The sequence below is a fragment of the Bos indicus x Bos taurus genome, chromosome 6, assembly GCF_003369695.1.
Source record: "Bos indicus x Bos taurus breed Angus x Brahman F1 hybrid chromosome 6, Bos_hybrid_MaternalHap_v2.0, whole genome shotgun sequence".
NCBI classification, from domain to species: Eukaryota; Metazoa; Chordata; class Mammalia; order Artiodactyla; family Bovidae; genus Bos; species Bos indicus x Bos taurus.
In genome coordinates this window covers 53,646,044-53,718,132 of record NC_040081.1, presented here as the reverse complement: position 1 = coordinate 53,718,132, position 72,089 = coordinate 53,646,044, and positions in this window count along the sequence as shown.

The following is a 72,089-nucleotide window of genomic DNA, read 5'->3' as shown; positions in this document are numbered from 1 at the left end:
CACTGGAAAAGACCCATAGGCTGGGAAATGTTGAGGTCAGGAAGAGAAGAGAGTGACAGAGGATGAGATGGTTAGATAGCATCACCAACTTGATGGGTATAAATTTGAGCAAACTCCTAGAGATACCGAAGGACAGAGGAGCCTAGTGTGTTGCAGCCCATGGGGTTACAATGAGTCAGACAGGACTTAGTGACTGAACAGCAACAATAGTGAAGGAGGAATTTTCCAGGAAAAAGAAATGATTTTGATGGTTTTCCCAGGCAGAGTTAAAGAAAGTGCAGAAATAAGTCAGACCTAAAAGAAATAATTTTACTCCTCGATTTATTACTCCTTCAGGGTAGATATGGATTATGACAAGGATTATGACAAAAAGGCAAGTAAGACAAGAGAGTCGTGGGGGTGAGGAAAGATGAGGCAGACCCTCACTGAGACTGTCAATGGAAAAATAAACCCAGACTAAGGTAAAGTAAAGGTTTATTCCAAAAGACTATTTCAGTAGTCTGCAAGCATCTCAAAACAAACAAACAAACAAAAAACAACAATAAGAAAGGCTTCTCTTTTATAGGGGAAGATGGGGGGATGGGAGGAACTTAGAAGGGAAATTGGGCAAGTGAATAGGGGCTAGCAGACAGCTGATGTGGGCAGATCAATGGGAAATGTTTCTCTCTGTGTTAAACAGTTCTTGGATTGAACCTGTTCTGCTCTTTAGGGCTTGCTTGAATGCCAGCGTTTGGGGGTGAACCAAAGTTCAGAGGCCTATGGGGAGGAGAGAGGCCCTTCTAAAGTTTGGTCAAGCCAAGTCAGTGGGTAAGGAATGAACAATCATGAACTTGGACAGGCAAGCAACCTGCCTGCCCAGTATTTGCCACTCAGTTCTCCTTGGGGACTGAAGCCTATTCTCTAGCTTTGCAGTAGACAGCTCGCCAACTCCAAATGGACGGATGCCTCAGGCCCGTCATGCCACCACCCACAGGGCTTTGATCATCTTGCTGCTGCGCTCACCAATAATTGGTTTGACACGTTCACACGCCCTTGTAACACAGTACACTGGAAACCGTGATACCCCCAGTGGCAGTCTGCCTTCCATACACCACCTGGCATGACTGTGACTTCCTTCAGCTTCAGGCCAGCTTCACTGCTAAATTGTGAGCCTGACTTGAGTCGTGTTGTGGAATTTCATGCTAAGATCAGTTTCTTATGCTTCTCTGTAGCTCTCTATTATTGAATCACTGTATTTTAAGCAGTTTGGGAAGACTCTAGTGAGATTCTTTCTGGTTAACAAAATTGTGGCAGAATTTGGAATTATAACAGCAGAAAATAAATTCTTATATATATTGAAATGTGATGATTTCACATTTTATGTATACGTTTTGCATATTGGTCTAAATTATAGCTGAATAGAAGATACAAGGAAATGCATGTTATTTCAGAGTTATACTTCTTTGTATTATCCAAGTAGGTAAAAGCATATTTAAATTTTCATTATTCAGGTATGTATCCTGAAATCACATTTTGCTCAAACCTTAGGGTATACCCCAGGACAAGTTATTAAAATTCTGGTTAAGCATTCAAAAAACTTACAACTTGCAATTTTATTCTGAGGCTTTTTTTTTTTTTTTAAAGAAATAGCATTTTGCAAAAAGTCAACTAATTTTTTAAAGTCTGATTTGTGTTTTATAATTTAGTGAAGTTCATTATGGATAGAAAAACAATGAGAGAATAATAGGCCATATTTTTAAAAATTCTCTTTTATTACTGCACACAGTAGCTAAACTAGGTTAACAAAATATTGCCTAGCAGAGGGAAACTGCTTTAATGATCAAGTAAGAAAGAATTGTAATTAGCTCAGAAAAACTTTTACATTATTAATTTGCTTAGGAAACCACTTCTTCCTGGGGGCGGGGGGGGTGGCGGATCTCTTCTCAGTCTTTCAGACTTTTTATCTCTGCAATTAGGAGTTCCAGATATTCTGCCAATTCAGTTAAGCCTGATACACTGATATATTAAGCAAATAAAAATACAGAAACTAATTATCAATTTGCTGCAATTATGATTAAGAATAGCTGATATTTTTTTCCTTTTTATTAGAATCTTGCTCAGTGAATAATAAAACTGAATTTATCCTTTGTTCTCTCTTTTTTTTTTTTTAACTTGAAATTCGTGCAAACGGTTTTTGCAGGATATCATTTAAGAAGAATCATTTAAGGACAGAAGCTAGTACACGAGCATCACTTCCGAGGACAGAGACAAAGAAGTCAGCTCTCAAGGGCCAGAGCAAGGCTGGGGACTCACCCAAAGGAGACACTGACACAAAGGAGAGGAGCAAGATTGTCAGGGATGGCCAGGTTGTAGCTGCTGCTACCTGCATCTCTGCTCAACTGCTCTCTTTTTAAAACCACATCATCAGGATAAAATGATAGGAAGAATGAACAAACACGATTGGAGGTGTTGTTAACACCATTTCAAAATGAAACATAAAAGGAACTCATTTCTATGTGCTCTTTATAAAAGTCCTTGCTCAATAAAAATATAATGCAAGCCATGTATGTAACGTTCTATTGTCTAGTAGCTGTATTTATCAAAATCAAAGGTGTATAAATTACCTTTAAGAACATATTTTATTTAATCTGCTATATCCAAAATGGGTAACATATTTGCTATCTTTTTGGCATGTAATAAAAATGATTAATGACATAGTATACATTTTTTTCATAATAAGTCTTCCAAAGCCTGTCTGTGTGTTGAACTTAAAGCACATCCTATTTTGGATTGTCACATCTCCTTTGCTCAGTAAGGCACAAGACCATGAAGAGAAATCATGGAAAGATTTTCCTACAGCTTTGCTCTACATTGTGTGTCATTTCTGAGATACTATTTAGTCAACTGCTAAGAAACAAAGAAAGGTAGAACTGAAATTTGCTAGGAAGTTACTAATTAGCAAATTAATTAGTTGACCCCAAATTATCTGGAATACTCTACATTGTTTGATGACTGTCTCTCTTTTTTTTAATGCATTTTTTTAATTAAGGAAATGTCTCACTGTATTTGCAAAAATGCACTTTTCAAACTCTTTTATATTTTGCTTCCTGTAGATTATTTCCCCACATTCTTTAAATTTCTGCTCAAGTTTAATTTTCTGCTAAACTATTTCAAAAACATTCCAATATTACCCTTGCAGTTGTCAATTATTTTGCATGAAGAAAAGAACCTTTTCCTGTGTTTTTTTCTTTGAGGATGGTGGAATTTTTGAGATTGTTCAAACTATGTGAATAACCCCATAAGTTGAGTTGTCCAATTTACTTATACTGTAAGAAAGTTATAATATAAAGGAATATTATGGTTTAAGATTTATAGAACCTGTCTCTCCCCAATAAATTCTGTATTCATTTTAAAAGTTTGTCTTCAAAGATAGGGCATTGATATGCAATTGTAACCCAGATGATATTGGACAAGGAGGCATTGTCTTGTATGATTCACTTTCTGCTGGTTCTTTGGTGTTGTTTAATGATGTAGTAAAACAAAACATTATTTTAGACATTGTTCTTCATAATAGGATATCCAGCTTCAGTTCAAAGTAGAGAATCTATCTGCCAAAAGATGCTAATAATATTCCTCCTATTCTTACTGCAAGAGAATAAGAATTTGCTAGAGAGAATACCAAAAGAAGCACAAAAGCATAACAAGTCTTTACTTTGCACTACCGCCCATCCCTCTGCACCCCTCCCCACCAACCCTCTCATCTGCAAATATTGTCTTTATTCCACCTGGAAAAATATAGTGGTTTCTTTTGAGAGAGAGTGAGAAAGAGAGGCCTGATTGATCGCTAAGTATCAGAGCAGAATTACTGAACCAGAATCTCTTGAGATGGGGTTCTGCAATTTGCATTTTAAATAAGATTCCCAATTGATTCTTATCTGCTTTAATGTTTGAGAACCTCTGGTAAAAGAAAATATTTAGAGGCGTCGTTCAGCCACTTTTTTGCACATCCAGAGAGGGGAAGATGTAACTTGCAGATTTAACTAGGAAGATGTAATTTGCAGAACAGATTCAAGTGAACAAAGACTGATAATTGATTCTGTACTTACAGTAGTTGAAGCACTTGCATAATCAAAGAGTAGAGAATGGAATGGAGACACCCTGGCCCAGGAGTGTTTGGGGTTTCCCAAAAGAGTCTCCAAAACCTTAAGGTAAATATTTTGGTCAATGCAGTATTACATTATAATGCTGTTTTGCTTTCCTCTATCCCTCATTCTCTAAAATTATTGGCAACCAGAAAGAAGAGCATAATGTATGAATCGAAGATGTGCCTGCTAAATCAGTACTTGCTGACATGAGAGAACAGTGTTTCTGCTCTTCTGGGAGTTGAGTGTATAGGAGGCCTGAGGAGTTTTAATACATTCCATATAATGTCCTTTTTGGATTCTTATTGCCTATAGCATTTAAAACAAACTTTTTTACCACAGACATGCATCTTACACAATGAGCCTCAAACTATCTTCCCAGGTTTTCTCCTCATTATTCCTCTCATAAATCCTGTGTCTGTCTAGCAACAATGAGCTCGGCCAGTCCCTTATGGTTCTCTTTACTTAAAACCACCTTCTTTTTAAAGAAATGTAGGATATATTTTTAACAATAGTATAGATGCACAGAATTTAAAATTAAATTATTCTATAAAAATTTAAAGGGAAAAAGCACTCTCCTGTCAGCCTCCGATGTTTCCTGCTCACCAGAAGCAACCAATTTAAATAATTTTAGTTTTCTTCTCTTTGGTATATTTATATTTTAGAATAACATGACTTTTTTTTTCCTTTTATATCTGAAAAAATAACAATTCTGCACTCCTTCACAATCCTTTTTCTTCTCCCATCCAACGTATTTCTGCTTACCGATTTCCACAAAAATAGTTTCGTCATAATTTGTGACTATATATTCTCTGTACTATTGTTGCAGGAAGGGGGACCCCTTCCAGGGCCTGAAACTGGGCTCTTGTCTAACATTCGGAATTGAATTGTCCGAGGAGACACATGTGCTGACAAAGCAAGAAATTTTATTGGGAAAGGGCACCCAGGTGGAGAGCAGCAGGGTAAGGTAACCCAGGAGAACTGCTCTGCCGCATGGCTCCCAGGCTCGGGTTTTATGGTAATGGGATTAGTTTCTGGGTGGTCTTTGGCCAATCATTCTAATTCAGAGTCTTTCCTGGTGGCGCACGCATTGCTCAGCCAATGGATGCTAGCAAGAGGGATTCTGGGAAGTGGACAGACATGCAGTGTCTCATTTTGACCTTTCCTGAACTCTTCCAGTTGGTGGTGGCTTATTAGTTCCGTATTCCTTATCAGGATCTCCTGTCATAAAACAACTCATGCAAATGGTTACTATGGTGCCTGGCCAGGGTGGGCTGTTTCAATCAGTGGGCTTCCCCTAACACTATGACTGTTCACAGCAGAGACAGGTACTATATTGGCATAACACCTGTTTCTCCCCACAAGTAACACTAAGTCACACCCCAGTAGTTCAATATAAACATAGACAACATATTCAAAATGATCAAGTATTATTTATTGTTATTGTTTTTCAGTTGCAAAGTCTCATCCGACTCTTTGGAATCATACCAGGTTGCGCTGTCCTCCACTATCTCCTGGAGTTTGCTCAAATTCATGTCCGTTGTGTTGGTGAAGCTATCTAACTAACTCATCCTGTGTCATCCTCTCCTCCTCCTGCCCTCAATCTTTCCCAGCATCAGTGTCTTTTTCAATGAGTCAGCTCTTTGCATCAGGTGACCAAGGTACTAGAGCTTCAGCTTCAGGATCAGTCCTTCCAATAAATATTCAGGGTTAATTTCTTTTAGGATAAACTGGTTTGATCTCGTTGCAGTCAAAGAGACTCTTAAGATTCTTCTCCAGAACCACAATTTGAAAGCATCAATTCTTCAGCACTCAGCCTTCTTTATAGTCCAACTCTCATATCCATACATGACTGCTGAAAATACCATAACTTTGACTACATGGACCTTTGCCAAGAATTTTTATGTTTATCATATTGCAGATATTTCTAGAACCTCTGACATATGGAATAGGTTATTCCTGAGGTTTTTTACACAACTTTCATGGCCCTAAATCTCTTTACCATCAAAGTGACTGTTGCTTTCTCTGATTTCATGTGGTACCTTTTTATATTCTTTCATTTTGTTCCATATATTCTGCAACTTCCTGAAAATAGAAAATGTTTTGATAATTTACCTGTCTGAAAATGCCTTTATTTTACCCCATTTTACTGTCAGCTCAGGTGAGTAAAGTATTCTAGGTTGGAAGTAATACCGTCTTTGAAAGTCAATGCACTGCTTGTATTACAGCTTCTCACTTAGTTCCTGTTATCACTGAGTCTCCTAATCTCAAGTATCTCTAGTGTTCCTAAAACAAAATGCCTCTAATATACCACATCTAAAAAGTAAGTTTTCCATTTGCTTCAAAGTGGGTAAGATCAGTTGTGTAACTGAGGAAAGTTCAGTTCAGTCGCTCAGTTATGTCTGACTCTGCGACCCCATAGACTGCAACATGCCAGGCCTCCCTGCCCGTCACCAACTCCTGGAATTTACTCAAACTCATGTCCGTTGAGTTGGTGATACCATCCAACCATCTCATCCTCTGTTGTCCCCTTCTTCTCCCATCTTAAATCATTCCCAGCATCAGGGCTTTTTCAAATGAGTCAGTTTTTCATTCACATCAGGTAGCCAAAGTATTGGAGTTTCAGCTTCAACATCAGTCCTTTCAATGAATATTCAGGACTGATTTTCTTTAGGATGGACTGATTGGATAGCCTTGCTGCCCAAGTGACTCTCATGAGTCTTCTCCAACACCACAGCTCAAAAGCATGAATTCTTCAGCACTCAGCTTTCTTTATAATAAGTCCAACTCTCACATCCTTACATGACTACTGGAAAAACCATAGCCTTGACCAGATGGACCTTTGTTGGCAAAAGTAATGTCACTGCTTTTGAATATGCAGTCTAGGTTGGTCATAACTTTTCTTTCAAAGAGCAAGCATCTTTGAATTTCATGGCTGTTTTCACCATCTGCAGTGATTTTGGAGCCCAAAAAATAAAGTCTGACACTAATTCCACTGTTTCCCCATCTATTTACCATGAAGTGATGGGACCAGATGCCATGATCTTCGTTTTCTGAATGTTGAGTTTTAAGCCAACTTTTTCACTCTCCTATTTCATCAAGAGGGACTTTAGTTTTTCTTTGCTTTCTACCATAAGTATGGTGTCATCTGCATATCTTAGATTATTGATATTTCTCCTGGGAATCTTGATTCCAGCTTGTGCTTCTTCCAGTCCAGCATTTCTCATGATGTACTCTGCGTATAAGTTAAATAAGCAGGGTGACAATATACAGGCTTAATGTAGTCCATTCCTGATTTGGAACCAGTCTGTTGTCCCATGTCCAGTTCTAACTGTTGCTTCTTGACCTCCATACAGATTTCTCAGCAGGCAGGTCAGGTGGTCTGGTAATCTCATCTCTTGAAGAATTTTCCACAGTTTGTTGTAATCCACACAGTCAAAGGCTTTGGCATAGTCAATAAAGCAGAAATAGATGTTTTTCTGGAACTCTCTTGTTTTTTCGATGATCCAGCGGATGTTGGCAATTTGATCTCTGGTTCCTCTACTTTTTCTAAAACCAGCTTGAACATTTGGAAGTTCACGGTTCACATATTGCTGAATCCTGGCTTGTAGAATTTTGAGCATTACTTTACTAGCGTATGAGATGAGTACAATTTTGTGGTTGTTTGAGCATTCTTTGGCATTGCCTTTCTTTGGGATTGGAATGAAAACTGACCTTTTCCAGGCCTGTTACTACTTCTGAGTTTTCCAAATTTGCCGGCATATTGAGTGCAGCATTTCCACAGCATCATCTTTTAGGATTTGAAAGAGCTCAACTGGAATTCCATCACCTCCACTAGCTTTGTTTGTAGTGATGTTTCCTAAGGCCCACTTGACTTCACTTTCCAGGAAGTCTGGCTCTAGGTGAGTGATCACACCATTGTGAATATCTGAGTCATGAAGATCTTTTTTGTATAGTTCTTCTTGGTATTCTTGACACTTCTTCTTAATGTCTTCTGCTTCTGTTAGGTTCATACCATTTCTGTCCTTTATTGTGCCCATCTTTGTATGAAATGTTCCCTTGATATCTCTAATTTTCTTGAGGAGATCTCTAGTCTTTCCCATTCTATTGTTCATTTTCCTTTATTTCATTCATTTTCCTCTATTTCTTTGCATTGATCACTGAGGAAGGTTTTCTTATCTCCTCTTGCTATTTTTTGAATCTCTACTTTCAAATGGGTATATCTTTCCTTTTCTCCTTTGCCTTTCACTTCTCTTCTTTTCACAGCTATTTATAAAGTCTCCTCAGACAACCATTTTGCCTTTTTGTATTTCTTTTCCTAGGGGATGCTCTTGATGACTCCCTTCTGTACAATGTTATGAACCTCCATCCATAGTTCTTCAGGCAGTCTTCTCTAGCAGATCTAATCCCTTGAATCTATTTGTCACTTCCATTGTGTAATTGTAAGGGATTGATTTAGGTCATACCTGAGTGGTCTAGTGGTTTTCCCTACTTTCTTAAATTTAAGTCTGAATTTGGCAATAAGGAGTTCATGATCTGAGCCACAGTTTGCTCCCTGTCTTGTTTTTGTTGACTGTATAGAGCTTCTCCATATTTGGCTGCAAAGAATATAATCAATCTGATTTTGATATTGACCACCATGGTATTGACATACCATGGTAATGTCTATGTGTAGAGTGTTGTCTTGTGTTATTGGCAAAGGGTGTTTGCTATGACCAATGTATTCTCTTGGGAAAACTCTATTAGGCTTTTCCCTGCTTCATTCTGTACTCCAAGGCCAAATTGGCCTGTTACTCCAGGTATCTCTTAACTTCCTACTTTTGCATTCTGTTCCCCTATAATGAAAATGACATCTTTTGGGGGTTTTAGTCCTAGAAGGTCTTGTAGGTCTTTATAGAACTGTTCAACTTCACCATCTTCAACATTACTGGTCACAGTTGAGGAAAAGGGGCCAGGAAATTTGGCATTCTAGTCCTTTCAAAATGCTTTGTCTAGTTCTCTGGTTTTGAACACTGCCTTTCTATACTGTCTTACCAGCTGATGCAAAAGGACAAGTTTTTCATTTGTTTGTTTCCTTCCTTTAGTTAATTATTTATTTTTGGTAATTAGTTTGGTGCAAAACTAGATTATATGTATTTTTTATTCTCATTATGCATAGTTATGTTTATTGCAGTGTTAACAAGTTAATATGACATATAATGTAGTGTATGTACCATATTAACTTCCTAAAGTCACACCTGTCAATCCTAAGAAGATCAAACCAGTCAATCTTAAAGGAAATCAGTCCTGAATATTCATTGGAAGGACTGATGCTGAAGCTGAAACTCCAATATTTGGCCACCTGTTGCGAAGAACTGACTCATTGTAAAAGACTCTGGTGTGGGGAAAGACTGAAGGAAGAAGGAGAAGGGGAGGTCAGAGGGTGAGATGGTTGGATGGCATCACTGACTCAATGGACAAGAGTTTGAGCAAGCTTTGGGAGTTGGTGGTGGACAGGGAAGCCTGATGTACTGCAGTCCATGGGGTCACAGAGTCAGACACAACTGAGCGACAGAACTGAACTGAACTTCCTAAAACTCAAAAGTAAGATCTGAATCTTGGTACTCATCCATTGTCAATTGATTCATACAAGTGATATGAATTTGAAATTTGCACTAAACAACTTTTTAGGTTTTTTTGTAAGAAATCAAGTTGCATCTTGACTTCCTACTCAGAAGACTTATATTTAAAAATTGTTCAATATGCTAAATCGGTATGTCCTATCTTCCTGTTTCCCACCTCCATAATTTTTGTTTTCTTCCCTTCTATTTTCTTAGTATATGTGAGTGTGCATATGTGGTATGTGTGTACCCTTAATAAAATCAGATAATTTCATTGTTATTCTAGTGAGGTTTGTGGAGGAAGATTGATTTAATTATCTCAAAATTAAAAAAAAAGAATGATTTCTCTTTACAACAGAAGAACTAGCACCTGTTGGATATCTTTGGGGATGAAAGTTATGAACATATGCATTAATAAATTTAAATGTCTAAGTAGATAGAATTCTTTCTGTACTTTTCCTTCAATAATAAAAAAGTATACCACAAGTTAGAGTAAATCCTTATTCTAATATATATATATATATATATATATATATATGTGTGTGTGTGTGTGTGTGTGTATTTTCTCCATGAATCTCTTCTCCTTGATTGTTGGAGAAATATTCTGATGCTCAGAGAGAAAACATAATCAAGCAAATAGAATCTGAATACAATTTTTCTTCACTCTAACTTAGGTCTCTTTATGGCTATATATTTTAAGGACAAGAATAAATAATAAACAATGTAATACTTTATCTGTACCTATTTTTCCCACTAAAGAAAGTGAACTGACAACTTTCTGAACTTGTGAAAAATAAGTTCATAAATGATTTTACTAGCAAAATATTATGATAGATGTTTTGAGAATTTGCACACTTCCAATACCAAAAACTCTAATGATAAAGCAGCAACGTCTTCTTAGTTTATATATATACATATATATATGTATATGTGTGTGTGTGTATGTGTGTGTGTATATATATATATATATATATATATTCCTGACCCAGGAGTCTCCTGCATTTGCAAGCAGATTCTTTACAGTGAGCACAACTTGGGGAGCATTGTATATACCTATATAGTGGTAATGGAGAAGGCAATGGCACCCCACTCCAGTACTCCTGCCTGGAAAATCCCATGGACGGAGGAGCCTGGTAGGCTGAAGTCCATGGGGTCACTGAGGGTCGGACACGACTGAGCGACTTCACTTTCACTTTTCACTTTCATGCATTGGAGAAGGAAATGGCAACCCACTCCAGTGTTCTTGCCTGGAGAATCCCAGGAATGGGGGAGCCTGGTGAGCTGCTGTCTATGGGGTCACACAGAGTCGGACACGACTGAAGTGACTTAGCAGCAGCAGCATATAGTGGTAAACAATCTGCTTACCAATGCAGGAGATCTCTGGGTCAGGAAGATCCCCTGGAGGAAGGGATGACAAACTACTCTAGTATTCTTGCCTGGAGAATCCCAAGAACAGGGGAGCCTGGAGGGCTACAGTCCATAGGTTCACAATGAGTCAGACAACTGAAGCATCTTATCATGCAGGCATAGGTATATGTATATATACATATACCTATAATGCATCATATATATGATGCAGTTAACTTGTAACAAAACAAAATTTTATTATGAAAGACATATATTCTAGAATATGCATGCACACTCCTCATGGAAAAACTAGTGATAACCCTTGCATGATGAAGAAAAATCCCTGGTTTATTTAGTTGCTTCATAATCATTTATGCCTAACTAGCTTTTTTGCTGTCATATGACATTTTTCCAGGTTATTCTACAGTTTATTTCATAGTGTATTGCTGGATAGTCAAAACATTACCATTACACACTGCTTCTGTATACATATATTATTGCTCAGATACTTTTAGCATATTCTTGATAATATGATATACAAAATTGTGCTTGTTCTAATGTCTATGTTTATTGCTAATCCCAAGACTAGAGTAGATTATAAATACTTTTTTATATTATGTATTACTACTGCTATGCTGAATAATGTTCACATGACAGCCATTTTTATTTAGATTTTTTGCAAATATTTGTTTATTTCGTTGTGCTGGGTCTTAGCTGTGGCATGTGGGATCTTTTGTAGTTGCAGCATACAAACTGTTAGTTGCAGGATGTGGGATCTAGTTTCCTGACCAGGGACTGAACTCAGGCCCCCTGCATTGGGATTGCAAAGTTTTAGCCCCTGGACCACCTGGAAAGTCCCTGTTGTGAGGATTAATCTATAGAAGAGGCTTGAAACTGTGCCTAGTAGATAATAAGTGGTAAAGTATTTATTGAGCTTCTCCAGTGGGTCAGCAGTAAAGAATCCTCCAGCAATGTAGGAAACACAGGAGACACAGCTTCGATCCCTGGGTCGGGAAGATCCTCTGGAGGAGGAAAAGGCAACCCACTCCAGTATTCTTGCCTGGAGAATCCCATGGACAGAGGAGACTAGCAGGCTAGAGTCCGTAAGTTTGCAAAGAGCCAGATACAACTAAAGTGACTGAGTATGCACACACACAGTGCTATTTATTGTTGGTATTAAACAAGCTTGGATAAATTGCCATGGTTTGTGTCTTTGGGAAAGTGATTTTGAGGAAAGAGAACTGAGAAAAGGAAAATTGCCGATAATAGCCATTTTGTTTTTGTAAGAGAGTGAAGGAAAGGTCAGGGATGGAATATTCCTCAAAAAGGTCAAGTTGAAATCTTGATTAAAGATGGTAATGATAACCCTGTATGAGAGACAGCAAAAGAGTATAGAACAGTCTTTTGGACTCTGTGGGAGAGGGAGAGGATGGGATGATTTGGGGGAATGTCATGGAAACGTGTATAATATCATATAAGAAACGAATCACCAGTCCAGGTTTGATACAGGATCCCTGGAGCTGATGCACTGGGATGACCCGGAGGGATGGTACAGGGAGGGAGGTGGGAGTGGGGTTCAAGATGGGGGACACGTGTACACCCGTGGCAGATTCATGTTGATGTGTGGCAGAACCAATACAATATTGTAAAGTAATTAGCTTCCAATTTAAATAAATTTAAATTAAAAAAAGAAATCTTGATTAAAGTAAAATTATGGGGGGAAAAAACAAGAAGAAAAGAAATTATTTTCTTATTATTTATAATTATAAATAATAATTATATAATATAATTTATTATATAAAATAACTTCTTTTCTTCTGTAATAATATATTATTACAGAAGAAAAGAAATTATTTTAATTCAGAAATAGAGGAAATTAAATAGAATTTCCACTTTTGTTTTTACTGTTGAGTTACATGTTTTGAAATATCATTTGATTTAGAAAGTGATTTAAAAGCATATTTTAAAGACAAAATAATATTCAGAAATAATTTAAAGGTAAGATGATAGAATTTTAAAAGTCTGAAATATATGAGTATGAGATTGATCTAATACATTAATTTGATGTTGAGAATCATTTTATTGAATACCTGCTATGTGGTAACAGCTATATTATGCAAAAAAGCTATTGTCTACAATCTACATAGCATGAGAGATTTTAGGCCTTCCTTTGTCATTTGCAGCCTTTAACACAGCTTGTAGACTTGAAGGGAGTTTCATTTGTTTTCTTGCTCTCCCAGGTTTTGGTGCTTCAGTCAGAATCTCCTTTTCTGGTTAACCTGACCAGTCTTTAGCAGACCTCACCTTATCCTAGACAAAACCTGTTTCAGAAGGACTTGTTTAATTTACTCTAGAAAAACATTCACAAAACTGGTTATACCATCTTTATTCACCACAAACTCAAATTTTAAATATCCAAACATCCAATAGAAAAATGAAATAGATTATGGTATATTCATATCATGGAGTATTACTAAGCAATAATAAAAAAGGCAACCAAATAAATGATACCCAGTACCACATGGATGTTCAAAAACACGTTGAAAGGAAAAGCCAAGGGCAAAAGAAAACATTATATCATATAATAGCATTGAAGTTAAGGTCAACAAAAGGCAAAATTCAACTATGATGACAGGAATCAAAACAGTGGTGGTTTGGAGGTAAATGGAAAACACATGAGGGAAATTTCTGAAGTGATGAAAATATCTTTTTCATGGTGTTAACATGAGTGTTCATAATTGTCAAAAATTCATCAAACTTAACACTTATGATCACTGTATTTTAGTATGTATTCTTGGCTTCCAACAGTACCTTGAAGGCCACATCATAAACAATAGTTGTGAAAGCAAAATTCTGATTTGAAAATACCAGGATTGATGACAGAATGAATGGTTCTTAAGAATCAGAAGTCTTCCAAAGTAATATAGCATAGAGTTCAGCTTCAAAGTAATATGACATAGAGTTCATAATGACACAAGTACTGGACAAACTTTACAGAGCTAACCCCCAGGCAACCTATGTAAATGAGGAATTAAATTAGGCACAAGGAGAATTAGACATTAGAAGAGAGTTGATGTGAAAGGAAAACACGCAGACAAGCAGAGAAAACATCAATAAGCTCCCTAGAATATGCTGAGTGCCCTAGAACACGGTGGGAGAAAGATTATAAATTTAGGCATATATTGACAAGTCACATCTTTGCTCTCAAGTCATTTACAGAGAACAAGTTCTGACTCTATCCCAGAATGTTTAAGCATCTGTCCTTCCATCCTAAATCACTTCAGTCATGTCTGACTCTTCGCAACCCTATGCATCTTAGCCCACAGGGCTCCTCTGTCCATGGATTTCTCCAGGCAAGAATACTAGAATGGGTTGCCATTCCCTTCTCCAAAAATCTTCCCAACCTGGGGATCAAACCCTTGTCTGTTAGGTCTCCTGCACTGGCAGGTTTTTTTTTTTTTTTTTTTTTTTTACCACTAGTGCTACCTGGGAAGCTCAGGATATTAAAAAGCTTTCAAAATATTTGGGGTGGTTAAGGAGCAGACCTTCAGCTGAGCTTTTAGTAATGCCCCCAGTATACAACCAGGTCCCTAAGGGAGCCCCCAGTATACAACCAGGTCCCTAAGGGAGCCACTACTTCTGCCACAATCAAGAAATTGCCTGCCCAATCAGAAATCTCCTGTAATATGGGCTAGATCCAGAACCTGCCATCTCTGCTTTCCTCTGAAGCAGCTAATGTTTCTCAGAAGTGAAACTGATCCAGCAAACTAAAATCTCATCTAGATACTTCAAGGGGATCTAGAAATCTATTTTCATCTTGTTTTGTCTTGTTTTAGCAGTTTAGCCTTTGCAGCATAAGAAAACACACAATAAGCAGTTTGAAATACATACTGAGTAAGCCAAACCAAATATATCACCACTCACATGCCTTTCTTCCCTTACTTAAACTTCCAAACAGCAATATAAAACAAACAAACAAACACCCAAATTCCCCCCTTTAACACAACATGGATATCCCAATAGAAACAACATACTCATCCTTTCATAAAAGCAAGGAACAAAAGTCTTATTAAGTATGACATCCATTTCTGAGTGATACCCTTTCAATTGCTCTTTCTGACCCCGTGTAATCTATGGAATAAACAATCAGTTTAATTACCATCAACATTCCATGTAAAAAAATAGGGAAAGAAGACAAATAAAGGGAAATGGGTAATACTTACAAATTTATAGAAATAACACAGGAAAAAGATAAAGTAGGCAGAACACTCCTTATTTCTACTACTGACTATCTGTTCATAGACAGTATTCATAATTTGACACTCAGGAAGGTAACAATGTAGAGTTCAAATTCAGCAACTTTTACAACTAAATTTGGGTTTCCCTGGTGGCTCAGATGGTAAAGAATCTGACTAAAGTGTTAGTTATTCAGTCGTGTCTGACTCTTTGTGACCCCATGGACTGTAGCCCACCAGGTGCCTTTGCCCATGGTATTCTCCAGACAAGAATACTGGAGTGGGTAAGCTATCCCCTTCTCCAGGGGATCTTCCCCACCAAGGGAATCCACTTCCTCACATCTCTTCTGTATCAGTCAATATCCAATCAAGAGACAGAAAGGGCATAATAATTTGAGCAAGTTTATAAGCTCTCCTAGGGGGTTAGTTACTTTGGGAAAAAGAGAATTCCCAGGGACAGGGGAGCCTGGTAGGCTGCCGTCTATGGGATCGCACAGAGTCGGACACGACTGAAGCGACTTAGCAGCAAAGAATTCAGGAATAGCATGTGGAGGGAGCTGCCACATCCTTTACAGCTGAGCAGAGCATCTAAAGAAGGAACAGATTGGAAGACACCCCTACCTGCCCCAAACTGTGATGCAGACTTCCTTACAAAAGGTTTATTATGGTTCCCCAGGATATGGAAAAATTTCTTTACAGGCTATACAGTGGAAATAACTTGTAAGGCTCCCTCTAGAGTAATGGGAGAGCTGCCTACAGGGAGGTGCCACATATTTTGGTGAGTCTTACATCACTGGCCAGTACATACTGTTGGCTAATCTGTACTGCAGAAGCATGTCAAAAGGAAGATACTAGAATCATGAAGACTAGAGATTCTTTCATCCTTGATATGCAGAAGGAAATGGCAACCCACTCCTGTACTCTTACCTGGAAAATCCCATAGATGGATGAGCCAGGTAGACTACAGTCCATGGGGTTGCGAAGAGTTGCACACGACTGAGCAACTTCACTTTCACATTTCACTTTCATGCATTGGAGAAGGAAACGGCAACCCACTCCAGCGTTCTTGCCTGGAGAATCCCAGGGACTGGGGAGCCTGGTGGGCTGCCATCTATAGGGTCGCACAGAGTCCGGACACGATTGAAGCGACTTAGCAGCAGTAGCAGCAGCAGCACCTCTCCATTGGCAAAGTTCAAAATAACATTGTTCAGTTGCTAAGTCATGTCCAACTCTTTTCGACCTCATAGACTGCAGCACCCCAGGCTCTTCTGTCCTTTACTATCTCCCTGAGTTTTCTCACATACAGTTCAACTGAGTTGCTGATGTTATCTAACCATCTCATCCTCTGCTGCCCTCTTCTTTTGCCTTCAATCTTTCCCAGCATCAGGGTGTTGTCCCATGAGTTGGCTCTGCACTTCAGGTGTCAAAGTGTTGGAACTCCAGCATCAGTCCTTCCAATGAATACTCAGGTTTGATTTCCTTTAGGACTGACTGGTTTGATATCCTTACTGTCCAAGGGACTCTCAAGAGTCTTTTCAAGCACCACAGTTCAAAAGCATCAATTCTTTGGTCCTCAGCCTTCTTTATGGTCCAACTCTCACATCCATAAATGACTACTGGAAAAATCATAGCTCTGAATATATGGACCTTTATCAGCAAAGTGATGTCTCTTCTTTTTAATATGCTGTCTAAATTTGCAATAGCTTTTCATCCAAGGAGCAAGTGTCTTTTAATTTCATGGCTGCAGTCATTGTCTGCAATGATTTTGGAGCCCAAGAAAATAAACTGTCACTGCCTCCACTTTTTCCCCTTCTATTTGCTGTGAAGTGATGAGACTAGATGCCATGATCTTAGTTTTCTTTAATGTTGAGTTTTAAGCTAGCTTTTTCAGAATCAGGCCATCTGCAAAAATAATATTTTTCAGATTCAGCTCAACAATTATGGTCAGGCAATGAAACATGGACTTGGAGCTAAGAGGAAATAGATTGACATTTTATCACTAACTAGATAGCAATGATGTTGGAATAACTGCATCCCAGATATATGCCAGAATGGTAGCATCAGTTGGAAAAGATAACCATCTTTTCAAAACAGTAATGTTTGCCTCAGGCAGGTGCTACAAATTTCAAATATGGCGGTTCTTGTGTACCTAATTACAGAAAGATATAACATAAATCAAAGTCAATATATTTCCTCTGATTCCTTCTGTAAAATAAATTTCACCAATGCTATCTTCCAAATTGACATGTAAGAACTTTGATTTTGGAGATTCTTTAATAGCAAAGTTTTAGAAGAAGAAATGAAGCAGAAAATTCAAGACCAAGTGTCATTATTTTCCTCTCCATGTATAACATGTGGATATATTCATTTTTAACAATATAGAATATAACAAGATGGTTTCTATCTTTTCCTGGAAAGTTCCAGAATTACATTTTCTCAAATTAAAATATTGGGGCAACATAATATAGAGTTACTAACAAATTATAAAACTTTTAGATTTCCTTATCAAATAAGTATGAATAACTTCTGGGAAAATAGGGGTGAGTTTGAATTATTGCATTCTAGGTAGTTGAATTAAAATAAAGAGGTAACATATGCCTTCAGTTCATTGTGTCTTGAATTGTTTTTCAAAAAATATTTTTTCAGTATTGAGATAAAAATTGAATATTGTGAAAAATATGCCTATGTTTGATGTGCAAAAGGGTTAACAGTTTTTCTTTGCCCTGTGGGTTTCCACTCATTTGAAAGAATGTCCAACATTACTTCTGGGGTCCATATAATCTTTCATTTATTGAGCAAATATTGTGTGCCAGGCACTTTTAGTAGACCTTTCCACATGTTAATGCATTTAATACTTACAAGAAATCAGTAAAATAAAAAATTATCTCATCTCCATTTTATAGATGAGGAAACTTGCCAAAACCTGACTTCCAAAAGTCAATGAGCTAGATAATAGCAGAAAAATTCCATTAAGTCTGGTTCCAGAATTTAATATTTCTACCACATCCTATCCATAATAATAATAAAAAACAGTTACTGAAAACATGAAGACCTTTGAAGTGTACTTCTATTTTGTTCGCAAATTCATTCTTTAGAATACTGAAGAACAACATTAATGACCTCAAGCCCTTAGCACCATAGGGGTAGAAGGACAAAATTTTGCAGTCTGTGACAACATGTCTTATGCATATGAAAGTAATCTACTTTGTATATTGGCAACTATGTTTGAGAATAAAATATTTTGTGTATAATAACTGGGGAGAAATTGGTGATTAATGTTTGAGTCATTGATAAATTGTTTAACTGCAAACTCTTAATTTAGCAGTTGCTGATTCTGTTAAATTCTTTTCATTTTTTTTTTGCATATGGAAGAAAATTTTCCATCAGTCTGAGCCATTTAAAGTGGGTTTCTAGAAACCAACTTTGGGGTCTTAGAAAATTGATTTAAAAAAAGAAAACAAAAATACCTTTAATTTCCCTTTGGATTTTGAAATAGGTAGATAACACAGGTTCCCCACCAGTAACAATATATATGGAAAATACCAAAATATATTTATCTTGAAGATAGATGAACTTTGTATAGATTACTTAAAAATACTGAACTGAACATGCTCTGTTTATTGTCCCAAATGGATTCTGGTGATTATTCATTTCTCTTCTACAGAATTAGAGTAGATGTGGAATATTGTTGCAATATTTTAACTCATGCAGAGTGAATTTCTTTCACTATCAGAAACCAGATGATCAGACTATAAGCCTCAGATGGCAAGGGAAGAGCCAAGATCTTTGTGTCTAAGGGAGTCAGATTTTGCTGTGAGTCTGTAGGGAATTATGTCTCAATACTTTGCAGTACTGAGGACTGGCAATGCACAGTTCAAGGAGGGCACAAAAAAATCAGTGCTTTTCAATAATGTCTTTGCTCAGTGGGGAAAGAAGAGATCTTAGTACAAACCAGTTTTTATGGCCCCAAATGCCAGAAATATCTAGTCCAAATATGAGATCTGTGTGATCTAAAGGATAAACGTGTCCACATGGCTAAACTTGGAAAACATTCAAGACAGCAAATCACTGTCAGTTGGCCTAGATTCTCCGCCCTTGCAACCTGGTAGCCAGAAGCTTGGGACATAAGTACCTCATCTAAGGTCAGAAAAAATAAAAGATGCTTGACAATATTGGGGATGAATGAAATTTTCTGCTAGAATTTATTGAAATTTGATGTGAGATTTTGAATGTCACCAACTTCAGAATATCTCCATCTCACTACAGTATTGAAATCCCAACCTACTGCTATCATCCACAAAGAACAGGGCTGGATAGGTTGGCAACAATTTCCCCAGTGTGGAAAAGAACAGCACAGAAAGAAGTGAAGAAATAATTTATGCTAATAATGTTCTGTGAAGACAGATATTATCAATTTTGTTCCTTGTCTCACGATGTTTAGGATGTCTATCAGGTGTTTCTATTCTGTGAGTGATGGAGGTAAAATGTCAAGGGTGACTATGGTTCTTGGAACACATGCTTTCTGTTTCTTTGCATTGCAACTTATTCAATTATATGGTACAATTTCTTAATCCAATCAAGAATTTGGAGGATGGTGAAATACTATTCTCATTTTCACATTGACATAATTAGCCCTGTGTCCTTATTATCACACACATCAGTAAAGGAATTGGGAAATTCAAGATGAATATATGACAGAGGTTGAACATTTTCATTATATGTAATTTGAGCTTTTCCTTCCTCCTATTTCCTTTCTACATGGAAAGTTACTAATTAATTACAGTAGGCTCCCCTTATCTGAGGTTTTACTTTCTAAGGTTTTAGTTCCTGAGGTTAACTTCAGTCCAAAAAATATTAAATGGAAAATTCCAGAAATAAAAATCCATAAGTTTTAAAGTGAACACCGAGTAAGATGATGAAATCTCTTGCTACCCCACCTTGTCCCGCCTAGGATATGAACTGGTCCTTTGAGCATCATGTTCTGCCAGTCAGTCACTTAGTATCTTCTCAGTGATCAGACTGACTGTAGAGGTTGTGTTCAAGTCACCCTTGTTTTACTTAATAATGGCCCCAAAGCAGAAAAGTAGTGATTCTGGCAATTGGAATATTCCAAAGAGAAAATATAAAAAGCTTCCTTTAATTAAAAAGAGGAAATCACATGACTTAAAAAGGAAAAAATTGTATGCTGAGATTGCTAAGATGTAAGTTAAGAACAAATCTTCTTTCTGTAAAATTGTGAAAAAGTAAAAAATTAATTTGTGCACATTTTGCAGTTGTATCTCAAAGTGCAAAAGTTATATCCACAGTGCCTGGTAAGTGCTTAGTTAAAATAGAAAAGACATTACATTCATACAATAAGATATTTTGTGAGAGAGAACATGTATAACTTTTATTAGTGTATGATTATAATTGATATATTTTATATTAGATATTGTTGTTAATATCTTACTGTGTCTTATTTATAAACTAAATTTAATCACAGGTATGTATGTATGGGAAAAAAAACTTAGTATATATAAGATTTGTTACTAGCTGAGGTTTCAGGCATCCACTGGGGGTCTTGGAATGTAACCACCACAGACAAGGAGGGACTACTACAAACTCAAGAGATTCCAAGAGATCTTTTCTTGGTCACACTAACTTTTTAACTTGTTTTCCTTGCTCTCGAGTGTATGCCCTACTTAATTTTTTTTTTTTTAATAGTCTTGGGGGCTATGAGCATCTAAAGTATAGAGGATCTAAAGCATCTGGTCTGAATTAATGTATGGGCTTCTGGAGAGTGACTAATTGATTACAGTCAAGTGTAATCATTGCTGGAAAAGAGTTCTTGCCCCCTAGATATTTCCTTCAGTATAGTTATACTTTTTCTAGGTCAAATTTCCTTTTTGATATATCCCATGTGTCAGACTTTATTTTGGGGGGCTCCAAAATCACTGTAGATGGTGACTGCAGCCATGAAATTAAAAGACGCTTACTCCTTGGAAGGAAAGTTATAACCAACCTAGACTGCATATTAAAAAGCAGATATATTACTTTGTCAACAAACGTCTGTCTAGTCAAGGCTATGGTTTTTTCCAGTGATCATGTATGGATGTGAGAGTTGGACTGTGAAGAAAGCTGAGTGCCGAAGAATTGATGCTTTTGAACTGTGGTGTTGGAGAAGACTCTTGAGAGTCTCTTGGACTGCAAGGAGATCCAACCAGTCCATCCTAAAGGAGACCAGTCCTGGGTGTTCATTGGAAGTTCTGATGCTGAAGCTGAAACTCCAATACTTTGGCCACCTCATGCGAAGAGCTGACTCATTGGAAAAGACTCTGATGCTGGGAGGGATTGGGGGCAGGAGGAGAAGGGGACGACAGAGGATGAGATGGCTGGATGGCATCACCGACTCGATGGACATGAGTTTGGGTGAACTCCGGGAGTTGGTGATGGACAGGGAGGCCTGGTGTGCTGCAATTCATGGGGTCGCAAAGAGTTGGACACAACTGAGTGACTGAACTGAACTGAACTGATATGAGATTCAGACACAGTAGTAAAATAAATTATTTTACCTCTTGAAGATACTAAAGCAAGCACATGCAAGTCTAGGGACAAGCAATAATTGGGGTGAGATGGTGGGGAAATGCAGTCTGAGCCCATTAATAAAAGATAAATTTTCTTAGTTAATATTGCTCATCTATATGAAATATTTTAAATCATTGCATATTATAGTTGTAATAGGAAAAAACTAAAAAATAAAATTCTTATTGTTTTAAAAATAGCATTTATATTTCAAGATCTCAAGTACCTTATTTGGACTGCTTATTGTTCTTCAGAGTTTGGAAAAAAAAAGGTTATTGAGTATTAACAGATGGTCAAGTACTAAATGTTATGTTCAAGCTCAAGGGGAAAGACAGGAATCTAAAATAATGCCATTTCTTTAAGGCTGAAGTTGACAGCCATAAACTTATTGATGTAGAAGAAAAAGTTGGAGTATCTGAAGGGAAATTTCTCAGCTACATCACAATTGAACTGTTTTAGATTTTGACAGTTCTCAACATTGAAATTGTGATATGCAAGACCAACAAAGAATTAGTCTACAGCTTCCTAGGTTATGTGGGGATATGGTTTAAGTAGGAAGACAATCTTTTATACTTATTGAGACCATGATCTCTGGAATCAAACCATCTGGACATAAAGATCTGGTTGTTCTATTTAGTAGTTGTAAAACTTTGGAAAAGTTCATCAGTCCCCTATACTTCAGTCTCTCCAACTGTAGATTAGGTATACTAATGGTTCTTATTGAAGAGCTATGGTTTGAACATTAAACGTGATACTATATGTATAACATAAGCTAGGATTATGTTCAGAAGAGCATGACAGAGATACAGAATCACAGTGATTTAAAACAAGCAAACATGCTATGAAGCTCATTTATCTTTCATGAAGAAATTTGGGGTAATTTGGAATTAAACAGTCCAAAGTTGACGTGGCAGTTGGACTTTGTAAAGTACTTGGACACCCAGGCTTTCCCCTTGGTTCATGAATGAATCATGATTCAATACATTTTTTTTTCTCCCCCTTATGTCTACATTCCAAGTTACAGGAAGGAAGAACACACAGGAAAGGGAGACAAGGGGTTCACAACTGCTGTCTTTTAAGAAAGGTTCCTAAAAAGTTCCATGTGACTCTTGCCCAACCATATTTCACTGGCCCAAGTCTGGTCACTTGTCTGTAAGAAAGCTGGACCATATGATTCTTGTCTGGTGGCTTACATGCATAGCTAAATATACAAAGTCCAGATACTATGAACTATTGCCGAACAATAGCTCCTGATATTTAAAAAGTCCTCAATAAGTGTTCAGCAATTGTATAATAGATATAAATTACCAACCCATTTTATTTTAACTAATATGTAGTGATTCAAGTTATTTAAATTTGCTAGTTACACTAATCAAATTTGCTAATTATTGGAAAGAAAGCCTGCCTTCCTCCCTTCCCCTTCCTTTCTTCCTTTTTTTCTCTTTCTTTCTTTCTCTTCTTCCTTAAAAATATTTAACAGGGAGCAGTTTCCTTCTACCTTCAGTTATGAGCACCTCCTTAATTTTAGTAAAGACAAGTTGTTTGGGAAGGTACAGTCTATTTATTTGTGGAAAACAGCACTGCACCCTTGAAGTCAAACTTCAAAAAGGAAATTGTTTAGGAAAGAAAACTAAAAGTATATTCAAATAGAATTTTCAAGGAGACCATGATGAGCAGAACTATATCTTAGTATAAGGATCTAGCTAGTCATTACTGCAGAAAATTGAGTTTAGAAGAATGGTCTATTAATATGGATACTGATTTCCCCAGGTGTACATATGTACATGTCTCCTTGTATCTGTGACAATGGTCTGTAGCCTAAACTAATATAGTACCCTTTCATCAGTGTTATCCTTTTCACAAGAATTTAATATTCATATTTTATCACCCAGAATACTTTGGCCTTTATATTTCACCATGTGGATTCAAATGATGGACCCTCATTTGATGATTCTTTATTATCCTCAACCACTACCAAGGAGGACAGAAAGAGGATGCGATTAATGCACCGGTCTAGGAACTGTTAAATAGCAAAGAGAAGCACAGTGATGATAAACCAAACTACTCTTCCTATCTCTGGCTTTCTATTCATTATGTACAATATTGGTATTCTGTTGGCTCATTGTCATTCAGAATTATTAAATGCTGTGAATGGTGAAAGACAATGGAACCAAACTATGATACAGTTGTGGCTGTTGTTAAGTAATAACTCAGCATATATGCCTCCCATATTATTGGATGAAATAAATAAAAAAGAGGAACAAAGCTGTAAAACAGAACATACAAAGCTTGCTAGCAGCAAGCTAATTTTCCAATATTCAAATTTGATAGCTTTATGTCTATTGGGTTCATATTACAATCTCTGTAATATAGTTGTTAATTGTTTGAAACTTATTGAAACTTATTTTATGGCCCAGACTTCAGTTTCTTTTGGTGACTATCTCCTGTGTGTTTAAAAACAAGTTATATCCTGTACTTCTTGAATATGATGGTCTATAATTACCAATTAGGTAAAATTAGATAATTTTAATCATCTATAGCCTTAATAATTTTTTCTACTTATTGAATAATTTACTGAGAAATTAGTGTTAAAATCATCAATATTTAATTTTTGTCACAGGTATTTTAAAGTTGTGCTATGGGATGTATAGGCATTTAGGACTATTGTATCTTCCTGATGATTTTAATCTTCTGTCATTATAAAGTATCTCTATCTTTGATAATATTTATAACTACCTCATTGGATATGTAAGTTACTATAAGGCCATAATCATTATTTTTTGCACACCATTTCTAATTCTTTAATTTTCAGTTTTTCTGTGCCCTTAAAATTAGATTTTGTCTCTTGTTAAAATCATACAGTTTGCATTTTTATATTCATTTTGGTGATCTCTGTCTTTTAAAGGTAATATTTAGTATATTTGAATTTACTTTAATTATGACATAATTGACATTAAACTACCATTTTGCAGTTTATTTTCTTTATGTACTCTCTGTACTTTTATCTTTTCCTATCTTTGCTTGAATTAATCAAGTTTTTATTTACTATTTTTTAGTATTCTGTGTTAACTCATGAGATTTTTAGGCATACATCTTTGTACATTTTTAGTGGTGTTGGAAGGATTGCAATACAGATTCTTATCTTATCAGAATCTTATCATAAGATAATATTAGATCATTCTGTGTACAATATAAGAATCTTATAAGATTTATAACAATATGGAACTACCCTGGTGGTACAGTGGTTAAGACTCTGTGCTTCCACTGCAGGGGGGATGTTCTATCCCTGGTGAAGAAATTAAGATCCTCACGTGCTGGCCAGTGAGTGCAATTAAAACAAAATGAATGCATCTGAGTCAGTTCTAGTGAGGCGGAAGAACTTAGAACCTATTTTACAGACTGAAGTGAGTCAGAAAGAGAAAAACAAATATCATACATTAGTGCATATGTCCGGAGAAGGCAATGGCACTCCACTCCAGTACTCTTGCCTGGAAAATCCCATGGAGGGAGGAGCCTGGTAGGCTGCAGTCCATGGGGTCGCTGAGTCAGACATGACTGAGCGACTTCACTTTCACTTTTCACTGTCATATACTGGAGAAGGAAATGGCAACCCACTCCAGTGTTCTTGCCTGGAGAATCCCAGGGACAGAGGAGCCTGGTAGGAGGCCCTCTATGGGGTCGCACAGATTCGGACACGACTGAAGCGACTTAGCAGCAGCAGCAGCAGCAGCAGTGCATATGTATGAAATCTAGAAAGATGGTACTGATGAACCTATTTGCAGGGCAAGAATAGAGACTCAGACATAGAGAACAGGCTTATGGACACAGCTGGGGAAGGAGAGGGTGAGAGGAATCACTAGAGTAGCATTGTAATGTATACATTGCTACTGCTGCTACAGTAGTGTCCAACTCTGTGCGACCCCATAGACGGCAGCCCACCAGGCTCCCCCGTCCCTGGGATTCTCCAGGCAAGAACAATGGAGTGGGTTGCCATTTCCTTCTCCAGTGTATGAAAGTGAAAAGTGAAAGTGAAGTCGCTCAGTCGTGTCCAACCCTCAGCGATCCCATGGACTGCAGCCTTCCAGGCTCCTCCGTCCATGGGATTTTCCGGGCAAGAGTACTGGAGTGGGGTGCCATTGCCTTCTCCCAATATATACATTACCATCTGTAAAATAGATAGCTAATGGGAAGCTGCTGTATAGTTCAGTGAGCTCAGCCTGGTGCTCTGTGACAACCTATAGTAGTGGGATGGGGTGGGAGTTGGGAGGAAGATTCAAGAGGAAGGGGACAAAAATATAATTACATGACTGATTCATGCTGATGTATGGCAGAAGCACAACACTGTAACACAATTATCCTTCAATTAAAAATAAATAAAATTTATACTAATGCATATATATGGAATTTAGAAAGATGGTAACAATAACCCGGTGTACGAGACAGCAAAAGAGACACTGATGTATAGAACAGTCTTATGGACTCTGTGGGAGAGAGAGAGGGTGGGAAGATTTGGGAGAATGGCAATGAAACATGTAAAATATCATGTAGAAAACGAGTTGCCAGTCCAGGTTCGATGCATGATGCTGGATGCTTGGGGCTGGTGCACTGGGTCGGCCCAGAGGGATGGTATGGGGAGGGAGGAGGGAGGAGGGTTCGGGATGGGGAACACATGTATACCTGTGGCGGATTCATTTTGATATTTGGCAAAACTAATACAATTATGTAAAGTTTAAAAATAAAATAAAATTAGAGAAAAAAAAATAAAATAAAATGTATCTTAAATACCAAAACCAAGAGTATACAAATAGTCTTTGTTTTGCACATCTCTGATATGTAAGAATTTCTGTTACCAGGATTTAAATAGTGTGAGGTCCCAACTCACAGTTTAAATTTTATTAATAAATACTGCAGTATACTGTGAGCAAATAGTAAATTTAGCTAGCTCCACAATCCACAAAGCACTATGTAAATAACAGGTGTGCTTCATGATCAGTATCTACTGCATATCTGCTTTTTGGTTCATTCAGACAGGAAAGCATGTAATTGAGCTGTTTCCTTGTCTTCCAGTGATAAAAACCATGTGTCATTTTACAAAGTGGATGACCAAAAGAGGGAACTGAGCAATAAAGTTGAAGGTGCCACAAAGAATCAGAAGTTACAATGTTGCAATTAAATTTGAATAAAACAGAATGAAGTCACAAGAAATAGCTGACCAGGGGATGTTGACCCTGTCCCAATTTGAGAGATGTTAAATGTGCAGCCAGAGAAGCTCAGTGAATGTTAATTATTGATATAAATGAAGGATGTTAAATCAACGCTGTAACGTAAAGGGTAAAAATGTCCCAGAGTAAATGACTGGCAAAACTTTAAAGAACTTTTGGAGATATACCATGACATTTATAATGCAAGGGGGAAAATGTAGATAACTTATTCATGCTTAGAAAGTATCATGACACTTCAAAAGGACAGAAAGATGCTCACACAACATCCTAAGTCATAAGACAAGAAGAAGGCAAGAGTTTGAACAAATGCTCAAACTATATTCATACTTTTTTTTAAAACAAAAAGACTATTGTTTTAAATCACAATGTACTAAATAAACAATAGGGATTTTAAAATTTCCTTACATATTTAACTTTTAAGGCCACTTTGCAGTTTCAACTTGCATAATCAGAACTGCCTTTGACTCTTTTTACAGCATCTCCACACCCATCACTGGAAAAGACCATGATACTGGGAAAGAATGAAGGCAAAAGTAGAAGAGGGGTGGAGGAGGATGAGTTGGTTAGAGAGCATCACCAACTCAATGGATGTGAGTCTGAGCAAACTCCAGGAGATAGTGAAGGATAGGGAAGCCTGGAGTGCTGCAGTCCATGGGTCACAAAGAGCTGGACATGAATTGACAACTGAACAACAACAACACCCATCATTTTGTGCTATAGTTTTCATATATTTTACTTCTATGTGTATTATATATACCAGAGTGCATTGCTATTATTTTTTTAATATTTAATACTATTTTAAAGAAAAATTGTAATAGTATTTTATGTTCACCTACATATTTACTATTTGGTATTCTCTTTACTTTTTTTTTCCTTGAGATCTCAACTTCTACCTTGATTATTTCCTTTTAATCTTTAAACATAACATTTTTCTATAATTAAGAAAAAACGATTACTCAACTCTTATTTGTCAAAAATACTTATTTATTTCTATTAAAATTTTGAAGGAAATTTTAACTGAATGTGGAATTCTAAGTTGATTTTTTTTTCTTTCAGCACTTTAGAGATGCTATTTCTTTGTCTTCTGGCCTTCACTACTTTTGATGAAATGAGAGTTTTTGTTCATAACATTTTTCCCTTGAATACAATATTAATTTTTTGGAAGAGATTTCTTAGTAGATTTTTTTCCTTGTCTTTATTGTTTAGCAAATGACACCTGTGTACCCAGGTGTAATTTCCATATTTATCTTTCTTAAACTACAAAGAGCCTCTTGGATCTGAGGATTTGTACCTTTTATTAATTTAGAAAAATAGCTAAGTAGACATTACCTGTTCAAATATTTATGCTGATCAATTCAGAATATTTCCTCTGTCCATTCTTCACAGTCCATTTTCCAATGCCTGAAAATAGCTGCTTCGTATACTTTGCCTAAAGTTTCAAGTGTTTATATGGGATATGTCTAATATTAGCTGCTGTCTATCTTGGCCAAAAATAGTCCATATGGCATTTTAATGGATTTATTTTCCTGTTCTCCTACCAGACGAAACAGTTTATTTTGTTTTCATATATTTTTTGGCATCATTATAAGTGAACATATTCATTGAAGAAAAATATGTTAAGTGATTACTTAAAGATTTTTTTTATGACCTTATCATCAAATGATTCAAAGTATTATTAATATATTTATTGGAAAATATATTAAAATTCTCTAAATCCAAGGGCTGCAATTCAGTTAGTACACTGATACATATATTATCTTTAAAAATCTTTCATTTAATGTTTTTTCTCCTTCATATTGTTCATGTAAGAACAATGAAATCAGTATAAGTTTTTATTAGTTTATTCCTTATTTCTAATTTTTAATATAAGTAACATATTTTTACTGTGATATTGAATGGTTTGCCTTGGAAATGAACAGAGATCATTCTGTCGTTTTTGAGATTGCATCCAAGTACTGCACTTTGGACTCTTTTGTTGACCATGATGGCCACTACATTTCTTCTGAGGGATTCCTACCCGCAGTAGTAGATATAATGGTCATCTGCGTTAATTCACCCATTCCAGTCCATTTGAGTTCGCTGATTCCTAGAATGTCGACATTCACTCTTGCCATCTCTTGTTTGACCACTTCCAATTTGCCTTGATTCGTGGACCTGACATTCCAGGTTCCTATGCCATATTGCTCTTTACAGCATCGGACCTTGCTTCTATCACCAATCACATCCACATCTGGGTATTCTTTTTGCTTTGGCTCCATCCCTTCATTCTTTCTGGAGTTATTTCTCCACTGGTCTCCAGTAGCATATTGGACACCTACTGACCTGGGGAGTTCCTCTTTCAGTATCCTATCATTTTGCCTTTTCATACTGTTCATGGGGTTCTCAAGGCAAGAATACTGAAGTGGTTTGCCATTCCCTTCTCCAGTGGACCACATTCTGTCAGATCTCTCCACCATGAACTGCCCATCTTGGGTGGCCCCACAGGCATGGCTCAGTTTCATTGAGTTAGACAGGGCTGTGGTCCTAGTATGATTAGATTGACTAGTTTTCTGTGAGTATGGTTTCAGTGTGTCTGCCCTCTGATGCCCTCTTGCAATACTACCATCTTACTTGGGTTTCTCTTACCTTGGGCGTGGGGTATCTCTTCACGGCTGCTCCAGCAAAGCGTAGCCACTTCTTCTTACCTTGGACGAGGGGTATCTCCTCACTGCCGCCCTTCCTGACCTTCAACATGGGATAGCTCCTCTAGGCCCTCCTGTGCCTGCTCAGCCACCACACGCCCCTGGCCTTGGGCGTGGGGTTGCTCCTCCTGGCCTCCACCCCTGGCCTAAGGTGTGGGGTAGCTCCTCTTGGCTGCCACCCCTGACCTCAGACTTGGACTTGGGTAGCTCTTCTAGGCCGTTCCTGCGCCGTCGCAGACTGGCACTCTCAAACACTACCCCTGACCTCGGACGTGGGGTAACTCCTTTAGTGCACCAGTTGCAGCCACCCGCGCTTAGTGCGCAGGTCACAGCTGCCCACATTCAATATCACAGTAACCCAAGTCTATGTCCCAACCAGTAATGTTGAAGAAGCTGAAGTTAAACATTTCTATGAAAACTTACAAGACCTTTTAGAACCAACACCCAAAAAAGATGTCCTTTTCATTATAGGGGACTGGAATGCAAAAGTAGGAAGTCAAGAAACACCTGGGGTAACAGGCAAATTGGGCCTTGGAATATGGAATGAAGCAGGGCAAAGATTAATAGAGTTTTGCCAAGAAAATGCACTGGTCATAGCACACACCCTCTTCCAACAACACAAGAGAAGATTCTACACATGGACATCACCAGATGGTCAACACCGAAATCAGATATATTATATTCTTTGCAGCCAAAGATGGACAAGTTCTATATAGTCAACAAAAACAAGACCAGGAGCTGACTGTGGATCAGATCATGAACTCCTTATTACCAAATTCAGACTGAAATTGAAGAAAGTAGGGAAACTACTAGACCATTGAGGTATGACCTAAATCCTTTATGATTATACAGTGGAAGTGAGAAATAGACTGAAGGGCCTAGATCTGATAGATAGAGTGCCTGACAAACTATGGAATGAGGTTTGTGACATTGTACAGGAGACAGGGATCAAGACCATCCCCATGGAAAAGAAATGGAAAAAACCAAAATGGCTGTCTGGGGAGGCCTTACAAATAGCTGTGAAAAGAAGAGAAGTGAAAAGCAAAGGAGAAAAGGAAAGATATAAACATCTGAATGCAGAGTTCCAAAGAATAGCAAGAAGAGATAAGAAAGCCTTCTTTAGTGATCAATGCAAAGAAATAGAGGAAAACAACAGAATGGGAAAGACTAGAGATCTCTTCAAGAAAATTAGAGATACCAAGGGAATGTTTCATGTAAAGATGGGCTCCATAAAGGACAGAAATGGTATGGACCTAACAGAAGCAGAAGATATTAAGAAGAGATGGCAAGAATACACAGAAGAACTGTACAAAAAAGATCTTCATGACCCAGATAATCACAATGGTGTGGTCACTGACCTAGAGCCAGACATCCTGGAAGTGAAGTCAAGTGGGCCTTAGAAAGTATCACTATGAACAAAGCTAGTGGAGGTGATGGAATGCCAGTTGAGCTCTTTCAAATCCTGAAAAATGATGCTGTGAAAGTGCTGCACTCAATATGCCAGCGAATTTGGAAAAGTCAGCAGTGGCCACAGGACTCGAAAATGTCAGTTTTCATTCCAATCCCAAGGAAAGGCAATGCCAAAGAATGCTCGAACTACCACACAATTGCACTCATCTCACATGCTAGTGGCACCCCATTCCAGTATCCTTGCCTGGAAAATCCCATGGATGGAGGGGCCTGGTGGGCTACAGTCCATGGGGTCGCTAAGAGTCGGACAACCTGAGGGACTTCACTTTCACTTTTCACTTTCATGCACTGGAGAAGGAAATGGCAACCCACTCCAGTGTTCTTGCCTGGAGAATCCCAGGGACGGGGGAGCCTGGTGGGCTGCCGTCTATGGGGTCGCACAGAGTCGGACATGACTTAAGTGACTTAGCAGCAGCAGCAGCAGCAGCACACGCTTGTAAAGTAATGCTCAAAATTCTCCAAGCCAGGCTTCAGCAATATGTGAACCGTGAACTTCCTGATGTTCAAACTGGTTTTATAAAAGGCAGAGGAACCAGAGATCAAATTGCCAACATCTGCTGGATCATTGAAAAAGCAAGAGAGTTCCAGAAAAACATCTATTTCTGCTTTACTGACTATGCCAAAGCCTTTAACTGTGTGGATCACAATAAACTGTGGGAAATTCTGAAAGAGATGGGAATGCCAGACTACCCGATCTGCCTCTTGAGAAACCTATATACAGGTCAGGAAGCAACAGTTAGAACTGGACATGGAACAACAGACTGGTTCCAAATAGGAAAAGGAGTACATCAAGGCTGTATATTGTCTCCCTGCTTATTCAACTTATATGCAGAGTACATCATGAGAAACGTTGGACTGGAAGAAACACAAGCTGGAATCAAGACTTCCAGGAGAAATATCAATAACCTCAGATATGCAGATGACACCATTCTTATGGCAGAAAGTGAAGAGGAACTAAAAAGCCTCTTGATGAAAGTGAAAGTGGAGAGTGAACAAGTTGGCTTAAAGCTCAACATTCAGAAAACGAAGATCATGGCATCCGGTCCCATCACTTCATGGGAAATAGATAGGGAAACAGTGGAAACTGTGTCAGACTTTATTTTTTAGGGCTCCAAAATCACTGCAGATGGTGATTGCAGCCATGAAATTAAAAGACACTTACTCCTTGGAAGGAAAGTTATGACCAACCTAGATAGCATATTCAAAAGCAGAGACATTACTTTGCCAACAAAGGATCGTCTAGTCAAGGCTATGGTTTTTCCTGTGGTCATGTATGGATGTGAGAGTTGGACTGTGAAGAAGGCTGAGCACCAAAGAATTGATGCTTTTGAACTGTGGTGTTGGAGAAGACTCTTGAGAGTCCCTCGGACTGCAAGGAGATCCAACCAGTCCATTCTGAAGATCATCCCTGGGATTTCCTTGGAAGGAATGATGCTAAAGCTGAAACTCCAGTACTTTGGCCACCTCATGCGAAGAGTTGACTCATTGGAAAAGACTCTAATGCTGGGAGTGATTGGGGACAGGAGGAGAAGGGGAGGACAGAGGATGAGACGGCTGGATGGCATCACTGACTCGATGCACGAGAGTCTGAATGAACTCCGGGAGCTGGTGATGGACATGGAGGCCTGGAGTGCTGCGATTCGTGGGGTCGCAAAGAGTCGGACACGACTGAACAACTGAACTGAACTGAACTGAACATATTTTTAAAAGCGTAAGCCTATTAGTTTACATTTAGTTTAATTTCATTTTATTTGTTCATTAGTCATTCATGGCAAAATAAATTTCAAATAATTAATTCTAGTTTTCTATTGTATATCTATTATTTTTAGCCTCATAAAAACTTTTTGTTATATTGCACTTACAATTTTAAGTCAAAGGTCTTTTGATATAAACTTAGGCTTTTGTTTATTTCCTAACATTAGGAAAAACACATCATTTTCTTGCAAGTTAAATTAAAAACTATATAACTACATAATTTTTAATGTAAATTTGAGAAAATTTTACTAAAACAAGAAAATATAATTATCACTTTTTGTTTTTTGGTTTTTTTCCAAGGAATATAACTTTACTCAGAAAGCTGGCTGATTGAGATGATGGTAGACTAATGTTCCAAAGTAATCATCTTGTTATCACTTTTAACTGAAGAAAAGATAACAATTAAAGCTTTATACCTAGGTATTATTAAATAAATATACAAAATAATTTAAGTTCTTCCATACAATATTACACAATTGCCAACTGCCTTAATAGTCACTATTCCCTTCATTGTTAGAATTTTAAACACCCTAGATTTTCCCCTGCTAGTTCTGATTTATTTGTTTACTCATATTGCAAGTAACTTTTTATATTTGTCTTTGTGATTATAAAACTATTGTATTGTTGACAAAGACAAACAAATATTCAATGGTCCAGAGAGGATGAGCAAAAGAGAGAAAAATAGCATTTGTCTTTTGCATTTTATTTTTTATAGTATTCTTTCTTTATCTCCGTTTTAGCAAGTTTTAATATCAGTATGATACTAAATTGATAAATAGAAAAACTGCTTTTTTCTTTTCTAAAACTGTCCTAGAAAAATATCTTCTCTTGTAGGTTTGAAGGTGCTCATCTGCCTTCAAATTGTAGTTTGTAAGTATATCTATAGTTGCCTAAAACCATTTTCTAAATTTTCACTCAGAAAAGTCAACTCAACCAAGCAATGTTTTACTTGCACATAATAGGTACTCAGTAATAAATTAAGTAATGAATTTGTAATCTAGTTAATAATTAACTTGGTAAAATTCATAAACTTATTATTCTTACCTTTAATTTAATATAAAGCCAGAAATACTTTATTACCGTCTTGTGTAATTAACACATATATATCAATAATTTCTCTAAAATATATTCTGTAATTCAGACTTTTCATCATTTTAAAGCTGGTTCCTTTTTCTCTTCTCCTACTCAGCTTTCTTGGAAACATTACTGAGCCTTTACAGTAAATAAATATGGTAATATCTATTTTGGACTTTCTGAATGTAATCACAACAGCTGTGTTTTATTTCTGGGAAGGATTCATTTTTCAGCTTATAAAATTGTAGGGAAGATGATGAGATAAGTAGAAAGTAAGTAAAAACTCCAACCTAAGAATGGGAAACATTTTGGTATTGCTCCCTAAAGATGATGATAAGGAAAATTTGTTGTACCCCTGATGGATGGAATTTTAAGATGGAAACTGTAATAAATGTATTCAATCATAAGTTTCTTTAAGCATATTACTGACTTGAAATTATTGAAATTCTTTCAATAGCCATCTCCTAACCATAATATTAAGTGATATGTGGATCACTTTAGCTTTTATCTTTTTATCAACTTTGTGTATTTTGGGACAACAAATTATGACATGTATATAACTCTAAGTAATAAGTCAAAAATGATGTTGAATAAATATACTGAATAATTAAGCACAGAGATTTATGAATATTATTCTCCAGAAGCAAAATAAATTATATGCTAGAAAATATTCCCACACCTACCTTGTGACTGTCACATCTAAGTTTATTTTTATAATGAGATCTCTTAATTTCTTAACCATATTTTCTGCTAGCAAATTTCTTAGAACACAATTATTTATCTCTAGTTTATAATTTATCAAACTGGTCATAAAAATATTTTCAGCTTTATATGATCTTTTGGAAATTTGTCATGTCATAATCAAGAGGTGAAGCATATGTCCCTTTCTCTTGAGCCTGGGCCAACCTTTGTGATATCTCATCAAAAGCCTGGAAAAAGAAAAGTTACATAACTTCCAAGGCTAACTCATTAAAGTCAATTGAGTTCCCATCTGTCTCTCTCTCCCTCAGAATAATTACCCTTGGAAAACAGCCACCATACTGCAAAGAACTCTAAGCTTCTAGGATTGGAACAAAGTCCCATGTCTTCAGCCACATCAGAGATCCCATTAACAGCCAACACTGACTTACCAGCTCTATGAGCAAACCTTCTTGGAAGTGGATTTTCCATTCCTCAGCTAAGTTGCTATGTGGAACAGACCTTTTCCCCATTTTGTGTTCAATTTGCAGATTTGTGTGCAAAATAGATAACTGATGTTTTTTGCTTGCTTTTTATTGCTTTTTTAAATACTTTTTTTTAATGTGGACCAGATTCAAGTTTTTATTGATTTGTTATAACAGTGCTTCTGTTTTATGTTTTGTTTTGTGTTTTTTTTGCTACGAGGTATGTGGGATCTTAGCTCCATGACCAGGGATTGCACTTGCACCCCCTACATTGGAAGGTGAAGTCTCAACTATTGGACTGCCAGGGAAGTCCCATTGCTGTTGTTTTAAGTCACTAAGCACTGAGATGTTTTGCTTTTCAGCAACAGATAACCAGAATTATTAAAACGAGAAAAATAAAGTTACCAACTTTCAACTAGATATGCAGATAAAGACATAGAAATAAATTCAAAAGTTTTGACTCCAACAACCCAGTACATTAAATCTCTGTCTTATCTTTGAGAATCAGCTCATTTTCCATAATTTTTATAAACAGCCTACCAACTACCTCACTGATATGTAAAAAGTGTGAGACAAGTGAAATGCTTTCTATGAAGTTTTAAATATCAAACTCTGTAAGTCAACAACAAAATTCTGTCTTGACTAGAATTTTCAAAAGTAATTCTGACAATATTAAGCTCTACCTGAGCCCTGTACTCCTGTGAAACAGGAATAGTCATGAAATTTGCCCCTCCCCAGTAGTTGTTCAGTAGCTCAGTCATATCTGACTTCTTGCCACCACATGGACTGCAGCACGCCAGGATTCCCTGTCCACCACCAATTCCTGGAGATACCCAAACTCATGTCCATTGAGTTGGTCATGCCATCAAACCATTTCATCCTCTGTCATTCCCTTTTCCTCCTGCCTTCAATCTTTCCCAGCATCCTGCTCTTTTCCAAAGAGTTGGCTCTTCGCATCAGGTGGCCAAAATGTTGGAGCTTCAGCATCAGTCCTTCCAATGAACATTCAGGGTTGATTTCCTTTAGGATTGACTGGTTTGATTTCCTTGCAGTCCAAGGGACTCTCAAGAGTGTTCTTCAGCATTACAGTTTGACATCATCAGTTCTTTGGTGTTCACTCTTCTTCATGGTCCAACTCTCACATATATACATGACTACTGAAAAAACCATAGGTTTGACGTATAGTGTTTCCCTACAAAACATTTTACTGCAAAGAATTACCTTTGTCATATCTAGAGAAGACATTCGTAAACAGACCCTTTGTTTACCTGTAAAAGGAACAGATACAGACCCTCCAAAATCATTCTATGTCCCATAAATAATTAATCAAACTGTTTGACTCCCCCAGCTGAGGTGGACAAAATTCTTGCAGTGGAACTCAGACAACCCATATTGAAAAAATATCCTTTTGAATATCTTCTGATAGCAAGTAAAGCTATTTTCCAATGAACTATCAAACTACATCACTCTCACTCCTCCCCATCCAGTTCTTTCTAAATTTGTTTACTCCTTCTCACTTCCCTGGTGGCTCAGACAGTAAGCAGCCTGCCTGCAAGGCAGGAGACAAGGGTTTGATCCCTGGGATGGGAGGATCCCCAGGAAGAGGAAATGGCAAAACACTTCAGGATCAGTTCAGTTCAGTTCAGTCGCTCAGTCGTGTCCAACTCCCTGTCCATCACCAACTCCCAGAGTTTACCCAAACTCATGTCCATCGAGTCGGTGATGCCATCCAGCCATCTCATCCTCTGTTGTACCCGTCTCCTGCCCCCAGTCCCTCCCAGCATCATGGTCTTTTCCAATGAGTCAACTCTTCTCATGAGGTGGCCAAAGTACTGGAGTTTCAGCTTCAGCATCAGTCCTTCCAATGAACACCAAGGACTGATCTCCTTTAGGATGGACTAGTTGGATCTCCTTGCAGTCCACAGGACTCTCAAGAGTCTTCTCCAACACCACAGTTCAAAAGCATCAATTCTTCGGCACTCAGCTTTCTTCACAGTCCAACTCTCACATCCATACATGACTACTGGAAAAACCATAGCCTTGACCTGACGGACCTTTGTTGGCAAAGTAATGTCTCTGCTTTTGAATATGCTATGTAGGTTGGTCATAACTTTCCTTCCAAGGAGTAAGCGTCTTTTAATTTCATGCCTGCAATCACCATCTGCAGTGATTTTGGAGCCCAAACTTCAGGATACTTGCCTGGAAAATGTCATGGACGCAGGGGCCTGGCAGTCCGTAAGATCGTAAAAAGACGGACACGACTGAACGACTTTACTTACTTTCTTTCTTTCTCTTCTCATAATAGAAAAGCTTTTTTCCACCCTGCCTTTGATACTCCTGCAGATCTTCAGGTAAGCTGCAGCTTTCTCTTCATTGCAATGGTTCCTTTCCCTATTATAATAATATTTTTGAATAAAGTCTCTTCTATATCTACATCTGGATTTGTTTTTACCTGAGAACCAACAGTGATAATTTGAGAATTCCCCAGGTGGCGCTAGTGGTAAAGAAGCCGCCTGCCAACGGAGAAGATGTAAGAACCGCGGGTTGGATTGCTAGGTCCGGAAGATTTGGAGGAAGGCATGGCAACCCACTTCGGTATTCGTGCCTGGAGAATCCCATGGATAGAAGAGCGTGTGGACTAATACCCAGACATGACTGAAGTGACCTAGCTCTCAGCATGCAAGATTAATAATACAACAATTATTAATAATACAATTATACAACAATAATCAAGAAACATAAAAAATATCAATTCTATCAATATCATATTGTATCTGATTGTGATATCTACATCCGAAGTAGATGATGAGCTTCTTGTGAGCAGAAAAGTTGATGTTTTTGTCCCTCTAACCTAATTTTGTGATCAATAATTTGAAATTGAACCATTCTTAGGAAATTGAGAAATTAAAAATAGGTAGAAAAGATATATGTGGCAATTATTTACATTTTCTCTACACCACTGACCTGAAAAGAATTTTTTCATGGTTAAATCTGCTTCATGCATTCAGTAATTTGTCCTGAAAAAAATTTAAAAACCCAAAACATGAAAACAAGATTAAATTGTGAGCCAGAAATAACTGTGAGGAGCCAGATATCCTAATCAGAAAAAGAAAGTTAATGTCTTGAATAATTTCTGTGGTATTTGAAATCTGCCAAAACATAATGAACTCCTCCAAAACAATGCCTAATAAAAGACCAATATCCCCCGACAGGTGGTTGGGGATGTTTCAGGTTACTATGCAACAGGAGGCAGCTCAACATAGAAGTTGTGCTACCCACTAGAAACAAGATTTGAGCCCAGGTCCTGGAGCCACTATTTGTAAATGTTTGAGATCAGCAGACTAGTAAATTTCTGAATCATTTCATGTAACAATTAATTTACTTTATCAGAAGTTTACATATGCATTTTAAATGAATTCAAACACACACAGTTCAATGTGTGTAGTGGCATGCACAATTTAATGTTTATATACCAGCTTTCTGAGAAAGAAAAGAAAAAATTAAAATCTCCATAAATCCCTGATTTTTAATGTTTACCAATGTGTGTGTTGTAAATACTTCTATCATTGCCAATTTTAAATAATCAAATAGAGATTGATTGAACACAGCACATCACTCAATATATATTAATATATGCATTTATGTATGTGTGTATGTGTACTTCTAAATACCTATGTATTTACATCTACTCACATATATAGTCAGTGCATATATTCTATGTATTATATATTTTGCACCTATGTTCAATATTTGTGTGTTTTATATATACTACAGAGCATAAAAGAAGAAAGGTCTTTCTAAAGTTGGAAATATAGTGACAGATTTTGAGTAAAGGTTAAGCATGACAATAAGATGCAAAACCTCAAGGAACTAACAACCTTTAAGAAAACTTAGAAAACATACAATAATAAAAAGTTAATAATTGCCATACTTCTGTAATATTTATCACCATATATACATTAACACTGAAAATACTTACTGCAATATTCTAGTATTTGCATTTCTAAATACAAAGCAGTACAGAACACAATCTCTAAATACATAGAAGCATTACAAGCACAGTTTGATCTCTTGCTCAAATGTCTCACAGATTTCTTATTCTGTATAAATTCACTGTTAAACTTCCTATAATTTTGGTCTGGATTATTGTAGTATATTTAACATATAATGACAACAAAATGAGACAGTGATAAAAACAGCTCTTTTGCATTTACCTTCCAGAAAAATACATGCAGAATTTACAAAAGCCAGCAACAAGTGTTGACCAATAGAGATTTACTGCATGCAATTAAGTCAGCACTGCCATTACTACACACAAGTGCTTTGAAAAATGGAGTGAACCTTTCTTCTTTCTTTTTTAAGAGGAAGAAATTGATAAATCTTTGGGAGGAACATTGTAATCTTGATTTCCAAAGAATGACTATAATTGCATTGTACAAAACCTGAGTAGATATTGATAGAATTAAAATGGCCCATTGAAAAGTTACACATACCATGAAAAAATCATGTAAACATTTTCTTCTACTCTCCCTATTCAAATAAATTAGGAAAATCTGATTACATCTTTTTTTCCTCTTTCAAATCTAACTACACTTCCCAAAGACCAAAAGCTGAAATCAATCTCCATTTCAATTAGGAAAAAAATGATCTGAAATAAAATAATTTCAATCACAGAGGCACAAGGAGAAAGTCATGTAAACAGGGGAAGTTCTTCAAAGACTACCTTATGGAAGAAATGATCATTGAACATACTCAGAGAATGGCAAAGAAAATGTGTTTTTGCAAGATTATTTTTTGGCATATTTATTTTAAAGCAGTCAAATGGGGCAAGTTATGTGAGAAGTGTACTAAAGTGTATCTCTTACTGTTTTATTTTCTTTAATTTTCTTCTTTAAGGTTTTTACATATTGATAAAAGATTATTTTATTTTATTTTAATTTTTTTATTTTTTAATTTTATTTTTAAACTTTACAGTATTGTACTGGTTTTGCCAAATATCAAAATGAATCCGCCACAGGTATACATGTGTTCCCCATCCTGAGCCCTCCTCCCTCCTCCCTCCCCATACCATCCCTCTGGGTTGTCCCAGTGCACCAGCCCCAAGCATCCAGTACCATGCATCGAAACTGGACTGGCGACTCGTTTCATACATGATATTCTACATGTTTCAATGCCATTCTCCCAATTCTTCTCACCCTCTCCCTCTCCCACAGAGTCCATAAGACTGTTCTATACATCAGTGTCTCTTTTGCTGTCACATATACAGGGTTAAAGGAGAAAATTTTGAACAAAAGAAGAATAAAGGACACTTGAATCCCTCTGCAAATGTCGTGGAGTTTTTTAAATTTATTTTAACCTGATGTTGTGAGAATGTCCCAATATAAAATTGATTGCATGGAAAGAGGACATGACACATCCTATAGGTAATAATACTTGAAAAATCGTTTTGGATTACTAGGACTTGAGCCTTTTTAAGAAATGTCACTCTGCCTCATCTCCGGCCCTCTAGTTCTTTAATATTGTTGGGTTTCTTCCAGGGAAGCTATCTTTTCCTTTTCATTCAAGTGGCAGCAATGAGTTTTGAGATATTAATGTCTGGGAGTAGAGTCCAGGGTGAACCAAATCAGAATAACCTGGACTGGCCATCATTTCCTGAGGCCTCCTTGAAACTGCCTAGATCAACTACTTCAGATTTCAGTGGGATTGGACTTGGGAATCTCTCATTTTAACAAACACTTTAGTGATTTTATGTAATAAATGTTTGAAAACCTCTAGCCCAGGGGAACATTGAAGTTGTTACCTATCCTGTACTCATTACAAATTTGTGGAAATGTCTCATTAACTTTCTTCCAAAAACCAGCTTTAATACTAGCAAAACCATTTAATTAATACAAAATATGACATAGATGAAGGAAAGTGTTTTCACCCTGTCTTAACTTGGACATAATTAATATTTAATTTTCTTTCCCATTGAAATGCTTAATGAATATTAGTCATTTGCTGGACTGTAGGATAAGAAAATTAGTGAATATCATGTGTCAGAATTCCTAGGTTTTAATATTCACTTGAGCACTAATTAGGTTTTTTACCTTGGAAAATTCACTTAAATTTCCTCTTATTTAAAGATTAATTTTTATTATTAAATCATATGAATATGTTATCTTCTTGAAAAAAGAAAATTCAAATATTATATAAGGAGCTAAATTTCCCTTTGACAATCTCTGTTAATTTCAGTTTCTTCCCAGAATTAGCACTTATTATTTTGGTTTATATCTATCCAGGTAAATATTTTGTTGTTGTTCACTCACTAAGTCATATCTGACTCTTTGTGATCCCATGGACTATAGCAAGCCAGGCTCCTCTGCCACAGACTGTCTCCCAGAGTTTGCTCACATTCATGTCCATTGAGTCAGTGATACTATCTAACCATATCATCCTTTGCTGCCCCCTTATCCTTTGGCCTTCAATCTTTCCCAGCATAAGGGTCTTTTCCGATGAGTCAGCCCTTCACATCAGGTGGTCAAAGTATTAGAGCTTTGGCTTCAGCGCCAGTCCTTCCAATGAATATTCAGGGTTAATTTCCTTTAGGATTGACTGGTTTGATCTCCTTGCTGTCCAAGGGACACTCAAGAGTATTCCCCCATCACCACAGTTTGAAAGCATATGTTCTTAAGCCATCAGCTTTCTTTACGGTCCAACCCTCACATCCGTACATGACTACTAGAAAAACTATAGCTTTGACTATATGGATCTTTGTTGGCAAAGTGATGTCCCTGCTTTTTAATACACTGTGCAGGTTTGTCATAGCTTTTCTTCCAAGGAGCAAGAGTCTTTTAATTTCAAGTGACTGTAGTCACAATCCACACTGATTTTGGAGCCCAAGAAAATAAAATTTGTCACTGCTTCCATTGTTTTGCCATGGAAGTGATGGGACGGGATACCATGATCTTAGTTTTCTGAATGTTGGATTTTAAGGCAGCCTTTTTACTCTCCTGTTTCACCCTTATCATGCTGTGATTCATCCCGCCTGACATTTCGTGTGATATAAGTCCATAAGACCACAGAGTCAGACATGACTGAAGTGACTTGGCACACAGCAGTACTCAGCATGTACAGGCTTCCGAAGCACCACTAGTGGTAAAGAACCTGCCTGCCAATGCGGGACATCAAAGATGTGGGTTCAGTCCCTGGGTTGGGAAGATCTGCTGGAGGAGGGCATGGCAACCCACTCCAGTATTCTTGCCTGGAAAATCCCATGAACAGAGGAGTCTGGCAGGCTATAATCCATAAGCTTGCACAGAGTTGGAGACACTTGAAGTGATGCACATACACACGGACTCCACATATGTTGTATAACCCGGGTGACAATATAGAACTTTGTCACATTCCTTTCCCAACTTGGAAGCAGCCAGTTGGCCCATGTCTTATTCTAACTGTTGTTTCTTTATCTGCACACAGGTTTCATAGGAGACAAGTAAGGTGGACTGGCATTCCCATCTCTTTAAGAATTTTCCAGTTTGTTGTGATCCACACAGTCAAAGGTTTTAGCATAGTTAATGAAGCAGAGTAGATGTTTTCCTGGAGTTCCCTTGTTTTCTCTGTGATCCAAGGGATGTTGACAATTTGGCCTATGATTCCTCTGCCTTTTCTAAATCCAGCTTGTACATACAGAAGTTCTCCGTTTACGTACTGTTGAAGCCTGGCTTGAAGGATTTTGAACATAACTTTGTTAACATTTGAAATGGGCTCAGTTGTACAGTAGTTTGAACATTCTTTGATATTGCCCTTCTTTGAATGGAATGAAAACTGACCATTTCTAGTCCTGTGGCCATTGCTGAGTTTTCTCAATTTGCTGACACTTTAAAGTATAACACTTTAGTAGCATCATTTTTCAGGATTTTAAATGGCTCGGCTGGAATTCTGTCACCTCCACTAGCTTTGTTCATGAAATACTTGCTTAGCAAAACTTCCTTGACTTTACACTCCAGGTTGTTTGGCTATCATGATTATCTGGGTAATTAGGATCTTTTTTGTATAGTTCTTCTGTGTATTCTTGTCACCTCTTCTTAATCTCTTCTGCTTCTGTTAGGTCCTTACAGTTTTTCTGTCCTTTGTCATGCCCATTCTTACATGAAATGTCTCCTTAATATCTTCAGTTCAGTTCAGTTGCTCAGTCGTGTCCGACTCTTTGCGACCCCATGAATCACAGCACGCCAGGCCTCCCTGTCCATCACCAACTCCCGGAGTTCACCCAGACTCATGTCCATCGAGTCAGTGATGCCATCCAGCCATCTCATCCTCTGTCATCCCCTTCTCCTCCTGCCCCCAATCCCTCCCAGCATCACAGTCTTTTCCAATGAGTCAGCTCTTTGCATGAGGTGGCCAAAGTACTGGAGTTTCAGCTTCAGCATCATTCGCTCCAAAGAAATCCCAGGGCTGATCTACTTCAGAATGGACTGGTTGGATCTCATTGCAGTCCAAGGGACTCTCAAGAGTCTTCTCCAACACCACAGTTCAAAAGCATCAATTCTTTGGTGCTCGGCCTTCTTCACAGTCCAACTCTCACATCCATACATGACCACAGGAAAAACCATAGCCTTGACTAGATGGACCTTTGTTGGCAAAGTAATGTCTCTGCTTTTGAATATGCTGTCTAGGTTGGTCATAACTTTCCTTCCAGGAGTAAGTGTCTTTTAATTTCATGGCTGCAATCACCATCTGCAGTGATTTTGGAGCCCTAAAAAATAAAGTCTGACACTATTTCCACTGTTTCCCCATCTATTTCCCATGAAGTGATTGGATCGGATGCCATGATCTTCGTTTTCTGAATGTTAAGCTTTAAGCTAACTTTTTCACTCTCCACTTTCACTTTTATCAAGAGGCTTTTTAGTTCCTCTTCACTTTCTGCCATAAGGTTGGTGTCATCTGCATATCTGAGGTTATTGATATTTCTCCCAGCAATCTTGATTCCAGCTTCTGTTTCTTCCAGCCCAGCGTTTCTCATGATGTACTCTGCATATAAGTTAAATAAGCAGGGTGATAATATATAGCCTTGACGTACTCCTTTTCCTATTTGGAACCAGTCTGTTGTTCCATGTCTAGTTCTAACTGTTGCTTCCTGACCTGCATACAGATTTCTCAAGAGGCAGGTCAGGTGGTCTGGTATTCCCATCTCTTGCAGAATTTTCCACAGTTTCTTGTGATCCACATAGTCAAAGGCTTTGGCATAGTCAATAAAGCAGAAATAGATGTTTTTCTGGAACCCTCTTGCTTTTTCCATGATCCAGCGGATGTTGGCAATTTGATCTCTGGTACCTCTGCCTTTTCTAAAACCAGCTTGAACATCTGGAACTTCACGGTTCACGTATTGCTGAAGCCTGGCTTGGAGAATTTTGACATATTAAATTTTCTTAAAGAGAATTATTTGTTTTCCCATTCTTTGTTTTCCTCTACTGCTTTGCATTGTTCATTTAAGAAGGCCTTCTTATCTCTCCTCGCTATTCTCTGGAACTCTGCATTCTGTTGGGGATAACTTTCTCTTTCTCCTTTGCCTTTCACGTCTCTTCTTTCCTCAGTTATTTGTAAAGCCTCCATTGACAACCTCTTTACCTTCTTGTATTTCTTTTTCATTGGAATGGTATTGGTCACTGCCTGCTCTACAGTGTTACAAATCTCCATCCATATTTCTTCAGGTACTCTTTCTACCATATCTAATCCCTTGAATCTGCTCATCCTCTCCACTGTACAATCATAAGGAATTTGCTGTAGGTCATACCTGAATGGCCTAGTTGTTTTTCCCTGTTTTCTCCAATTTAAGCCTGAATTTTGCAGTAAGGTGCTCATGATATAAGCCATAGTCAGGTCCAGGTATACTTTTGCTGACTATAGAGAGCTTTTCCATCTTTAGCAGCAAAGAACATAATCAATCTGATTTCAGTAATGACCATATGGTGATGTCTATTTTTTTAATCTATTTATGTATTTTAAAAATTTATTTATTTTTTATTGAAGGATAATTCCTTTACAGAATTTTGTTGTTTTCTGTCAAACCTCAATATGAATCAGCCATAGGTATACATATATCCCCTTCTTTTTCAACCTCCCTCACATCTCCCTCCCCATCCCACCCTCTAGGTTGATACCTGCCCTTGTTTGAGTTTCCTGAGCCATAGAGAAAATTCCCATTGGCTATCTATTTTACATATGATAATGTAAGTTTCCATGTTACTCTTTCCATACATCTCACCCTCTCCTCCCTTTTCCCCATGTCCGTAAGTCTATTCTCTATGTTGGCTTCTCCATTGCTGCCCTGTAAATAAGTTCCTCAGTACCATTCTTCTAGATCCCATATATATGTGTTAGAATATGATATTTATCTTTCTATTTTTGACTTACTTCACTCTGTATAATAGGTTCTAGGTTCATGCACCTCATCAGAACTGACTCAAACACGTTCCTTTTTAAGGCTGAGTAATATTCCATTCTGTATATGTACCACAACTTCTTTATCCATTCATCTGTTGATGGACATCTAGATTGCTTCCATGTTCTAGCTATTGTAGATAGCCCTGCAATGAACAATGGGATACATGTATTCTTTTCAATTTTGGTTTCCTCAGAGCATATGCCTAGGAGTGGGATTGCTGGGTCATATGTCGGTTTTATTCCTAGCTTTCTAAGGAATCTCCATGCCATCTTCCATAGTAGCTGTATCAATATATATTCCCACCAACCGTAGCATTCTCTTTTCTCCACACCCTCTCTAACATTTATTGTTTGTAGACTTTTTGATGATGACCATTCTGACCAGTGTGAGGTGATATTAGTTTTGATTTGCATTTCTCTAATAATGAGCAATGTTGAACATCTTTTCTTGTGTTTGCTAGCAATCTGTATGTCTTCTTTGGAGAAATGTCTGTTTAGGTCTTTTCCCCATTTTTTAATTAGGTTATTTGTTTTTCTGGCATTGAGTTGTATGAGCTGTTTGCAGATATTGGAAATTAGTCCTTTGTCAGTTGTTTCATTTGCTGTTATTTTCTCCCATGCTGAGGGCTGTCTTTTCACCTTGCTTACAGTTTCCTTTGCTGTGCAAAAGCTTTTAAGTTTAATCAGGTCCCACTTGTTTACTTTTGTTTTTATTTCCATTACTCTAGGAGTAAGGTCAGAGGATCTTGCATTGATTTATATCATTGGACATTTTGCCTAAGTTTTCCCCTAAGAGGTTTTCAGTTTCTGGCCTTACATTTAGGTCTTTAACCCATTTTGAGTTTATCTTTGTGTATGGTGTTAGGTTTTCTAATTTCATTCTTTCACATGTAGCTGTCCAGTTTTCACAGCACAATTTATTGAAGAGGCTGTCTTTGTTACATTGTATTTTCTTGTGTCCTTTGTCAAAAATAAGGTACCCACAGTTGCATGGGTTTATTTCTGGGCTTTCCATCTTGTTCCATTTGTCTATATTTCTGTTTTTGTGCCAGCACCATACTGTCTTGATGACTGTAGCTTTGTAGTAGACTCTGAAGACAGGAAGGTTGATTCCTCCAGCTCCATTCTTCTTTCTCAAGACTGTTTTGGCTACTCGGGGTCTTTTGTGTTTCCATATGAATTGTGAAATATTTTGTTCTAGTTCTCTGAAAAATGCCATTGGTAATTTAAAAGAATCACATTGAATCTGAAGATTGCATTTGGTAGTATAGTCACTTTCACAATATTAATGCTTCCTAATCTGCAACATGGACCATCTCTCCATCTGTTTATGTCATCTTTGATTTCTTTCATCAGTGTCTTATAATTTTCTGTGTACAGTTCTTTTGTCTCCTTCAGTTCAGTTCAGTTCAGTCGCTCAGTCGTGTCCGACTGTTTGCAACCCCATGAATCCCAGCATGCCAGGCCTCCCTGTCCATCACCAACTGCCGGAGTTCACCCAGACTCACGTCCATCGAGTCAGTGATGCCATCCAGCCATCTCATGCTCCGTTGTCCCCTTCTCTTCTTGCCCCCTATCTCTCCCAACATCAGAGTCTTTTCCAGTGAGTCAACTCTTTGCATGAGGTGGCCAAAGTACTGGAGTTTCAGCTTTAGCATCATTCCTTCCAAAGAACACCCAAGGCTGATCTCCTTTACAATGGACTGGTTCAATCTCCTTGTAGTCCAAGGGACTCTCAAGAGTTTTCTCCAACACCACAGTTCAAAAGCATCAATTCTTTGGCACTCGGCCTTCTTCATAGTCCAACTCTCACATCCATACATGACCACGGGAAAAACCATAGCCTTGACTAGACAAACCTTTGTTGGCAAAGTAATGTCTCTGCTTTTGATTATGCTATCTAGGTTGGTCATAACTTTCCTTCCAAGAAGTAAGTGTCTTTTAATTTCATGGCTGCAGTCATCATCTGCAGTGGTTTTGGAGCCCCCCAAAATAAAGTCTGATACTGTTTCCACTGTTTCCCCATCTATTTCCCATGAAGTGATGGGACTGGATGCCATGATCTTCGTTTTCTGAATGTTGAGTTTTAAGCCAACTTGTTCACTCTCCTCTTTCACCTTCATCAAGAGGCTTTTTAGTTCCTCTTCACTTTCTGCCATAAGGGTGGTGTCATCTGCATATCTGAGGTTATTGATATTTCTCCCAGCAATCTTGATTCCAGCGTGTGCTTCTTCCAGCTCAGCATTTCTCATGATGTACTCTGCATATAAGTTAAATAAGCAGGATGACAATATCCAGCCTTGACGTACTCCTTTTCCTCTTTGGAACCAGTCTGTTGTTCCATGTCCAGTTCTAACTGTTGCTTCCTGACCTGCATACAGATTTCTCAAGAGACAGGTCAGGTGGTCTGGTATTCCCATCTCTTGCAGAATTTTCCACAGTTTATTGTGATCCACACAGTCAAAGGCTTTGGCATAGTCAATAAAGCAGAAATAGATGTTTTTCTGGAACTCTCTTGCCTTTTTGATGATCCAGAGAATGTTGGCAATTTGGTCTCTGGTTCCTCTGCCTTTTCTAAAACCAGCTTGAACAACTGGAAGTTCACGGTTCATGTATTGCTGAAGCCTGGCTTGGAGAATTTTGAGCATTACTTTACTAGCGCGTGAGATGAGTGCAATTGTGCAGTAGTTTGCGCATTCTTTGGCATTGCCTTTCTTTGGGATTGAAATGAAAACTGACCTTTTCCAGTCCTGTGCCCACTGCTGAGTTTTCCAAATTTGCTGGCATAGTGAGTGCACCACTTTCACGAGTGCAGCACTTTCACAGCATCATCTTTCAGGATTTGAAAGAGCTCAACTGGAATTCCATCACCTCCACTAGCTTTGTTTGTAGTGATGCTTTCTAAGGCCCACTTGACTTCACATTCCAGGATGTCTGGCTCTAGGTCAGTGATCACACCATCATGATTATCTGGGTCGTGAAGATCTTTTTTGTACAGTTCTTCTGTGTATTCTTGCCACCTCTTCTTAATACCTTCTGCTTCTGTTAGTTCCATACCTTTTCTGTCCTTTATCAAGCCCATCTTAGCATGAAATGTTCCCTTGGTATCTCTAATTTTCTTGAAGAGATCTCTAGTCTTTCCCATTCTGTTGTTTTCCTCTATCTCTTTGCATTGATTGCTGAGGAAGCCTTTCTTATCTCTTATTGCTATTCTTTGGAACTCTGCATTCAGATGCTTATATCTTTCCTTTTCTCCTTTGCTTTTCGCTTCTCTTCTTTTCACAGATATTTGTAAGGCCTCTCCAGACAGCCATTTTTCTTTTTTGCATTTCTTTTCCATGGGGATGTACTTGATCCCTGTCTCCTGTACGATGTCATGAACCTCCATCCATAGTTCATCAGGCACTCTATCTATCACATCTATCCCCTTACATCTATTTCTCATTTCCACTGTATAATCATAAGGGATTTGATTTAGGTCATACCTGAATGGTCTAGTGGTTTTCCCTACTTTCTTCAATTTAAGTCTGAATTTGGCAATAAGGAGTTCATGATCTGAGCCACAGTCAGATCCTGGTCTTGTTTTTGTTGACTGTATAGAGGTTCTCCATCTTTGGCTGCAAAGAATATAATCAGTCTGGTTTCGGTGTTGACCATCTGGTGATGTCCATGTGTAGAGCCTTCTCTTGTGTTGTTGGAAGAGGGTGTTTGTTATTACCAGTGCATTTTCTTGGCAAAGGTCTATTAGTCTTTGCTCTGCTTCATTCCGTATTCCAAGGCCAAATTTGCCTGTTACTCCAGGTGTTTCTTGACTTCCTACTTAGGTAAGTTTATTCCTAGATATTTAATTATTTTTGTTGCAGTGGTGAATGGGATTGACTCCTTAATTTCTCTTTCCAATTTTTCATTGTTAATATATAGAAATGCAAGTGATTTCTGTGTATTGATTCAGTATCCTGAAACTTTGCTAAATTCACTGATTAGCACTAGTAATTTTCTGATACTATCTTTAGAGTTTTCTATGTACAGTGTGATGTCATCTGCAAACAGTGAGAGCTTTGCTTCTTTTCTGATCTGGATTCCTTTTTTTTTCCTTTTTCTTCTCTGATTGCTCCAGCTAGGACTTCCAGAACTATGTGAATAATAGTGGTGAAAATGGACACCTCGTCTTGTTCCTTGTTCCTTGTTCTCTTAGGGAGAATGCTTTCAGTTTTCATGATTGAGCGTAATGTTTGCTCTAGGCTTATCATATATGGCCTTTACTATGTTGAGGTAGGTTACTTCTATGCCCATTTTTTGAAGAGTTTTAATCATAAATGGGTAGTGAATTTTCTCAAAGGCTTTTTCTGTGTCTATAGAGATTATCATATGGTTTTTATCTTTCAATTTGTTAATATGGTATATCACATTGATTGATTTGTGTATATTGAAGAATCCTTGCATTCCTGGAATAAACGCAGTTTGATCATGATGTATGAGCTTTCTGATGTGTTGGTGAGTTCTGTTTGTTAAAATTTGTTGAGGATTTTTTGCATCTATGTTCCTCAGTGATATTGGCCTGTTGTTTTCTTTTTTTTTTTTCGTGTTGTTTTTGTTTGGTTTTGATATCAGGGTGATGGTGGCAAAGGAGAATGAGTTTGGAAGTGTTCCTTCCTCTGCAATTTTTTGAAAGAATTTTATAAGGATAGGCATTAGCTCTTCTCTAAATGTTTGATAGAATTCTCCTGTGAAGTCATCTGGTCCTGGGAGATTTTTTTAATCACAGCTTCAGTTTCAGTGCTTGCAATTGGGTGGTTCATAATTTCTATTTTTTCCTGGTTCAGTCTTGGAAAATTGAACTTGTCATGCGAGTGTATGTTCCTCGGTTCTTTGTCTCATCACAACAAAGATTTGGAGCAACGGACATTAAAGCCTTTGGCGCATCACAGCTCTCGGGTCTTGGACAAACTGTGTTACAGCTCTTAGGCAAATCAGTGTTAGAGCTCCATTTTATTTATAACATAGCAGGAGAATCCAAGACTCAAAGAGAAGAGAGTGGAGGAGTGCCTGGGGAGGAAGAAAGAGAGAGAGAGAAAGAGAGAGAGAGCGCGCGCACACACGGGAGGGAGGGAGGGAGAGAGAGAAAGAGAGAGAGAGAGCGCATGCGGGAGAGAGAGTCTGAGAGAAAGCGCTTTTCTAAGAATCTGTCCATTTCTTCCAGGTTATCCATTTTATGGCCGTATAGTTGTTCATAATAGTCTCTTATAATCCTTTGTATTTCTGCATTGTTTTCTGTAACCTCTCCTTTTTCATTTACAATTCTGTTGATTTGATCCTTCTCTCTTTTGTTCTTGATGAGTCTAGTTAAAAGTTTGTCGGTTTTGTTTATCTTTTCAAAGAACCAGTTTTTAGTTTTATTCATCTTTACTATTGTTTCTTTCATTTCTTTTTCATTTATTTCTGCTTAAATTTTTATGATTTCTTTCTTTCTACTAATTTTGGAGTTTTTGTTCTTCTTTTTCCAGTTGTTTTAAGTGTAAAGTTAGGTTGTATATCTGATGTTTTTCTTATTTCTTGAGGTAGGATTATATTGCTATAAACTTCCCTCTTAGAACTGCTTTTGCTGCAGTCCATAGGTTTTGAGTTCTCGTGTTTTCATTGTCATTTGTTTCTAGAAATTTTTTGATTTCCCTTTTGATTTCTTCAGTAACCTGTTGATTATTTAGAAACGTGTTGTTTAATCTCCATGTATTTGTGTTTCTTACAGGGTTTTTTTTTTGTTTTTGTTTTTTGTAATTTATATCTAGTCTCATAGCATTGTGGCCAGAGAAGATGCTTGATATGATTTCAATTTTCTTTAATTTACTGAGCTTTGATTTGTGACCCAAGATGTTTTCTATCCTGAAGAATGTTTCATGTGCACTTAAGAAGAAGGTGTATTCTTCTGTATTTGGGTAGAATGTCCTGAAGATATCAATGAGATCTATCTCATCTAATGTATCATTTAAAACTTGTGTTTTCTTACAATGTTCTATTTTGATGACCTGTCCATTGGTGTGAGTGTGGTGTTAAAGTCTCCTACTATTATTGTGTTACTGTCAATTTCTCCTTTCATGTGTTAGTTCTGGTCTTACATATTGAGATGTTCCTATGTTGGGTGCATAGATATTTACAATTGTTATGTCTTCCTCTTGGATCAATCCCTTGATCGTTATGTAGTGCCCTTCCTTGTCTCTTGTAATATTCTTTATTTTAAGGTCTATATTGTCTGATATGAGGATTGCTACTCCAGCTTTCATTTGCTTCCCATTTGCATGGAATATATTTTTCCATCCTCTTACTTTCAGTCTATATGTGTCTTTAGGTCTGAAGTGGATTTCTTGTAGATAGCATATATATGGGTCTTATTTTTGTATTCATTCAGCCAATCTGTGTCTTTTAATTGGAGCATTTAATTCATTCACATTTAAAGTAATTATTGATGTATATGTTACTATTGCCATTTCTTTAATTGTTTGGGGTTGATTTTGTAGATCTTTTTTGTTCTCCTGTATTTCTTGACTATATAAGTTATTTAACATTTGTTATAAGGCTGGTTTGGTGGTACTGAATTCTCTTAACTTTTGCTTGTCTGAAAAGCTTTTTATTTCTCCATCAATTTTGGATGAGATCCTTGCTGTGTACAGTAATCTTGGTTGTAGATTTTCCCCTTTCAGTACTTTAAATATATCCTGTCATTCCCTTCTGACCTGCAGAGTTTCTGCTGAAAGATCAGCTGTTAAGTGTACAGGGTTTCCCTTGTATGTTACTTGTTGCTTCTCCCTTGCTGCTTTTAATATTCTTTCTTTGTATTTAGTCTCTGTTTGATTACTGCGTGTCTTGGTGTGTTTCTTCTTGGGTTTATCTTGTAAGGGACTCTTTATGCTTCTTGTACTTGATTAACTACTTCTTTTTTCATGCTGGGGAAATTTTCAACTATAATCTCTTCAAAAATTTTCTCATATCCTTTCTTTTTACCTTTTTATTCTGGGACCCCTATAATTCAAATATTGGTGCATTTGATAGTATCCAGAGGTCTCTGAGACTATCGCCAGTTCTTTTCATTCTTTTTACTTTATTCTACTCTTCAGAAGTTATTTCCACCATTTTATCTTCCAGCTCACTGATTCATTCTTCTGTTTCATATATTCTGTTATTGATTCCTTCCAGAGTATTTTTTGGAGAAGGCAATGGCACCCCCACTCCAGTACTTTTGCCTAGAAAATCCCATGGATGGAGGATCCTGGTAGGCTGCAGTCCATGGGGTTGCGAAGAGTCGGACACAACTGAGCAACTTCACTTTCACTTTTCACTTTTATGCATTGGAGAAGGAAATGGCAACCCACTCCAGTGTTCTTGCCTGGGGAATCCCAGGGACGGGGAAGCCTGGTGGGCTGCCGTCTATGGGGTTGCACAGAGTCGGACACGACTGAAGCGATTTAGCAGCAGCAGCAGCAGCAGCAGCAGAGTATTTTTAATTTCAGTAATTATGTTTTTTGTCTCTGTATGTTTATTATTTAATCAATTAAATAACACAGGTTTGTTAATTGATTCTTGCAATTTCTCCAATTTGTTTTCAAGGTTTTTGATCATCTTTACTATCATTATTCTGAATTCTTTTTCAGGTAGCTTGCCTATTTCCTCTTCATTTATTTGTACTTCTGTATTTCTAGTTTGTTCCTTCCTTTGTGTAGTATTGTTCTGCCTTTTTATTATTATTCATTATTGTTATTTAACTTATTGTTTTTGAAGACTCCTTTTCCCAGTCTTCAAGGTTGAATTCTTTCTTCCTTTTGGTTTCTGCCTTCCTAAGGTTGGTCCAGTGGTTTGTGGAAGCTTCATATAGGGTGAGATTTTTGCTCAGTTTTTGTTTGTTTTTCCTCTGATGTGCAAGGCTGAGTGTGCTGGTAATCCTGTGTGCTGATGACTGGGTCTGCATTTTTGTTTTGTTAATTGTTTAAATAAAGCATCCTGCATAAGGTGCTACTGGTGTTTGGGTGACGTCAGGACTTGTATTCCAGTGGTTTCCTTTGTATGAGTTCTCACTCTTTGATACTCCCTAGGGTTAGTTCTCTGGTATTCTAGGTCTTGAAGTCAGTGCTCCCACTCCAAAGGCCAGAGCTTGATCTCTGGTCAGGAACAAAGATTCCACAAGTGTTTTTTTATGGCATTAAGTGAGATTAAGAGAAATATCTAAAAATAAGAGACCAAAGACGAACCCCAGACAAATGGCAGTTACAAAATTAGGCAAATAATAATTAAAATAATGGAATATACACATGTACATATACACCCATGAACAATGTCAAAACAGTCCAACAAAAATAAAGTATAATAGATTGACCTGGAGAACAAAGGAAATCAAAAATTATATTTAGCAGTTAAGAGCAAAACTAACTAAAGCACAAAGTGGAAAACAAACCTAAAGCAAGGTGGCAAGTGGGGAATAAAGCAATGAAAATAAAAAGAACAAATTAGTTGAGAGGAAAAGAAATAAAGAAAAGAAAGAAAGACTATAAAGGCAAAGTTAAATAGAGGTAGATGAAGAAGATTTAAATACATAAAAGATTAATTGCAAGGGGAAAAGAACAGTAGGAAAGCAACAAATGAATAAATATAGAAAAAATATAATAGGTTTTTAAAAATTTTAAAGTTAAAATTATAAAAAAGAGAAAGGAAAAAGACAAAAACAGAAGAAGAAGGAAAAAAGGAAAACTCCACAGAACTGCAAAAGTCCAATGTAGAGGCAGAGGTTTATAACAACAATAAATAGTGTACTGAATATACAAATACACCCACAAACAAAATCAAAACAGTCCAACAAAAATAAAGGACAAAATTGACCCAGTGAACAAAGGGAACCAAAAATTATGTCTAACTAACCACAAACTGGAAAACAGAACAGAATTCCCCAAGGTGCCAATTAGGGAATAAAGCAATGAAAATAAAATTAACAAATGTATTGAGAGGAAAGGAAAGAAACAATAAATATGCAAATTTAAATTGAGGTAGATAAAGAATATTTATATACATTAAAAATTAACTGCAAGGGGAAAAGAACAGTAGGGAAAGCAAGCAAAAGAATAGATGTATAAAAATAATAATACGTTTAAAATTTTTTTTAAAAAGAGAGAGGAAAAAAAAAGGAAAACTCTCCAAAACTGCAAAAGCCCAACATAGAGGCAGGGGTTTATAACAACAATAAAAAATGTGACTGAGAAAAAAAAGAAAAGAAAAAAGCTCAAAAGCTTAATTAGATTTCATAGTGCCAATAAAATCAACAACTACTACAGAGGGGAGAAAAAGGAAAAAATAAAAAGAAAAGAAAATGAATCCCATCGAATCTACATAGCAAGTCAAAACATAAGAATAATAAATGTTTTTCTTGAGTCACTGGTGTCACTGTCCTTTCTCTCACTGGGAGTCACAGTTCATCTCACCTCCCTAGGATGCCCTCCAACTCTGTGATGATCTCTGGAGATGTTGTGGCGACAGCTCAGATTCTAATCTTGTCCTACTCTTCTGTGTTCTTGCCTCCAATGTCCACAGTTATCAGAATTAGTCTCTTTTCTTTTGTGGGAGCTCTCAATGACCTTATATATATTCCATAGACACAGAGTCTGCCTAGCTGACCCTGTTGATTTAATCTGTAGCTTCCCACTGTACAGCCAGTGGGAAGGTTTTGGGTTTTCTTCCTTAATCACACTACCCCTGGGTTTCAATTGTAGTTTTATTTCCACCTCTGCATGTGGGTCGTCCACTGGGGTTTACTCTTAAGGCTGCCTTGGATGACTTGGGTTTGCCTCTGTGAGGGCCAAGTTTGGAGGTGGTGCAGCTGCTTGGGTTGCATGGGTTCTGGCAGCACCAGATACTCAGGGAAATTGGCAGCTAGGGCAGCAGGAAATATAGTGCTCTAAAAGTATATGGCAACCAGTATTGGCCAATACGCTCCAGTATTCTTGACTGGAGAAACCCCTCCTTAACAGAGAAGCCTGACAGCCCAGTCTACAGGATTGTAAAGACTCATACACTACGGAAGAAACTCTGCATGCCTAGATGCAAGACTTTTTTCGCTTGTGGCAGCTCTTCCTCAGTGAGAGTTGAGCATGAAGGTGGTGCAGCTGCTTGGCTTGCAGGGACCCTGGTCGGTGCCAAGTGTACAGGGACACTGACAGCCTCCATTGCAGGAGTTATGACCCTATCAAAGTCTTTGTAGAACCTCTTGTAGCTGGCCATCAGAAGGCCTTTTTGGCCAGTCTTTCTCTGCCCATTGAGGCACTTAGAGGGCTCCCTTGCCTGGGATCCTTCTCTGTTGTTCGGTAGGTCAGGCACATAGAGGGGCCCCCCTGGATGGGGTCCTACTCTGTAGATCAGGCACTTAAAGGGGCACCCGTGTGGGGTCCTACTTTGTATTTCAGTGCATCAGGTGTTTGATGGGCCAGCCTCTCTATTGTTCAGTTGTCAATGCTGGCATGTGGAGAGAGAGAGGCTATGGTGATTGCTCCACTCCCTACCTGTGACTCTGCAGTATCGCCTGGCTGCCTCTCTTTCCTGCATTGGCATTTCCCACCATGATTGCCTCCCTCACAGCAGCCCTATCTCTTGAATTGTTCTACAGTCCTACGAACACTCTTGTTTTTCCCCCTAGTTCCTTCATCCTAGAGAGTGTTGCATGGTTCCATATATTCTTTTCTGAAAGATGATGCTGTGAAAAGGATACACTCAATATGCCGGCAAATTTGGAACACTCAGCAGTGGCCACAGGACTGGAAAAGGTCAGTTTTCATTCCAACCCCAAATAAAGAGAGATGTACTCCACATCCACCTACTCCTCTGCCACCTTGTTCTCCCACCTGGTGATGCCCATGTTTAAAGTCATCTCTTGGGTTCTTGGAAAGGGTGTTTGCTATGACCAGAATGTTCTCTTGATAAAGCTCTGTTAACTTTTGCCCTGCTTCATTCTGTACTCTAAGGCCAAATTTGCCTGTTACTCCAGGTGTTTCTTGACTTCGTACTTTTGCATTCCAGTCCCATATAATGAAAAGGACATTTTTTTGGATGTTAGTTCTAGAAGGTCTTGTAGGTCTTCATAGAAATGTTTAAATTCAGCTTCTTCAGCCTTACTGGTCAGGGTATAGACTTGGATTGCTGTGACATTGAATGGTTTGCCTTGGAAATGAACCAAGATCATTCTGTCATTTTTGAGATTGCATCCAAGTATTGCATTTCAGATTCTTTTGTTGACTATGATGGATACTCCATTTCTTCTAAGGGATTCCTGCCCACAGTAGTAGATATAATGGTCATCTGAGTTAAATTCATCCATTCTAGTCCATCTTATTCCACTGATTCCTAGAATGTCGATGTTCACTCTTGTCATCTCCTGTTTAACCACTCCCAATTTGCCTTGATTCATGGACCTAAACACAGAATGGAAAAGACTAGAGATCTCTTCAAGAAAATTAGAGATACCAAGGGAACATTTCATGCAAAGATGGGCTCCATAAAGGACAGAAATGGTATGGACCTAACAGAAGCAGAAGATATTAAGAAGAGGTGGCAAGAATACACAGAGGAATTGTACAAAAAAGATCTTCATGACCCAGATAATCACAATGGTGTGATCGCTCACCTAAAGCCAGACATCCTGGAATGTGAAGTCAAGTGGGCCTTAGAAAGCATCACTAGGAACAAAGCTAGTGGAGGTGATGGAATTCCAGTTGAGCTATTTCAAATTCTGAAAGATGATGCTGTGAAAGTGCTACACTCAATATGCCAGCAAATTTGGAAAACTCAGCAGTGGCCACAGGACTGGAAAAGGTCAGTTTTCATTCCAACCCCAAAGAAAGGCAATACCAAAGAATGCTCAAACTCCCGCACAATTGTACCCATCTCACATGCTAGTAAAGTAATGCTCAAAATTCTCCAAGCCAGGCTTCAGCGATACATGAACCATGAACTTCCAGATGTTCAAGCTGGTTTTAGAAAAGGCAGAGGAACCAGAGATCAAATTGCCAACATCCGCTGGATCATGGAAAAAGCAAGAGACTTCCAGAAAAACATTTATTTCTGCTTTATTGACTATGCCAAAGCCTTTGACTATGTATCTGCAAGAGATGGGAATACCAGACCACCTGACCTGCCTCTTTTGAAACCTATATGCAGGTCAGGAAACAACAGTTAGAACTAGACATGGAACAGCAGACTGGTTCCAAAGAGGGAAAGGAGTATGTCAAGACTGCATACTGTCACCCTGCTCATTTAACTTATACTCAGAGTACTTCATGAGAAATGCTGGGCTGGAAGAAGCACAAGCTAGAATCAAGATTGCTGAGAGAAATATCAATAACCTGAGATGTATAGCTGACACCATCCTTATGGCAGAAAGTGAAGAGGAACTAAAAAGCCACTTGATGAAAGTGAAAGAGGAGAGTGAAAAGGTTGGCTTAAAGCTCACCATTCAGAAAACTAAGATCATGGCATCTGGTCCTATTACTTCATGGCAAATAGCTGGGGAAACAGTGGGAACAGTGTCAGACTAGTTTTTAGGGCTCCAAAATCACTGCAGATGGTGATTGCAGCCATAAAATTAAAAGACACTTACTCCTTGGAAGGAAAGTTATGACCAACCTAGATAGCATGTTCAAAAGCAGAGGCATTACTTTGCCAACAAAGGTCCATCTAGTCAAGGCTATTGTTTTTCCAGTGGTCATGTATGGATGTGACAGTTGGACTATAAAGAAAGCTGAGCACCGAAGAATTGATGCTTTTGAACTGTGTTGTTGGAGAAGACTCTTGAGAGTCCCTTGGACTGCAAGGTGATCCAACCAGTCCATCCTAAAGGAGATCAGTCCTGGGTGTTCATTGGAAGGACTGATGCTGAAGCTGAAACTCCAATACTTTTGCCACCTCATGAGAAGAGTTGACTCATTGGAAAAGTCTCTAACATTGGGAGGGATTGGGGGCAGGAGAAGAAGGGGACGACAGAGAATGAGATGGCTGGATGGCATCACCAACTCGATGGACATGAGTTTGAATGAACTCCAGGAGTTGGTGATGGACAGGGATGCCTGGCATGCTGTGATTCGTGGGGTTACAAAGAGTCAGACACGACTGAGCGACTGAACTGAACTTACGGACCTAACATTCCAGGTTCCTATGCAATATTGCTCTTTACAGCATCAGACTTGCTTCTATCATCAGTCCCATCCACAAGTGGGTGTTGGTTTTGCTTTGGCTCCATCCCTTCATTCTTTCTGGAGTTATTTCTCCACTGATCTTCAGTAGCATATTGCACACTTACCAACCTGGGGAGTTCATCTTTCAGTGTCCTTTTTGTATTTTCATACTTTTCATGGTTATTACAGTAACCATTATATAATTATATTACAGTGCAGTTGGTTATTACAGTTAATCAAAAGAATATCTCAAGGTTTTAAAGGTCTTACTAGCACCACTTCCACAATTTACATTTTAAAATGGCAGGATTAGAGCTAACAATAGAAAGATCTTACCAGACCCACTCCCATAATACACATTTTAAGATAACAGGATTAGTCAGAAGGTTCTCAAGAAGGAGATACATGTCCTCAAGCAGGATACACTGTTGTCATATAATCCTTAGTACAGAATTTAAACTGAGTTGCTTTGTTGTGCATTCATTAGCTCTGAGCTCAAAAGGAAAAAAAAAAAAAAAGTTTTGTGTGACTAAGACTAAGGAAAAAGTAGGGGGAAAAAAAAAAAAGTTTGTCCTTTTCTCCTTGAGAACTCCAGATCCCCGTCTCCTCCTTGAGAAACCCAGACTCCTCTCTCCTCAGCCTCTGGGAATCCCGGATTGTTATCAACCAACCTAGAAATTGACTCTCTCATTCCCCCTTTTTCTTTTAGGAGAATTATGTTGCCAAGGGGCATCATTTTCATTCCATAACTACTTCCTGCTGTTGAGGGGTGTTGTCCCTAAATTATTGAGGCATCATACTCTCCTAACCCTCATATTGACTGTCTCACCATACTCTCCTAACCCTCATATTGAGGGTCTCTGATTCAGGGGCCCCAAGTAATAGTTGGAGAAGTTTATGGTGAAGGAAGAAACAGAACAGGCTCTATCTTGAAAGCAGAACTCCATCTTGGGCTGGACTGTGGACTTTGAGCCATATTTCCCATATCTATGGAAACGACATACCAACTGGAAAACCAGGCCTCTGGAAGGAAAAGCCCCAGGGCTTGCTGTCGCCTAAGAGAATACCCTAATTATCTGTGTAGCAGAATAGAATCATACATTCTATTATGCTTATTGGGGTATGACCACAGGCCTATTGATAATTGTCCATGTTAACTACCTAGGTTTAAGGCATATGAATCACGGGTTAACTGACTGTATCTTTCTTTTTCCTTTGTTCAGACTAGTTTCAGGGAACCTTATACACTTAGGGTATATAAGGTTTTCACAAAAACTGGTCAGGTCCTTGGCTAAAAGGAGACTCTGCCTTGGGCCCGCCGGTGTAATAAACTGTACTCCACTATCTACATTGTCCTTCTGAGTGAGTTTGTTTCCCGAATGCATGGCTACAACAGTGGCACTCTCTGTTCCCCTTCTTTTTATTTTATTTTATTTTTAAACTTTACAATATTGTATTAGTTTTGCCAAATATCGAAATGAATCTGCCACAGGTATACCTGTGTTCCCAATCCTGAACCCTCCTCCCTCCTCCCTCCCCATCCCTCTGGGTCGTCCCAGTGCACCAGCCCCAAGCATCCAGTATTGTGCATCGAACCTGGACTGGCAACTCGTTTCCTACATGATATTATACATGTTTCAGTGCCATTCTCCCAACTCTCCCCACCCTCTCCCTCTCCCACAGAGTCCATAAGACTGATCTATACATCAGTGTCTCTTTTGTTGTCTTGTACACAGGGTTATTGTTACCATCTTTCTAAATTCCATATATATGCATTACTATACTGTATTGGTGTTTTTCTTTCTGGCTTACTTCATTCTGTATAATAGGTTCCAGTTTCATCCATCTCATTAGAACTGATTCAAATGTATTCTTTTTAATGGCTGAGTAATACTCCATTGTGTATATGTACCACAGCTTTCTTATCCATTCATCTGCTGATGGGCATCTAGGTTGCTTCCATGTCCTGGCTATTATAAACAGTGCTGCGCACACTGAGGAAACCAGAAGGGAAAGAGACACGTGTACCCCAATGTTCTGTTCCCCTTCTGATGTCTACATCAGAAGCTTTCTCTGTCCGTTTTTATACTTCAATAAAACTCGGCTACACAAAAGCTCTTGAGTGATCAAGGCTAGTCCTTGATCTCGAAGCTAAAACTTCTTCAGAGACCATGAATCTGACTTCATGACATTAAGTAAGTAAGCTGTCACCATGCCCAAAATATTATCCTCCAGGCATTAATTGCTTTTAAACTTTGAGTGCAAATCTCATGAGATGTGGAGATGTTAGGTTATTTTGAGTCTAATGATGCTGCTGCTGCTGCTAAGTCACTTCAGTCATGTCCGACTCTGTGCGACCCTATAGACGGCCCACCAGGCTTCTCTGTCCCTGAGATTCTCCAGGCAAGAATACTGGAGTGGTTTGCCATTTCCTTCTCCAATGCATGAAAGTGAAAAGTGAAAGTGAAGTCACTCGGTCATATCTGACTCTTAGTGACCCCAGGAACTGTAGCCTACCAGGCTCCTCTGTCCATGGGATTTTCCAGGCAAGAATCCTGCAACGGGTTGCCATTTCCTTCTCCTTCTCCAAAGAAGTCTTCTCAAATAGTCTCCTTCCTAGACTATTTGAGTCTAATACTTAGAATATATTAAAAAGCTCTCAAATATGTTTCTTTACATTTTTTTTACACAGAAATTCCAAGGGTTATAAAACAGTAAATAAATGTTGTAAAATTTTCAACAACTAATCTTTCAGTATGTAACATATAGAAACCTATATTGCAGAGGGATTTATTAATATTTCTGTCATACTATTGGGTTATAAGAAATAAATAACAAAATAATGGAATTATTTACCAATATTTATTCTTAAAATTTTAACTCTTTCAAAAAGTGTGCTTTTACAAACATTGTTTTATGAACAACTTTGACATATTCACATACTTAAACACAAAGTTTCATAAGGATATTTCCCCATAGTAGATTTTCTTTGTTAAACAGCATTAAGTTCTCTATTCTGAATTGAGTTAGCTGCAGCTACATCAAAGACCATAAAGCTATAGTGTCTCTCATAGTCTATATCCAAATAACCCTTCATAAATATTGTACCACTTCCTCCCATCATAAGAAAACAAACAAACAAAAAAAAAAGTATGTTATTTCTCTAAACCCTTGCTTCATCAGTGATGTTATTGGTGCCCTATTGGATTCTCATTGAGTCTGTCAGATGCTTGCATTATCCACTGCTAAGTTAGCTACTAAGTTCTCTTAATTATCACCTTCTCTGGAGAAATGATGGAGCTGGACAGGAGTTGCTCACCCCCCAAAAATGATTACACTCTTTCTAGGGTAAGCAGACCACTGATTGACTGAACTGAGAACATGTTTAAAAAATAGCTTCAGTTCTCTTGTTTTATGTTGAAAGAATCTTCCTGAAATATAGGAGAAGTGGGTTCTATCTCTGCCTCAGGAAGATCCCCTGAAGTAGGAAATGACAACCCACTCCAGCATTCTTGCATGAAAACCCCTTGGACAGAAGAACGTGGTGGGCTAAAGTCCATGGGGTTGCAAAAAGTTGGACATGACTTAGCAACTAAACAAGTCTGTAGCACAGTTTGTGCAGCAGAGCTTCTCTTGAAACCAGGCTGAAGCTGCTAGTTTTCAGCCGAGATCACTTACTTTCTTAGTGTTTTTTTTTTTTGTTCTGCTCTGCTTCCCTTAAATCCTCCTCTTATGAGAAAATGTCCTTAACAAATCATTGCTTTCAACAACTTCTGCCTCAAGCTCTGAGAACAACAACTTCTGTCAACCTGTCAATGTAAGTTCAGATAGCTATTGCCAGAAAGAGTGCTAGGAAGTAGCTTCCAACAATAGAATTCTTGAAATACACCACTCAATGTCTATATGGCAATTAAGACCCCATGACTAACAGTTGGTAGATTATCAGTAGTCCTTGGAAACTGGTAGTAGTGGGACTTCTAACATTTTTACCTGTGGTGAATGGAGATGGGAAACAGTGGTGATATAATCTGGAACAGTGTTGTTAACTTTTAACAGTTAAAGAGAAAGAGTAACCAAAAAGTCTAGGAAATTGGGTGGCTATGGTCAATTAACACTGATGCATGAAGTAATCTATTAATAATAAGGCAAATTCAAGATCCAGACAAAATTCAAGGAAGCACTCATCTGTATACTGAATCAAAGACTTAAGTGTAAGTGAGTGAGAGCATAACTTCAAATATGGCTGACTTCTCAGAAGAGGAAAGTTTCCAAAGCCAAAGTCAGAACCCTTATAGGGAAGAGGTGAGATATTTAAATAGATGACATTGAACATTTCAAATATGATTGACTCTATTGGCTCCATCACTCCCAGTTATCCACATGGGTAAATTGAGTTCCCTGTTCCTAGATGGGAATGGCAAAAAGAAGGGAATGGCAAACACCAGGAACAGTATGAAAAGGCAAAAAGATAGGATACTGAAAGATGAACTCTCCAGGTTGATAGGTACCCAACATGCTACTGAAGATCAGTGGAGAAATAACTCCAGAAAATATGAAAAGACAGAGCCAAAGCAAAAACAACACCCAGTTGTGGATGTGACTGATGATGAAAATAATGTCTAATGTTGCAAAGAGCAATATTGCATAGGAACCTGGAATGTTAGGTCCATAAAAAAAGGCAAATTGGAAGTGGTCAAACAGGAGATGGCAAGAGTGAACGTTGACATTTTAGGAATCAGCAAAGTAAAATGGACTGGAATTGACGACTTTAACCATGATGACCATTATATCTACTATTGTGGGCAAGAATCCCTTAGAAGAAACGGAGTAGCCATCATGGTCAACAAAAGAGTCCAAAATGCAATACTTGGATGCAATCTCAAAACGACAGAATGATTTCTGTTTGTTTCCAAGGCAAACCATTCAATGTCACACCAATCCAAGTCTATGTCCTGACCAGTAAGGCTGAAGAAACTGAAGTTGAACAGTTCTATGAAGACTTACAAGACCTTCTAGAACTAAAACCCCAAAGAGATGTCCTTTTCATTATATGGGACTGGAATGCAAAAGTAGAAATTCAAAAATACCTGGAGTAACAGGCAAATTTGGCCTTAGAGTACAGAATGAAGCAGGGCAAGGCTGATAGAGTTTTGGGAACAGAACACGCTGGTCATAGCAAACACCCTCTTCCAACAACACAAGAGAAGACTCTACACATGGACATCACCAGATGGTCAATACTGAAATCAGATTGATTATATTCTTTGCAGCCAAAGAAGGATAAACTCTATACAGTCAGCAAAAAGAAGACTGGGAGCTGACTGTGGCTCAGATCATGAACTCCTTATTGCCAAATTCAGACTTAAATTGAAGAAAGTAGGGAAACCTACTAGACCACTCAGTTCAGTTCAGTTCATTTCAGTCACTCAGTCGTGTCTGACTCTTTGCGAACCCATGAATTGCAGCATGCCAGGCCTACCTGTCCATCACCAACTCCCAGAGTTCACTCAAACTCAAGTCCATCGAGTCGGTGATGCCATCCAGTAATCCCCTTTTCTTCCTGCCCCCAATCCCTCCCAGCATCAGAGTCTTTTCCAATGAGTCAACTCTTCGCATGAGGTGGCCAAAGTACTGGAGTTTCAGCTTTAGCATCATTCCTTCCAAAGAACACCCAGGGCTGATCTCCTTTAGAATGGACTGTTTGGATCTCCTTGCAGTCCAAGAGAATCTCAAGAGTCTTCTCCAACACCAGGTATGACCTAAATCAAATCCTTTACAATTATACAGTAGAAGTGACAAATAGAATCAAAGGATTAGATCTTCTAGAGAGAGTGCCTGAAAAACTATGGATGGAAACTCATGACATTGTACAGGAGGCAGTGATCAAGACCATCACCAAGAAAAAGAAATGCAAAAAGGCAAAATGGTTGTCTGAGGAGGACTTACCAATAGCTGAGAAAGGAAGAGAAGTGAAAGGCAAAGGAGAAAAGGAAAGATATACCCATTTGAATGCAGAGATTCAAAGAACAGCAAGGAGAGATAAGAAAACATTCCTCAGTGATCAATGCAAAGAAATAGAGAAAAACAATATAATAGGAAAGACTAGAGATTTCTTCATGAAAATTAGAGATACCAAGAGAATTTTTCATGCAAAGATGGGCACAATAAAGGACAGAAATGGTATGGACCTAACAGAAGCAGAAGATATTAAGAAGAGGTGGCAAGAATACATACAAGAACTATGCAAAAAAGATCTTCATGACCCAGATAATCACAATGGTGTGATCTCTCACCTAGAGCCAAACATCCTGGAATAAAAGATCAAGTGGGCCTCAGGAACCATCACTACAAACAAAGCTAGCTGAGGTTATGGAATTCTAGTTGAGCTCTTTCAAATCCTAAAAGATGATATGAAAGTGCTACACTCAATATGCCAGCAAATTTGGAAAATTGCTGTGGCCACAGGCCTGGAAAAAGTCAGTTTTCATTCCAATCCCAAAGAAAGGCAATGCCAAAGAATGCTCAAACAGCTGCACAATTGCACTTATCTCACATGCTAATAAAGTAATGCTCAAAATTCTCCAAGCCAGGCTTCAACAGTATGTGAACTGTGAACTTCCAGATGATCAAGCTGATTTTAGAAAAGACAGAGGAACCAGAGATCAAATTGCCAACATCCACTGGATTATTGAAAAAGCCAGAGAGTTCCGGAGAAACATCTGCTTCTGCTTCATTGACTACGTGAAAGCCTTTGACTATGTGGATCACAACAAACTGAGGAACATTCTTAAAGAGATGGGAATTCTTACCACCTGACCTGCCTCCTGAGAAATCTGTATGCAGGTCAGGAAACAACAGTTAGAACTGGACATGGAGCAACAGACTGGTTGCAAATAGGAAAAGGAGTACGTCAAGGCTGTATATTGTTACCCTGCTTATTTAACTTATATGCAGAGTATATCATGAGAAATGCTGAACTGGATGAAGCACAAGCTAGAAACAAGATTTCTGGGAGATATGCAGATATTCAGATACCTCAAATATGCAGATGACATACTTATGGCAGAATGCGAAGAACTAAAAAGCCTCTTGATGAATGTGAAAGAGGAGAGTGAAAAGATTGGCTCAAAGCTCAACATTCAGAAAACTAAGATCATGGCATCTGGTCCCATTACTTCATGGCAAATAGATGGGGAAATAGTGAAAACAGTGAGAGACTTTATTATTTTGGGGTCCAAAATCACTGCAGATGGTGAATGGAGCCATAAAATTGAAACATACCTGCTCCTTGGAAGAAAAGTTATGACCAGACTAGATAGCATATTAAAAATTGGAGACATTACTTTGTCAACAAAGGTCCATCTAGTCACAGCTATGGTTTTTGTAGTAGTCATTTATGGATGTGGGAGTTTGACTATAAAGAAAATTGAGTGCCAAAAAACTGATGCTTTTGAATTGTGGTGTTGGAGAAGACTCTTGAGAGTCTCTTGGACTGCAAGAAGATCCAATCAGTCCATCCTGAAGGAAATTGGTCCTGAGTATTCATTGAAAGGACTGATGCTGCAGCTGAAACTCCAGTCTTTTGCCACCTGATGTGAAGAATGGACTCATTTGAACAGACCCTGATGCTGGGAAAGACTGAGGGCAGGAGGAGAAGGGGATGACAGAGGATGAGATGGTTAGATGGTATCAATGATTCAATGGACATGAGTTTGAGTAAACTCTAGGATTTAATGATGGACACGGAGACCTGGTGTGTTGCAGTCAATGGGGTCACAAAGAGTCAGACATGACTGAGGGACTGAACTGAACTGAAACTGAGTTCCCTGTTCCTATAAAATTAGGCTCTGTAGTTTTAATATTTCTGGGTAGAGAAAAGGAGAGGCTTTCTCCAGCGTACAGTTAGAGTCCCACTAATTCTGAAGACATGACCACTTCCTGGTCATTTGGTTCACCTTGTGAACAACAGACTGGTTCCAAATAGGAAAAGGAGTTCATCAAGGCTGTATATTGTCACCCTGTTTATTTAACTTATATGCAGAGTACATCATGAGAAACGCTGGACTGGAAGAAGCACAAGCTGGAATCAAGATTGACGGGAGAAATATCAATAACCTCAGATATGCAGATGACACCACCCTTATGGCAGAAAGTGAAGAGGAACTAAAAAGCCTCTTGATGAAAGTGAAAGTGGAGAGTGAAAAAGTTGGCTTAAAGCTCAACATTCAGAAAACGAAGATCATGGCATCCGGTCCCACCACTTCATGGGAAATAGATGGGGAAACAGTGGAAACAGTGTCAGACTTTATTTTTGGGGGCTCCAAAATCAGTACAGATGGTGACTGCAGCCATGAAATTAAAAGACGCTTACTCCTTGGAAGGAAAGTTATGACCAACCTAGATAGCATATTCAAAAGCAGAGACATTACTTTGCCAACAAAGGTTCATCTAGTCAAGGCTATGGTTTTTCCTGTGGTCATGTGTGGATGTGAGAGTTGGACTGTGAAGAAGGCTGAGTGCCAAAGAATTGATGCTTTTGAACTGTGGTGTTGGAGAAGACTCTTGAGAGTCCCTTGGACTGCAAGGAGATCCAACCAGTCCATTCTGAAGGAGATCAGCCCTGGGATTTCTTTGGAAGGAATGATGCTAAAGCTGAAACTCCAGTACTTTGGCCACCTCATGGGAAGAGTTGACTCACTGGAAAAAACTCTGATGCTGCGAGTGATTGGGGGCAGGAGGAGAAGGGGACGACAGAGGATGAGATGGCTGGATGGCATCGCTGACTCGATGGACGTGAGTCTCAGTGAACTCCGGGAGTTGGTGATGGACAGGGAGGCCTGGCGTGCTGTGATTCATGGGGTCGCAAAGAGTTGGACATGACTGAGCGACTGATCTGATCTGTGCCAGTAGTCCAGCAGACACATAAATGATTTATCATACTGGCAGAAATACTCAAAACTTATCATTTGAAGTGATAGTATTGCTGCTACATGATGGGTGAAATATTGTGGCACTCATAATTTTTTTGGTACTTTCATGTACAGTGTAAATAGGGCATAATGGGGGAAGGGAAAGGCCTGTTTAATGGTTGATAAACAGAAGCTCAGACACCTCATGGTTAACTATCTGTTATTTACAAGGCAAGCCTCTTTGCAGAAGTTGAAAATCTTGGGTAGCAGAAGTTATAAATCTCGAGTGGGTAATGGAGGAGGTCACAGTTTGATGCTCTGGTCAACAGTCCAACCTTAACTTTCAGCCAAAAGCATCAATTGATAGGCATGTGGGTAGACCATTTCGGATAAGGCTTGTTATGCCTTCAGATGATGGCAGTCTCCGCCTACATCTTACTGTAACTGTATGAGATCCTCCAAGTGAAAAAGACCGAAGCAAACCCTTAAAAACTTACTGATCAAAATATTGTGGACTAATTCAAAAACTTGGTATAAACTGCTCTTTTCGAGTAATCTGTTATACAGGATTAGGAGCTGGAACTGCAAAATAAATGTTAGAGATAGTTCAGGAAAATAAGACAAATGTTTTCTCTGCCAAAAACAATATTCCATATTTATAAATAGGGGATTAAGATGAAATTAAAACATACACATGTCCAGGCTTGTGTACTCATGTACACACACACACACACACACACACACAAATGGCATTCAATATTCTTCCAGGCTAATAGTTTTTAAATATTAATATATATAAAAATTATTTGAATATCTGTTAAAATTACAGATTCCCAAAGACAGTCTTCACAAAGTCTGAATTTGAATCAGACAAATCCTAGAAGACTATAGAACTATCAAACCCTATAGGGAAGTTTGATATGATTTGGACAAAAACTCCTGTATACCATGCTGATCTCAAACCCCATCTTTGACATGCTTATGATATTGATTTCTATCAACTCAAACAATATAAGAATACAGTTTGATCCCTTACTAAGGGTCCTAATTCCAGATCAGGTCAAAACTCTGTTCTCTTGCCACTTGAATAAAAGGGAAAAAGTGATTTATTGGCAGAAACCAAACAATTTTAAAGGAGTGGGGTGAGATAAGAGAGGCAGAAAACAAACTTTCCTCTTAAGAATAGATGAATGTAACTGGTCTTGATTTCCCAGGATCTTTTTAATGCAGGAAAACTCAGCAGTGGCCACAGGACTGGAAAAGGTCAGTTTTCATTCCAATCACAAAGAAAGGCAATGCCAAAGAATGCTCAAACTACTACACAATTGCACTTATCTTACATGCCAGTAAAGTAATGCTCAAAATTCTCCAAGCCAGGCTTCAGCAATATGTAAACCCTGAACTTCCTGATGTTCAAGCTGGTTTTAGAAAAGGCAGAGGAACCAGAGATCAAATTGCCAACATCTGCTGGATCATCAAAAAAGCAAGAGACTTCCAGAAAAACTCTATTTCTGCTTTATTAACTATGCCAAAGCCTTTGACTGTGTGGATCACAATAAACTGTGGAAAATTCTTCAAGAGATGGGAATACCAGACCACCTGACCTGCCTCTTGAGAAACCTATATGCAGGTCAGGAAGCAACAGTTAGAACTGGACATGGGACAACAGACTGGTTCCAAATAGGAAAAGGAGTACATCAAGGCTGTATACTGTCACCCTGCTTATGCAGAGTACATCATGAGAAACGCTGGACTGGAAGAAGCACAAACTGGAATCAAGATTGACGGGACAAATATCAGTAACTTTAGATATGCAGATGACACCACCTTTATGGCAGAAAGTGAAGAGGAACTAAGAAGCCTCTTGATGAAAGTGAAAGTGGAGAGTGAAAAAGTTGGCTTAAAGCTCAACATTCAGAAAATGAAGATCATGGCATCTGGTCCCATCACTTCATGGGAAATAGATAGGGGAACAGTGGAGACAGTGTCAGACTTTTTTGGGCTCCAAAATCACTGCAGATGGTGACTGCAGCCATGAAATTAAAAGAAGCTTACTCCTTGGAAGGAAAGTTATGACCAACCTAGATAGCATATTCAAAAGCAGAGACATTACTTTGCCAACAAAGGTCCGTCTAGTCAAGGCTATTGTTTTTCCAGTGGTCATGTATGAATGTGAGAGTTGGACTGTGAAGAAAGCTGAGCGCCAAAGAATTGATGCTTTTGAACTGTGGTCTTGGAGAAATCTCTTGAGAGTCCCTTGGATTGCAAGAAGATCCAACCAGTCCATCCTAAAGGAGATCAGTCCTGGGTGTTCATTGGAAGGACTGATATTGAAGCTGAAATTCCAATACTTTGGCCATCTGATGTGAAGAGTTGAGTCATTGGAAAAGACCCTGATGCTGGTAAAGATTGAGGGCAGGAAGAGAAGGGGATGACAGAGGATGAGATGGCTAGATGGCATCACCGACTCGATGGACGTGAGATTAGGTAAACTCCAGGAGTTGGTGATGGACAGGGAGGCCTGGCGTGCTGCAATTCATGGGGTCATGAAGAGTCAGACACAACTGAGTGACTGAACTGAACTGATGTCCTGTTTGTCAGATCAATTTTACATTGGAAACGTCTCACATAGTTAGATTTTTTAAATGCCTGTACAGGAGCATTTAAGTGGCTTTTTTTTTGTTTTTTGAACTTTTCTCCTTTTTGAAGATAAGCGTGTTTCCTAGTCTTTTATTTATCAATTCTTAAGCACCTTAAGGAAATAATAAAACAATGATAACCATATATTAGCAAGATTACCATGCCCTATCCCATTCTGATTTTTAAAATAAAATCATGTGAACCAAAGGATCTTGCAAAGGAACATTTCCTTGGTCATTTATTGAATAGTCAGTGATTATGTTTTCTGAAAAGTAGTCTTCAATTTCCCCCCCCCCCCCTTTGGGGTGGAGGTTAGTTTCAGTTAATGTCAGGCATATAAGTCCTTTGGAAGTATACCTAGCTTTGTCCAATATTCATATAAGCACAGAGTTCATGATTTTTATTGCTTATATTTATTTTAATAAACATGTATGACTAAAGGTCTAACATAAGATAGGTAAAGTGCTTTAATATATTTCAAATGAAGTCTATTACATTAATATTTGAAGAAATATTTAAAACTGAAATGGGAAATAATAGTTTTCTTAATAATAATAAGTTCTTCCTGATTATAGTGACTTCTTATACATTATAATTTGTTTTTTTATGAGGAGATTTAAAAAAAAATACATGGTTAAAAAGATGGAAAGAACTTCAAGTTAACTAGTATGTGAACTTTTAATAAAATGTGATTATCTTACATACACAGGCAATATAACAAACACAATTATTTATTGGGAACTAGAAATAAGTATTTGGTTCCAAATCTGAAACAATCACATATTTAAACCTAATTTAAAACAATCTGTAAAACAATGAGTAGTTTGTGAACTTCAATGTATCTAATTTTGAAGTCGTTAGAATCAGCTTGAGTCTTTCTGGGATCATCAGATCCATTATTTTGATGTTCTTTTGATGTCCACACAATCACCACCATAATAAAATAAAATATTCAGGAGATTTGGGCTTTGGGAATTAATCTGAAGGATGTTGATAAATGATTAAAGAATTAAAGTTTCATGGCTTTTCATGTCTAACTTCTCAGTAAAGCCAATCCATTAATGGCAAATAGTGAAATGAAAGTGAAAACAGAAGTATTTGTTGCTCAGTTGCATCCAACTCTTTGGGACCCCATGAACTGTAGCCTGCCAGGCTCCTCGGTCCTTGGGATTTTCCAGGCAAGAATACTGGAGTGGGTTGCCATTCCCTTCTCCAGGGGATCTTCCTGACTCAGGATTTCCAGGTGGCGCTAGCGGTAAAGAACTCACCTGCCAATGCAGGAGACATAAGTGATATGGGTTCAATCCTTGGGTCAGGAAGACCCTCTGGAGGAGGTCATGGCAACCGACTCTGGTATTCTTGCCTGCAGAATTCCATGGACAGAAGAGCCTGATGGGTTATAGTCCATAGGGCCACAAAGATTCAGATACCACTACCAATCATACATAGGTCTAAAACAAAGAGGGGTAATGGGAGTGGGTCCTGAGGAGAATCAGCATTTCTTGTAACTGCTTTAACTGTAGTGAACACACACTACAGTTTCTTCCATCAATGCAGAGTTAACCTCTTCAGATGGGGATGGAAATGTTAATACTACTAGGGCTTTGGAAGGCCACTTCCACTGCAAAGAATGCTCATCAGTGTTTAGGGCCTCAGTATCCCCAGCTTCATCAGGGTCATGTCTCCATTT